We start from the raw sequence: 70298 nt of genomic DNA on the forward strand, positions 1-70298 counted from the left end.
ATATGCCTTGCTGACATGTTTTAAATTAGCAGAATTAGCTAATTAGGCAAGCTCTCTGCTCTGTCCTGCAATTTGCAGCCCCAGGCAGTGGTGGGAGGGAGCATCCTGCAGGATCTGCCCTGCTCTGGGTCCAGAGGGGTCTTGGCAGTGACAGGAGATGCTCAGCAGATTTTAATGTCTGTCAGCTCATTAGGAGCCCTTATTTAAAAAAGGCAAAACAGCCCCAAGCCCCCCTGGTTTACACCTGCGTGGGGCAGAGCAGATATTCATTCAATTAAGGTTCTGATCCCTCTGAGCAATTATCTGCAATTGCCTGGTTATCTGTGAGCGCTGATAACTCGTCCTGCACCTTACAGGCAAATTGTCACAAACTGGGAAATGGTAAAAACCAACGTGTTGGGCTCCTGGCTGTGAGCTCCAGAGAGACCTGAGCTCATGTTGGGGCTGGGACTCTGCCTGGGGACCCCTCTGGGAGGAGTGAAGGGCACTGAGAGCCTGTGGTGTGGAGGAAGGCAGAGCTGTCCAACATGGGCAGAAAAGGGGAGGAGGAGGAGGGTGAAAAGTGGTGGAGGAGGAGAGGGATGAAAAGTGGAGGAAGAAGGCAGGAAAATGGAGGAGGATGGAAAAGTGGAGGAGGAGGTGGAAAAATGGAGAAGGAGGGCAAAAAGTGGAGGAGGAAGGTGGAAAAGTGGAGGACGGTAGAAAAATGGAGGAGGAGGATGAAAAGTGGAGAAGAGTGAAAAAGTGGAGGAGGAGGAAGGTGGGAAAGTGGAGAAGGAGGGCAGAAAAGTGGAGGAGGAAGGGGGGAAAGTGGAGGAGAAGGAAGGTAGAAAAGTGGAGGAGGAGGAAGGTGGAAAAGTGGAGGAGGAGGAAGGTGGAAAAGTGGAGGAGGATGGAGAAGTGGAGGAGGAAGGTGGAAAAATGGAGAAGGAGGGCAAAAAGTGGAGGAGGAAGGTGGAAAAGTGGAGGAGGAAGGCAGAAAAGTGGAGGAGGAAGGTGGAAAAGTGGAGGAGGAGGGTGGAAAAGTGGAGGAGGAGGAGAAGGATGAAAAGTGGAGGAGGAAGGCAGAAAAGTGGAGGAGGAAGGTGGCCCACAGCAGCCCCGTGCTTCTGGGCTCCCCCAGCCCTGCAGAGGGAGGAGGCTGGCAGGCAATCCGGTGTCTCCCTTTCCCTGCAGGGTTTGCTCTGCACCATGCACTGCCTCTGGGGTGTAACTCATCCTTTTTGGCTCTGTGCTGGCGGCTCCCTGCCTCTAATGAGAGCCCCAGGCTGCAGAGGTTCCAATTAGGGGCTGTTTGTGGAAAGCCATTCCCCTGCTCAGATCCACGGGGAGCTGGGGTAGGCTGGTGTCTGAGCTTAAGGACAGAGCCAAATCACTTTGTTTTCTTGTCAACCACCAGGGTACCCACAAGCCTGAGGAAATAACTATAATAAAAACTCGAGGGGAGCACAGAAAGGTGGGACTCACCAAAGTTCTTATCTTTCATGGAGGCAGTTTCTCTGTGAGACCATCAAGGGATGAAGGAAAGTCCCTCTGAGGTGACTTTCTGCAAGGACAAGGAAGCCTCAAATCTCAGAGATTTAAGGAGCAGCTCCTCCTGTTTCCTGCTTATCCACCAACATTGCATAATTTTTCTCCTTTGCCCCCGAATGAGCAAGGCTGTGCTGCAGCCTGGATGGGGCTGGTGGAGCTCCCTGCAAACCTCATCAAGCCCAGGCAATTAATCATCAGTGTAATTTCTGTAATAGCTGGAAAACAAGCTGGTAAAACTCCCCAGAAAGGAGATTTGCTTCCTCAGCAACAGGCAGGGAAGGGATTATCCTCGTGTTTGTTCTGCTCTCCTCTGGTGATGGAGACAGTGTTGGGAGCACTGTTTGCTGTGTGGGGTGGCTCTGTGGAGAAAGATGGAGAAAAATTTCCCATGGACAAAATGAGGTGCTGGTCTGGGCTGTCAGGACTCAGTCCTAGCTCAGAAATGAGTGTGGGATGGATTCTGCAGGACTGCATCCCTTGGTGTGGTGCTGGACCACAGGGCAGCCCTGGGGTTGTCCTGGGATTTTGCAGGTAAAAATGGATCTGTGCCCTTCTGTGCTGTCTTCCTTCCTAAATCCAGCTGGTGATGGGGAATTGCTCCTGATCCTGGCTGTATAGAACAAAATTTTCTGGTTGTAATATAGATTCCTTCTTTTCTAATATCTTTTCACTGAAAGAAGTGGTTTCCTCCCTCTCCGGGGTGACTGTAACACACACCGTAAAAACAAGTTATGTTCTGTGGAAAATCAGTTTTCCTGTGTCCTTTTCCCATCCACAGTGGCTCTGGGGAGGAAAGCAAGACATCATCTTGATGGTCTCATGTGGGGAGAGGTGCAAAGACAGCAAATAGGAACCATTTTTCATGAGATGTCCCCATCTGCACACAGTGCTGAGGAGCTGACAAAGTGAGCAGAGTGGGAAACAGGGGCAGAGGAGGCTCCTCTGCTGAGCATCACCAGCAGCCTGGCCTGGGGGAGATATTCCTGACATGTTTCTGAGCTTTCATTCAATTTGCAAATTAATTTTACCGTTCTCAGTTGCGTGAAGGGATTCTGACATGTACCTGTGACTGAGACTGGGGTAATGTCCAGGTTCTGAGGGAATTGCAATGAAATTGTGAAATCCCTTAAGCTTATTAGTGAATAATGGTGTTGGAGTAGCAATAGCATTTTAATTTTCCTAAAAGGTCCATGTAACACTGTGCCTGGTTCTCTCAATAAGAACCACAGATAACTCCTTGCCAAGGAAAGCTTAAAGTTGTTCTCCAAAAAATTGACTTTTTTCTTCATTATTCCTTAGACTCTTATCTCTGATTCCAGGCTAAGGGATGCTAAACTTGAAATATTTGAAACATTAGAAGTTGTAAGATGTGGGCAGAAGTGGTCCCAGGACATGGGGTGTGGACAGTTGAGTGTGTCTGCAGGAGTTTCACGGCAATCAGGGGAGAAATCAACTGAAATAAACTTTATTGGTGCATTGCTGCATGGCCTTCCCATGGAAGCTGTGCTATGAATCAAAGGAGCAATGAAAATTTCAATGTTCTCTCCAGGCTCTGTAAAATGACAGCAAAATCTTTGGGTCTCTCTGTCCTGGGCTGCAAAGAGCCTGGCTCTTGCTGAGCTGCTGTGGTGTGGCAAGGCTCCTGCCACAAAGCTGGGGTCATTCTGGAGTTGGATTGGAGCCCCTGTTCTTGGTTCTTTTCCAATGTTGGGCAATTCCATTTTTTGGGGGGTTTGTTTGGGGAAACACCTCAGCCTACCATAACCCTGTCCTCACTTGATGTGTTTGTGGGCTGAGGCAGCACAGGTCAAGCTCCAAATGTCACCAATGTGGGGAGGATTAGGATTTTTCTTTGGCAACACCTCAGGAGCTTGAGCTCAGCCTTTTATTTGTGTGAACACTCCTGTCAGGAGCAGAAAGGCCATATGGGAATTGTGGGATAGGAGGGATTAACTTTCCCAGGTGCTTTCATCTCAGCTTTGTGAGGCAGGGGCTTGCACTCAAACCACAATAATAACCAAACACAGTAAACACAGGTAGTTAAGGAGCATTAGGATTTGGCAACTGCCAGCAATCACCACATTTTTCTGGTTTATTAGGCTGTGGAGGGTGTAATTGTGAGTGCTGCTCCTGCCTCTCCCCTGCAGTGCTTTTTACTCACTGGATTATTAAACAATTCCAGGAGAACCACGCACAGGCCACTTGTTTTGCTCTGTTTTTTCCACCCTTTTTATTTAGTTTAATTTTCCCCCGTTACACGAGCCTTTGGGAACACGCTGCTAAAAACGTTATTAAGAAGCCATTGACCACAGGTGCCCCGCAGATTTCTCTGATAAGAGCCACTGCCTGTTGCTTTAGAGAAAGGAAGATTAAACACAGGGCCATGGCAAACACGTTCCTGGGAAGAGGGGCTGAAGCTGCAAAAGCAAAGACCTTCAGACGTCAGTGCTGTCCTTTGTGGCTGACACCACGGCTCGGGGTCTGTGAGGACAGCAGGCTCCTGAGGAGAGCTGGGGGTTTATGGATGGCTCTTGTCTGCAGAGAGTGGAATTAGATGAGAACATCGTGACCTTAAAGCTTCCTGAGCAGCTGAATGCATGCGCCGAGCTGGGAGATGGAGTGTGGAGGGGTGGTGTGGGGTTTGGAGCTGGGAAAGGCTGGTAAGTGGGAGAGATGCTGTAAAGGAGGGGCTGTGGCTGGGGTCAGCAGGGTGAGGAAAGTGGCTGTGGTTAGATTAGGGGTGGCAGAGTGCCTGACTCTCACCTGAATATTTCCTTTTGTCATCCTAAGAGGGGAGAAGGTGTGGTGCTGTGGCCTGGGAGGAAGGAATCTGCAGAGCTGTCCCATTCCCACCTCTCTGGCAGCTTCTCTTTCCTCCTTGAACATGCCCAGCCCGAGGTTTGTGATGGTTATGGTCATGGTTATGAGTAAGTTACTACTCGATGCTGTCCTGCCCTGGAAGGAGGTGCTGGAGCACTGAGGGGCTGGAGACAAGCTTGGAGCTCAGCTCCCAGGCTGGAATCAAGCTTGGAGCTCAGCTCCCAGGCTGGAGACAAGCTTGGAGCTCAGCTCCCAGGCTGGAATCAAGCTTGGAGCTCAGCTCCCAGGCTGGAGACAAGCTTGGAGCTCAGCTCCCAGGCTGGAATCAAGCTTGGAGCTCAGCTCCCAGGCTGGAATCAAGCTTGGAGCTCAGCTCCCAGGCTGGAATCAAGCTTGGAGCTCAGCTCCCAGGCTGGAATCAAGCTTGGAGCTCAGCTCCCAGGCTGTGTGACTGGGGCTGCTCAGAGCCTGTGCACAGGTGCCCTCCCTGCATCTCTGGGCTCTGTGGATGTGAGCACTGACAGCAGTTTTCTAACCAGATGCAGAGCCCTTGTCAGCCAGAGCTGGCTGTTTAGCCCATGCACTTGAAACAAGCAGCTGCCAGCTTTAGTTCCTGTGTGTTACCATCTGCATTTTTAACAGGGAGAGATCCTGCCTCATCTGGGAGCTGGGCTCTATGGATGGAGTGATGGCTGAGATGCATTTCCCAGCTATGGCAAAAATGTTACAAGGGCTGGATGAAAAGCTCTGCAGCTCTTCCAGAGGGCTGTTGGATGCAATTCACCCAAGCCTGAAGTTGTTATTTTCCTCTCTGGCTGTAAATTGTTCTGATCAACAACGTATGAAAGACACTACATCAAAAGAAGTGGAATCAGAGAGATAACAGGCCTTCCCAGGGAGCTGGAATTGCTTGGCATTTGACTCTGTGGCTCTTGAAATGAGCCACCAAGAGACTCATGTGTGTCCTGGGTACCACCTCACTCACTGCTTATCCAGTGCTGTACCTTGGTCTGGATGCACCCTGGGTCAGCACAACTGGAATTTTGTTATTTTGGGGTGCTGCTTCTCCTTCAGTGCTGCAGCTGCCCCTTGTCACCCTCCTGTCACCGTGACATTTTCTGAAAAATCCCTTTGCCAGGATTTCTTCTCCTGGGAAGTTGAGAAGCCTCAGAGAAAAATGTAAATAATAATTATCTGATTGCTTCTCTTGTGTTTGGCTGTTTCGGAATGTGGCCTGGACATTGTTTACCAACAGGTGTCTGTTTGATTTTCATGTGAATTGTTTTTACTCAATGACCAATCACCATCAGCTGTGCTGGGCTCTGAAGCATCAGTCACGAGTTTTTATTATTCATTCTTGTTAAGCCTCCTGTATATATCCTTCTCTTTCTTTAGTATAGTTTTAGTATAGCAGAATAGAATAGAATAGAATAGAATAGAATAGAATAGAATAGAATAGAATAGAATAGAATAGAATAGAATAGAATAGAATAATGAATCAGCCTTCTGAGAACATGGAGTCAGATTCTCCTCTCTCACCTCACCCTGGGGTCCCTCACGAACACCAAACCCTCCTGTGCATGGGCTGGTGCTGCTGGATGGAGAATACAATATTTTGGGGGAGAAAAAGCCCAGATGCTGCTCTGACAAACCCTCCTGTGCAAAGTGATGCCAGCCCCAGCTCTGGAGTCCTCCACTGCGGTGGGAGGAGGTTGTTAACTCTGATTAGAACACTTGCAATTCCAACGAGGCCTTTCATTTCCACCCTGGCTCCTGTTCTGCATATTTGATGCCGTTCTCTGGTGACAGAGTGCAAATGTTAAGATGTTAGAGTAAGATTGCCCCGAGGTTCAGACACTAATGACAAGAATTATCACAGTCTGAGTAGCTCAGGACTTGACAAAAGGTACAAAACAATTAAGCCGTGATTAACAGTTGAGTGTTCCCGTAATTATAGAGTGAGGTTTTGTGGTACTGTTTACTGCCTTTTGTAAAAGAGACTGGTTTACTAAAAAAACCCCACCGGTGATATTGGGTAAGCAGAGAGGTCCAAGTGATGCCCAGCCCTGTGTTATGATGTAGAAACTGGAGGTCCACATCCTCATTAATGCACATTGATGAAACAATTGCCTACCGTTAGGTGACAGATTGTGTTGCAGTGACAAGGATACTAAATACAAGCATTAAAAATGACTTCCTGGCGATGACACCCTTGTCACCTCCCAGCCTTTCTTGAGGCAGTGCCCCTCAGTCCCTCTAAATATAAAAGGATGAATTATTTTTGCATTGGGGAACATGTCACTGAACAGAAGAGAATTTAACTTCACTTTTTACATACAAAAACTTCCAAAAGCAGTTTTTTTTAGAATTAAATGAGGGATTTAAATCAAGGAACAGGATAGAGAAATTAAAAGGTTTTGACAAGAAGGCTAATTATCTGTGAAGAGGGAGGAAGTTGTGTGGGAGGCCAGTCCTCAATGGTGCTCTTTGCCCTTTGCTGCCCAGCCAGAAGGTGCCCAGAAGATGTAAATGCAGCAGAGCGCTGGATCTGTTACATGCATTTAACTTGTCAGCCTGTGAAGAGCTGTCAACTGCATGGAAGAGGAAGCTGGGATAAATCATAAAGAGTTTAATTATTAGGTAGTGCCATAAATACTCCCACCAGCCTCCTGGGCATTAAAAAGGTCCTGGTTTTGGGAGCTGTTTTGCTCTTGCAAAAACACCAAGGGAGTTGAGAATCCAGCCTGGCTGGGTGGTGTCCAGGGAGCAGCGAGTCCCAAGGGCTGAGGGGGAATTCAGCAGCACACCGGGGCTCCTGAGCCTTGTCTGAAAGCTCCTGGGGTCACTGGGAGGTTATTTACCAGCAATCAGAAATCAGGAGTGATTTGCTGTTACCGAAAGATGCTAATTCAGGCTCTGGAGGGGATTCATTATCTGGAATGGCTTTGCTGTGTGTGAGCTGGTGACAGCCCTGTGGGTGCAGTGCCTCTGCTCCGGGGGGGCTCTGGTGCTGGGGGGGCAGGAGGAGCCCCAAATAGAACAAATCTGGCACCAGAGCTTATCTGAGTCCACCTGGGCAATATCTCACTGTGGGGTGAATGTGACCGTGTTCACAGGGGTCTGAGGATGAGGGAAGAGATGAGGATCTGACTCCATGTTTCAGCAGCTTGATTTATTATTTTATTATATATATTATATTAAAACTATACTAAAAAATTAGAAGAAAGGATTTAATCAGAAGGCTAGCTAAGAATAGAAAAAGACAAGAATGATATCAAAACCTTGTGTCTTGGACAGAGTCCCATCCAGCTGGGCTGTGATTGGCCATTAATTAGAAACAACCACATAAGACCAATCACAGATCCACCTGTTGCATTCCACAGCAGCAGATAATCAATGTTTACATTTTGTTCCTGAGGCCTCTCAGCTTCTCAGGAGGAAAAATCCTAAGGAAAGGATTTTCCATAAAAGATGTCTGTGACAGGTGAACAATCCCAGCTCATCCTGGGCTCTCCCAGATGGCCCTTGAGGAGTGGATCCTGTTCATCTTAGAGGACATTTTCAGCCTCAACATCACCATGTTTCTCTCTCCTGAGAGGATATTTCCTTTCCATGCTTTTCCCCAGTGTCATGGCAGGGCTGTGGGGCACTTCTTGCAGGAGGCAGCACCTCTGGTGGGGAACAGCTCTTATTTAGCATTATTTGTTTGGGGCAGCCTAAGACAAGGACAGAAAATCACATGAAGCAAGGAAATACATGGGCAGAGTGGCTGCAAATCATTCTGTTCCTCTTGGCAGAGGAGTTATGTGCTGCAGAAAATTGGGCAATTGGTGGTGCTGCCAGCTGTACAGTGCTTTTGGATGGCCAGGGTGGCAGAGCTAATTTTCAACCCCGCTGGGATGGAGAAAGCTGTGAATTACAGAGGGTGGAAAAGGCCACAATAAAGAGATGAATAGAGGGAAAAGCTGTTTTCTTCCCTTGAAATATTTCTTGGTACGAAAGAGACTTAGTTTTGAGCTAGAAGAGGACCAAGCATCCTGTATTTTGTGAGGGTTTTATGGCTGTTGACACGAAGTTGCCATCACTCATCATTAATAAACATGTGAGAAAGGAGGAAAAAGGAAAGCCTTTATTTTCATATTTCCAGTTCCTTCCTGGTGTAGGTGTTTTTCCTGACTGTGGGATCAGCTCATTAATCAGGCGCTGCTGCCCTTCCTGTAGGTTATTCACAGGAAGCCTCAAGGAGAACCAGGATGGACCTGGTGAAATAGGGCTGTCAGAGCACAGGGGACATCACCTGCCATGGAGCTGGGACTTGCCAGGCACTCCCAGCTTTTCCTGCCATGTCTGGGGTGTTTGCAGCATTTCCCTTGTCTGATCGAGGGTAGAGCTCCCTTTTGAGGGTGGATTTTAGCAGGGGGTTGTGAAAAATGCGTATTTTACGATTGGCTTTTCGCAAATATTAAAATGAAAATTGTATGTGTCATGTTAGAAAGTAATGCTGTATTAATTTTGTTAAGTAGTGTGTTAAATATAGTTTAGGTTATAACATAATGTAAGATGCTATGTAAAATACCTTTTTTAAAGGAAGGACTCACTGCAAGATAGCAGCCACAGGACACCTCAATCTTTCAGAGAAAGAGAATTTATTGCTCTTTTATCAGAAGAAATGAATTTCCTGCCTCACTCAGGCTTGAAGACAAAGTCAGGATTAAGAGGAAGAAGATGGCACTGACCAGACAGAATCCTGTGTTTGAATGGAATTTGTGCATCATGTATGAGGTGTATGAATATGCAACAGGCCATTGTTTTTAAGGGTTAATCCTCTGTTAACGTGGGTCATTTTTCAGGCTTATTTTGCCCAGAAAAGGTACCCAGACTGCCTGTAACTCTTTGTTTTTATTGTCTCATATTGTCCTAATCTCAATTGTTCAAATTTTTACTACTCTAATGATATGACTATTTTCATAACCATTTTATTACCATTAAACTTTTACAATTTTAAAACCAAGTGATTGCCATTTTTCACAGGCTCTGGTTTGGGGGGTGCTCTGGTTCTTGGGGCCAGACTGGGGAGATGCCTCTGTGCCCATGGCTGGGCCAGGGAATGCCTTTGTACCTGGGGCTGGCAATGAGCCCCCGCTCCCTCTGTGCCTCCCCAGCTCCAGCCTGGCTCCCTCTGCCTGGCAGGGACTCAGAATTGCTCCTGCCTGCAATAAAACCCCGCTCCACTTGGCACCGTGAGACAGAGAGGAAGCAGAAAACACCTGTGAAGCAGGGAGTGAGGCTGTCAGCCCTGGTTTGTGTCAGTGGGAACCCTCTCAGTGCACCGAGGGGACAGAGCTGGGTTGCTTTGCTTAATGCCTGCCAGGCCCTTTAGGAGAGGAATTAGCACAGATATAATTATTCCAGCAGGATGGTGGCTTCTGCAAGGCTGAAATTCCCCTGATGCAGAGACTGTGGGGAGAGGGGGAGGCCCAAGAAGAGTGTGAAGGTGAGGGACAGCCCATTGTATTAATGACTGAAGGAATGAGCTTTGAAGCGATGTCTGAATTATTCCAGTGCCTTTTGGCCCAAGAGCAGCCTCTGATGGAAGAAGGATGCATGAGGACTTTCTGCAGCAGAAATACCCCAGGTTTGGGATGCTGTGGAGTGGAGGCAGCGTTTGGTCCTCTGAAGCCTTTCCTGCCCCAGTTCCAGGTGAGATTATCCCCAGGCCAGTGACAACCCTGAGTTTTGGTTTGGGGAAGGAAAAAGCATTAGAAGGGAGTGGATGAAGCTTGGACATCACTAACAGAAAAGTTCCCTTGCTTTTGTAGACACAGGGTATTTGTTTTGTAAGACATCTAATCTGGTCTTAGGAACATCAAATATTCACGAATGAGCCCTGTCTCTCAATGCTCTGTTTTTCTGCTCAGTTACCTGGAATGTGAGTTAAACTTTGCTTCAAATCCAGCCTTACTGTGCCACTGTTCATGATGCAGGTCTGAAAAGGCTTTGCTGCTCTTTTCCATGCATGGAAAGAAAAAGCAGGGCAAAAAGGCTCCCTACTATTCATTCCTGCAGGAATTGCACAGCTGTGGCTCATGCTTTGCCATTTCCAGCCTCTCCATCACAAGCTGTCCCTGGGGGGGGCTGGTGACTCCTCTTGGGGCAGCAAAACCTCAGTGGAGATGGGAAGCACAGGGGTGATCTGTCCCACAGGGACCCTTTCCTCCAGAGGCATCAGGAATGAAGAGCCAGGCAGGAAATAAAAGTCCTTAAAACACCGAAAAATTAAAAGCTAACCCCAGCAGTCAGTCCATCAGTCACTACCCACCAGCTCGGGAGGATTCTGCTTCACCCCAGTGCCTCCAGCATTTTTATTTAACCCCCCCAACACTTTGCTTTTTCATTTTGCAGTGAGATGAGCTGTTCACAAAGAAAATAGATGTGATGTTTAAAAATACAGCAGGATGGATGTGCTTTAAAGCGGATGGGGGCAAACGTGAGCTCTGAAGGGCCCTTCCCTGAGTGCCTGCAGCACATTTCCCTCTGGTGCAGAGCCCTGATGGCTCCCAGCTCCTCAGGACAGGCTGTGGTTACTGCTGGAGCAGGGTAAAAGGTTTCTGTTTATCTTGGGTTTGTTATTTCAAAAGGAAGACAGAATAAATACCAGGCAACAAAGCTTTTACCTCTTTGCCCATTGTGTGATTAATAGAGGGTGACCTCAGCTCTCCAGAGAAGTTGGAATTAAAGCCAGGTGGATAATAGATTGTTTTTCTGCCTTTGTGGGTGGCTCCAGGAGTATCAAGTACTAATTTAATTTGGGCTTAATTTACAAAGATAATTTTTGTTAAGTTTAGGTTGTTTTTTTTTCCTGGTGTGATATGAAAAAGTAATGTCAGCAAGGTGATGGCTTCAGAAAGCCACAGCCTTGTGTCCATTATAAACCTGTGGATGCAGAAATGCACATCTGATTTTGGCAGGGTGTTTGGGACACTTGCTGGGAGAATGTTGTTTTATTGTAATACTTATTTTCTTGAGGTGGAGTTTAATGGACAGATCAAAGAATCCTGGAATGGTTTGGGTTGGAAAGGAAAGCTCCTCTCATTCCATCCCTGCCATGGGCAGGCACAACTTCCACTGTCCCAGGTTGCTCCAAGCCCCATCCAATGTGATCCTGAGCACTTCCAGGGCTGGAGCAACTTCAGCTTCTCTGGGCACCCTGTGCCAGGGCCTCACCACCCTCGCAGGGAAGAATTTCTCCCTAATACCCAATGTAAACCTGCTCTTTCTCAGTTCCTGCACTGGCTGGGGCTTTGTAGGACTCTGCTCTCCACCCCTTTGGGATAACCACCAGCATTCCTGAGCTGGTTCAACACCTTTTGCTCCAAAATGCTGGAAAGCCAAGCCCTGCACTCACAGAATCCTTTGGCAGCCACACAACCTACAGGTTTTGTGTCGTCATTTCCTCACAGAATGTAAAAGCCAGAAGGCAGAATGGGATTTGGGATTTTTGCTCCATATTTATGTTGTGTCTCCAAGTTATGGAGAAATACTCAGAAATGTGATCTGGGAATCACCTGAGTGGGAAGGGAGATTTCCATCTCCAGGAGCATGATAAACCTTCCTGCTGGATTTCTGGGTCCAGACCTTCTACCATCAGTGTCAGCTTTTAGCACCTGGCACCAAAAGTCTTTCTGCAGAATTTAAAAGTATATTGGAAACAATTTTGTTGCAGGCAAGTTATTAAAGATTGAATGATGTCAGACAATGTGTTGAAAGCAGTGTGAGTTGTTTAATATAGGTGTAAATATTAAACTGTCAGGGGCAAGTATATGAGAAAAACAATCCCTGAATGGTGTAAGGAGGAAGAGGTAAACATCACATTTCAATAAATCCACTTACAAGGATCCTGCCAAATTTAATTCAGACCTTCCATTTAGGTATATGAGGAAATAATTGCTACCAGTCAGCATAAAGAAAATGGTTTTTTTTCCCCTTTTTGCTCCTGAGTTTTCAGAAGTGACTTGGGAGTTGCTTTTATCCAGTTTGCTTTGCTGGCTGCTGAACACAAGGGAGAGGCAGGTGGGTTTGGGGCTGCGCTGCTGCACCAAACACACAAATTTTCCCCTCCCTGTACATTCAGACTCAGCCTGGCTGCTTTGGAGCACGTAGAAAAGTTAAATTGTGCAGTGCCCTGTACCTCTGAGCAGCTAATGGGGGTCAGAGATCCTGAAGTGGAAGAAGAGGGTCTCAGGAGAGGGGTGGGATCAGGGGAGTTTGCTGCATTGCATGCCAGCCCCAGATTTGGGAAGAGCTTCACTGCAGGAACGTCACTTCCCAGAGAAGCACCTGAGGCTCAGATCCCTGCATCTAAAGCCAGGCACTTAAAAGCCAGTGAACCATGGAGTTCCTGAGTTCTCCTGAAAGGGAAATTTCTACCATCAGTTTCAAAAGTAAATCTAAGGGATGTCAGACAAATAAAACACCCAGAGATGGGCAATGGCTCTGTGGGTTGAACAGTTTTACCCTGAACAGCTCCAGTGCAGCTCAGGCTGCCCGGGTGTGACACAAGCTCGGGTGAAACTCCTTTTCACTGATGGAGCCTTTGTCTGGCCATTTGGGTCATTTGCTTCATGTTTAGCAATCTGAAATTTTCCCCATCTCCAGCAAAGAGCTGCAAACATTTATTCATTCCCAGGCTTTGACCTAATTCCTGGCCATAAATATTAAATTTCTGCAAGGGACCAGAGAAGAGATGATAAAGCAGAAGCCCCAGTCAAATGGCACAGATGTGAAACTGCCTTTAATTGACTTGCTTTTGTCAAACATAATTAAGTCCTACATTTCATTGCAGTCCTTGGCTCACAGTCAGATCTCGAGAAGTCTTTGGTGATAAAGGATTATTCTGGCTTCAAATGAGACTGATGAATTCTTGCAGCCACTTGCACAGGAGGCACAACATTTTCTGTTGTATTGGCTGAAAGTAAAGCCGAGAGGCACTGCCAAAACCTGGGTTTCTGATTACAATGGAGTGCCAAGATGTCACTCCTCCTTCTGTGCATCTTGCTTGTGTATTCCTTCCACTCGTGTGAGCATCACTTGCTTCACAGTTTGTCAGCTCTGGGTGGGCTCAGCTGCCCACCCTTCCTGTCAGAGTTTGCCTGTACTTGCTTAAGCACATGCTTAAATCTCCAATATATATATATATATATATATATATATATATATATATATATATATATATATATATATATATATATAAAATTCCTAATTTTTAATTTTATATTTATATATATATATATTTATATATATAATATATATATATTTAAAATTATATATATTCCTAATTTTTTTATATATATAATTCCTAATTTTTTTTTATTTTAAATCTTTTTTTCCTGGGTGAGGATGGGCTTCAACACTTATCCAAGTGGCCCCAGGGCTCAATGCTGTGTCTGCAAAGCTCCTGCCAGCGTGCCTGACATGTTTTGCTGGGAACAAAATATCAGGAATTTAGGTTCCTTTGTACTGCTCATTGTCCTCCAGAACCAATCAGCACCTTTTCCCTATGAGAGAAAAAAAATTGTGATAAAATTAAGGAGCTGGATCAATGGTTTGAGTAGCAAAGCCCAAGCCAGTCCATATAAAACTCTGTTAGCTGTGAAGTTGGGTCCTTCTGCAGCCACCCAGGAAAGCTTGTGGTGAGGAGTGTGGGGAGTATTTTATCTTTGTTAAGATAACCAGGCAGATGTGAAGCCTCCTGTAAGGTTTTCATTCCTCCTTGCAGAGGAAAAGCACTTGAAACCCTTCCCTTGCCTTGCTCTCTTTGTGCCTGCTGCATTATTGAATCTCACCTTGGCTCGCTGGGTTTCTGATGTGCTGAAAGGAAATGAAATCTCTGCTGGGCTATTGTTGCTCCCTGCTCAGATAAATAATGTTCTGCTGAATTCAGGGAATTGCATCCTGGCTTTTGCCTGCCAGAGGCACAGCTCTGGGGAAGCATGGCTCTGACAGGCGGGAAGAGCTCAGGAGTGTTGCAGAGAAATCTTTAAATCCACACTTTTGAAGCTGGATCCTTTAATATCTAGGCAAAGCTACTGCGTGTTTTGGATGAGAGTAACTCCAGGAATTGTCACCTACCTGGAGCACAACAGAAAAAGCTGAGTTTTGATTCAGTTTTAACAGAGATACTTTGTCTTGTTTTTTTGCGTGCTGGGAAAAAAGGAAAAAAGGGGGGAAAACCACTTTTCTGAAGGAAATATGTGTTCAATCTCAGATTCACTGGACAGAGAGAGTCTTGGGGTTTCACACAGCTCAAAGCACAGCCCAGCTGCTCTGAAAGCAGAGGTATCACTGTGGTATGAAAGTTCCTGTAGGACAGTTCTCCTTGTCCCCAGAATGAAGACAACAGAGAGAGGCAAATGTGAGCTGAGCTTTCCAACGTGCTGCTCACCAGGAATGAGGCTCAAAGTCCAGCAGCTCTGGGAGATGCCTGATACATGAGGGGAGGGATGGGAGGAAGGGCAGGGAGATCTGGGGTGACCTTTAGAGGCACTGAAGGTCAGGAGGGAGCTCAGGGGATGGCTGAGCCTGGGAGAGCTCGAGGATGGAGGGGAGGGAGGTTGGTCTGGTCTGGTCTGGTTTGGTCTGGTCTGGTTTGGGTTGGGTTGGGTTGGGTTGGGTTGGTTTGGTTTGGTTTGGTTTGGTTTGGTTTGGTTTGGGCTGGTTTGGTTTGGTGTGGTTTGATTTGGTTTGGGTTGGTTTGGTCTGATCTGGTTTGGTCTGGTCTGGTCTGGTTTGGTTTGGGTTGGGTTGGTTTGGGTTGGTGTGGTTTGGGTTGGTGTGGTTTGGTTTCGTTTGGTTTGGTTTGGTCTGGTCTGGTCTGGTCTGGTCTGGTCTGGTCTGGTCTGGTTTGGTTTGGTCTGGTCTGGTTTGGTTTGGTTTGGTTTGGTTTGGTCTGGTTTGGTTTGATTTGGTTTGGTTTGGTTTGGTTTGGTTTGGTTTGGTTTGGTTTGGTTTGGTTTGGTTTGGTTTGGTTTGGTTTGGTTTGGTTTGGTTTGGGTTGGTCTGGTTTGGTCTGGTTTGGTTTGGTTTGGTCTGGTTTGGTTCGGTTTGGTTTGGTTTGGTTTGGTTTGGTTTGGTTTGGTTTGGTTTGGTTTGGTCTGGTTTGGTTTGGTTTGGTTTGGTCTGGTCTGGTTTGGTTTGGTTCGGTTCGGTTTGGTCTGGTTTGGTTTGGTTTGGTCTGGTCTGGTTTGGTCTGGTTTGGTTTGGTTTGGTTTGGTTTGGTTTGGTTTGGTTTGGTTTGGTTTGGTTTGGTTTGGTTTGGTCTGGTTTGGTCTGGTTTGGTTTGGTTTGGTTTGGTTTGGTTCGGTTTGGTTTGGTTTGGTTTGGTTTGGTTTGGTTTGGTTTGGTTTGGTTTGGTTTGGTTCAGTTTGGTTTGGTTCGGTTTGGTTTGGTTTGGTTTGGTTTGGTTTGGTCTGGTTTGGTCTGGTTTGGTTTGGTCTGGCTGCTGCAGACCCTGCCTGGTGGTGCCTGCGCTGCAGTGGCCACGTGCCCTCTGGAGAGGACATGCAGGACACCTGGCGCTGTGGCTCTCTGCAGTTTTTTCCTTTGCCCAGTGTCTGTGGCTTTTCTAATTTTGGACGTTTTGGGACATCCTTCTCCCAGGCCCTTGCTGAGATGTGAGAGCAGGTCCAGGTGACCAAACCTCGCTGTGATCTCTGTTTCCACCCTGCCCTCCTGCTGCTTGGCTGCTGACACTCAGGTCCTTTGAAGGGTGCCAAGAATTTGGGTTTTTCTTGTGCTGACTCTTTCATCTCCTGCTGCAAAGGGCTGTTTCATTCTTTTTTGAGTTGTCTTTGCTGCTTCTTGGTTACCCACAACCTCCTGACACTCAAGAAACTTTGGAAAAGGATGAGTCTAATTCACTTTTTAATTAACTGAAGAAAAAAATAATATATCCTTTGGAGAGAGAATGTTATTTTCCATCAAGATTTTCCTGATTCAGATTTAATTTCTGCCCAGAGGGAAATTTGAAGTGGCTTAATACAAGCAGATAGGAGCGGAAACCTGGAGAGATTCAGCTCCAACAAATAACTCCTTACTCAGAAATGTGATCAGAAATGCTGGGAAGCTGAAAATCTGGAAATCACCTGACTGGGAAGGGGGATATCCATCTTCAGGAGCAGGGAGAGCTTTCATCTGTAGCTCTGTAAGACCTCTTGCTTCACACTGGGGGAGTGAAAATGTGTGTGGATGTGTTTGCTATTGAACCCTGGGGATGAGGGAGGGGGATCCTCCTCACAGTGACAACCTGCAAGAAGAAAACTGCAATCATTCCCAAAGGTGACTTGTGCTGGAAGTCTCGTGCAGCCAGTAATTAAAACACTGCAAGGCTTTCTCATAATGAGCTAATAATTTCCTAACATGGAAGATATTTTGACCAAAGGACACCTGGAGCCTGTTCTGGACTTGGTTTGATGGACAGGAGTTTTGTGGTTGCTTAGGAACTGGTGACCAACCCTTGGTTATGTCCAATATGGGCTGACAAAGGGCATTTTCATCAATATCATCATTATTTACTGCCATACAGTCCTACAGCAGCTTCCATAAGGCTGCCTCTCCAGCTTGGAATTGCTGGAAAGCTAAAATATAAACAGAAAGGGTTTGGAAATTTTTAGGTAGAGATCACCATGTGGACAAGCCCCTGGAATTTGTTATAAAGAGATATTGGCTTTGCCTTGAAGGGATTTCCAGATCCAGGAGCCAGGTCAGAGAAGATATTCAAAAAAACTCCAGAAAGGAGTAATTTGTAAAAGAAGCTGATTAGCCAATGATCTGTATCAGGAATGATGAAGCTCAGCCTGCTGATGAGGGCCAAGAGCTTAAATCTGTGGCTATCAAGAGTAAGGACAAAAATTTTAAATATCATTAAACAGAAAAAAAAAATAGTGCCAGCTGGTGTGTTCATCACTGGGTGACACAGCTCAGTCAGCACAGTGAGATCTGGTCAGTATTTCTTTGTGGCATTTGGAAAGACAGAATGATGTGCTTTATCTCTGTAATGGGAGATCAAATAGTTCCTGTTCCATCTCTAATCAACAGTGTAGTAAATGATATCTGCCTTGTCAGGGAGTACACTTAGAAATCAGTGTCCATATCACTCATGTCTGAGTGGCTCAGAAGATTGAGGTCTGCAGATGTTTGTTTTTAATCAACACCAGAAAAGTTGGACACTAGCTGGTTTATATTTTCAAAAGGCTGTCCTCGTGTCCCAGATAACTACAAGCCAGTAATCCTGGGCTAAATAATGATATAGGTGAAAGGGAATTCAAATGAGGGAGAATTAAAGGCTGGGGATAAAACTAATGGATTTATGAAACACAGATCCACAGACATCTGAATTTATTAGCTTAGTCATGGTTATTAGGTAGCTTTAATATTCCTGGGTTTTTGCAAAGGGTTTGACATTGTTTCACATGGAATTTGGATTAATCCACCCGAGGGGGCACAGAGAGACCCTGGTGGGAGCAGGGAGCTGCAGGGATGGGGGATCCTCCCCACAGTGGGAACTTGCTCGGGAGTGGCACTGATGGGGGCTCAGCCTCCCTCAGCTCCAGCACTGAGCTCTTCAGGACAGAAAACCTCTTGCTGTGCTATTTGTTAGAGAACCAAGCTTTTTGTTTTTCATCGCAATGTAATAATTATGGGTGAGGATGCAATCCAATAGAAAAGAGCATTATTTAAATGAAAAAAAGATCATTTAAAGGTAATTATAGAATCTACCCAAGTAGCTGTACCCCATCCTAGAAGTCACTTGGATAAATTCTCAGCATTTGACTTAGCCCAGATGTCACAGGGGCTGTGTCCAGAGGTACTTCCTTTACAGTGCTTACAGCAACAGTGTGTTCCAAAGCCAAGGAACAGGATCTTTTTGTCCTCCCCGGGATGCTGAGGGCTCCACAGGAACAAGAGGATCCCAGTTTGGAGCTGTGCCTCCCTGTGCCATTCCCCTCCTTAGGGACTGCTCCCAGCTGTGGGTGACTGGAAGCAGGGACTGATGCTGCCCAAACCTGGCACTTCCTACATGTTAACCATGATCCCAAAGCAAGCCATGAAATCCCACAAGTTCAACCCCAAACAGGCCCCAAGCTGTACATTCTTCTCATGTTTCTGGTTTTGTTATGTTATGTTATATGTTATATTATATTATATTATATTATATTATATTATATTATATTATATTATATTATATTATATTATATTATATTATATTATATTATATTATATTATATTATATTATATTATATTATATTATATTATATTATATTATATTATATTATATTATTATGCTATACTAAAGAATAGAGAAAGGTTACTTACAGAAGGCTTAACAAGATACTAATTGAAACTTGTGACTCTCCAGACTCCTGTCACAGCTGATGGTGATGGGTCATTAAGTAAAAACAATTCACATGAAACCAATCAAACTACCACCTGTTGGATAAACAATCTCCAACCATATACCAAAGCAGCCAAACATAGGAGAAGCAATCAGATAATTATTGTTTTCATTTTTCTCTGAGGCTTCTTAGCTTCCCAGGAGGAGAAATCTTGGGGAAGGGATTTTTCAAAAAATAAGACAGTGACACTCAGCCCCCAGTGCAAACCTCTCCCACTGGGCTGTGCTTGTCCACAGGGAGCATCCATCCCTCATCACTCCAGCATCCCATGGTACAGGGGCAATAAAGGTGTGCCTGCTGTCCAACGTGCTCTGGTGACAGTCACAGACCTTGTCTGGGTTTTTTTTTTGCTGTCCCTAGAGGGATCCCAAGTGTAGAGATGGGGAGAACAAGATAAAGTGAGGAAGGTCACACCAGGACTGGGATGAAGTCTTTGACATGTCCGGGTGTGCAAACAAATGCTTGTGACATTTCTGTGGATTTCCAGTATTTTTGTTTAATTTTTTAAGTTAAAGACAGTTCTAGGCTAACACAAAATTGTTGTTTGCCTTATCTTCCCCCTGGTTTCACATGTGAGATGTGATTTCAGGTTAAAAGCTGTTTTTGCAGTGGCCTGGTGATATTAGGGGTGAATTGATGCACAAGTGCTTTAAAGTCACCTCTTCCAGGAGGACAAACAAGGGATATTTTAATCCACAGAAGCCAATGTTTTTAATGCCTCAGTGCTCTCTCTCAAGAATATATTGCAAAGTAAAAGGAAACTTGGTTTAGTGAATTTCTCTGGCCAAGCAGAAAATATTATAAATCGTTGTGTTTTGAAGCTGTTCCCCCTAATTTTTGGCATTGGAGGAACAAAATGGTTGCAACCAAAATGTGAGGACACAGCTCCCAGCACTTTCACAGCAGCAGCATCCAGAAGCCCATTCCCAGACCATGGAAATCCTCCACAGGCACAAACTGGACATCAGGACATGCCTTAAAGCTTGCATTAAAGGGAGAGGAGTGGGAGAGTATGAGGATTGAGGGGTCAGCCATTATTTTCACCAGTGCTATTGAACATCATCTTATCCCATTGGGTTTGGGAAGCTTTTATGTTGAATTTGGAGTAAACACAGATTAGGAGGTGGAAGATTTTTTTCCACTAGGGTTTTGGTGTTGAAAAATGCTGCAGAAGAGCTGGGGGTTGTGGTCTGGGAGCATGACATAGGAAGCAAAGTCCTGTTTGGGGATCAGGGTTTCTTCCACAAAACATCAGGAAGTTTTGGAAGCCCTGGGTGAGCTGCTGGTGTGATCTGCACAGAGAGCATAGCCTCACACAGCTAATGAGCTCCGGGGCAGCTCTCCTGCCTTTGATTTGAGGTTTTTCTCCAAGCAGGGATGGTAAATTGTAGGCAGAAAGAATTTCTGCCAAGGATCTAACGATGCTTCAAGTTCCTGCAACCTTTCAGATAAACAGGGTGGAACAGTACAGAGGATTTTATAAGGAATCTCCAAAAATGTGCCGTGAACATAATGAAGCAAAATTGATCTGTTGTTTTCTCTCAGGAAACAAATGCTGCACAAGGAAGCAAAAAGAAGATGGGCCAGAAAAATACAGCTGTGCTCTCAAAATGGGTCAGTCCTTGGACAGCAGCTGTCCTCAGACATTAATGTTTTCACATTGAAAATGAAGAAAATTTTGGAGCTGTCTTTTAAAAGAAGAAAATTTAGGAGCTGTATTTTAAAAGAAGAAAATTTAGGAGCTCAGCATCCAAGGATGAAATCACCAAACAACTCCTTTAAGTATTCAGCCCAAAGCCACATAAATCCAAGATCTGAATGCAACCTTAAGAAAGGAGTGCTGAGAGACAGAGATTTGGGAAGGGGAGCTTGAGTCTGTGATCCAGGCCTGGGTGAGATTCATTTACATGGCAAGGACAAAAGCAGAGGTTAGTCAGGAGAAAAACCATGAGCAAATTTCCAGTGCATGGTGCCCTTGAGGAGATGGATGGCAAATGGAGCAGGAGCAGCCACTGCTCAGCTGGGCTGGGAAAAGCTCAGACATGTCTTCAGCAGGGCTCAGAGTGACAAGTGGTCCCAGGAGGAATGATCCTGGAAACCTTCACGCTGTTGGAGTCCCAGGTAAATCAGTGCCACAGCTCTGCGCCTCTCCAGGGCTCCAGGACAGTCCTCAGGGGTGGGCCAGACCCACCAGTGGGGTCATTCTGGGCTCCCAAACTGCATCTGAGACAACTCCAGAATGGTTTGGGTTGGGAGGGAGTCCCTGAGGCTTTTCCTGCTCCTGCAGGTTTGTTTATCTGGTCCTGTCTCACCCCAACAACAGGGAACAGGCTCCTTTTGGCATCTGCACCTTCTGAAGATGCTGCTCAGAGCTGGGGAGGAACAGCTCCTGCTCCTGGCACTGAGCCACAGCCTGAGGGATGACCTGAGAACTGATAAATAGAATTTCCTAAATGACTTCCTAAAAGCTTTCCCATGCTTTTAAGACATACCCCATCATCTGAGGCTGTGATGAGGCCGGTGCTTTAATGTAGCCGCTGTGTAAGCTCAGCAGGGGAAAAGTGCTTTCTGGGGGTGGAGAAGGTCCCTGTGTCATTCCTGGGCTGGGAGGAAGAGGATGGTGCTGGCAGACCTGCACAGAGGAGTGGGGAATGCTCCTGTCCAAAGCAGGCTTGGAGAAGTCTGGCAAGGGTAAGAAATTGCAATTCTCTGCTGTGGATGTTCATGGCAGAGCCAGCAGGGCTCACATTTATGGCAGCACGAATTCACTGCTGGATTCTGATGCTGCCATAAACATTTCCCAAATCTGGGCTGGCTCTCAGAGCCCTGTGCAGGGCATGGGCAGAGATGTGCTCCAAGTGCAGGCATCCATGGGACTGAAGGAACAGCACTTCCCTCCAGCTTCAGGGGCTGCACGTGCTTCATCCTCCTTCATTAGGTCTGCCCACTTCTCCTTGTTAAAGAACAAAAAACCCAACAGCCCCTGGCTAACCAGGAAATGATTTTTCAATCTTCTCCTTGAGGATGGGAGCCGCACATGATGTTTCTTAGAATAAAAGCAAATCTTTTTCCTTTCTTTCTTTCTTCCCTTTTCCTAGAAATTTTCCTCCACGTCATCTGGTTGCCAGAGGTGACATTTTCTGCAGCTGAGGTGCCTGATGTCATGGCAGGAGGCTGTGCAGGACTCTGAGTGTTCCTGTTTCACGTTTCTTCTGTTTATTTCCCATCAAGGTCACCGTGTCTCTTAGCCAGGGTTTGGCTCTGACTTTAGCTGGAGCTTTCAAGAAAATGTTAGTTGCATCTTTACTTTCTGGGAAAAATGCTGTACAAAGTCAACTGAAACTGCCTGAAAATTTGGATGAAATTCATCTAGGATTGAGCTAGGAATTAAAAAGGGATATGAAAGTTTGCTCTGAACTTGTGATCTTTGTTTGTTCTCTCTGGATCCTTGTGCTGTGTGTGCCTTCAGGGAAATCAGTGCACATAACTGAACTGAATCCTCTGGGGAAGGAAAGGAAAAGAAACTAAAAGCTTTTTGCAAAAAAAATTCATCAAGCAAAACTTCTAAGCCTAGTACATTTCCATCTTGGAAATAAATGCCTCCTACAGACCCCCAAACCACCAAGGTTTACTGCAGCTTTATGTGGAAAGCACCTGGGTAAGTGGTGAAGCTCCTTAGAAAATATGTAAAGGATTTGTCCAGTCAAAAGCTGTGCCAGAGCCTCCCCACCCTCACAGGGAAGAATTCCTTCCCAATATCCATCCAACCCTGCCCCTGGCAGTGTGAAGCCATTTCCTGTGTCTGTCACTCCATGTCCCTGTCCCAAATCCCTCTCCAGCTCTCCTGGAGCCCCTTCAGACTCTGGAAGGGGCTTTGAGCTCTCCCCAGAGCCTTCTCTTCCCCAGGCTGGACACCCCCAGCTCTCATTCTGCCTCAGAGCAGGAGGCTGCAGCACTCTGAGCATCCTTGGGCTTCCTCTGGACTCTTTTCAGCAGCTCCAAGAGTCCAAAGAGAATATTTGGGTCCTGGTCCCCGTGGTGAGTGGGGAAGGGCTGAAGTTATCAAACTCTTCCCTTGACACATTGAAGATTGTTTTCCCCTGAAAATTTGGCATGACTTGCACTTGTCAGTGCCTGTCAGGAAGATCTTTCTCGCATTTCCCATCCCCTGGAGTGGAGGCTGCCTATCAAGTGTCTCTTCACCACAGTTTAATGTTTCTGGTAAAGCTACTAATTTGATTTTCAGATTTTGTCTGAGCAGAATTAGCACTTATCACACATTGGAGCTGCCAGTGAAGGGAAAAGCCAAGGAATGGTCAGGGGATTGAAAGAAGTTATTCCCTCCTGGGGCTACAGCAGCAGACAAAGCCCAGATGGTGAAAGCCCATGTGATCCTTCTCTGCACATCCAGAGATGACAGTGACAGGAGTGATGATGAGCAGGACGTTGGGATGGGTTCTGCCCCAGTTAGGAGTGAATGTTTGCAGGGTGAGGGTGTCACTGCCTGGGCTGGTGTCTTGGTTTGGAAAGACATGAGGAAGGCAGGAGCCTCCCCTGAAATGGAGAATGTAAACCCTCCTCACCCCTCCCAATTGCTATAGATTTTAAATTAAGGGGCTCTCAGGCAAAAATATGGGAGGAGGAAATAACAGTTCTTTAATAGGGAAAGGAAAAAAAAAGGATAAAATAAACAATGCAGTACAGTAGAACAACACACTGACAGAGTCAGAAACCCAACCTGACACCCTGTGGGTCAGGGTGTTGCTGGCAGTCCAATTGGAATTGTGGCTGCAGTCCTTCTGAAGTATCTGGGGTGGTTCTGTTGGAGCAGGGGGAATCTGTAGAGAAGGATGTATTCTTCCTCTGAAGATCCAGTGGAAGAGGCAGCTGCTGTTCCTCTGGAGAATCCCATGGAGAAGCCGTGCTGGTGTCTCAAAACCTCTGGATTATATCTGGGTAGGAATGCTTGGCTCCTCCCTCTGGGCGGAGCCTCTCACAATGGGATTTTATAGTTCTTATCAGCTATGCAGTGACATTCAATAGCTGTTATCAGCAATGTCCCCTCCTGAGGGAGGAGTGATTGTGGCCACTCAAAGAGAGAGATAAGGCAAACTGCCCACTTGACAAAGGTAATCTGCCATACAGATGGGAATGGAAAACATCTTGCACTGCAATCTTCAACAGCTGGGCTGGCCCTGCCCTTGGTGGCAGCTGGGGAGCATCAGCTGCTGTGGAAAGGGAATGATGGGGTGGTGGCTGCTGGATGGGGCTTGGACTGACCCCCTGTGACATGGCTGGGGGAGAGGGGAGGTGACAGGGACAGGCACCTGAGGGTCTCCTGCCATTCTGCTGCTGGAGGAGGCTGGTGGGAGTTTAAATCTCTCAGGGAACACTGGCACCAAAAAGGGATCCTTTTTCTGCTGGTATTTACTGATGACATCCCCATTTCTCCTTCTTCCTTTTATCTAATAAATGCCATCTCTCCCACAGGCAGATGTCTCAGCCAAAACATTAAGATGCAGAATTAAGTCAAGGTCTAAAAGCAAAAAAAACCAGCCCAGAGAGGCACATCTGTGGCACTGCTAACCCTTGCAATGTTCCAGCTTCAAGGGAAGCCCATCAGGATGACTTGCCAGGGAGATTCACAGCTCAGTGTGACTCTCAGAACCTGCTGATGATGAAGGTGTCCCCCTGCCATGTCCTTGCTCTGGGCAGGGTCACTGACCATGTCTGCAGAGGAGCACAGCAGGATTCAGCAGGATGGTGAGCACAGATCTCCTCTCCCACCACAGCTGCTCCCTCAATGCTCACTCCAACACCTGCAGACCTGCAAGGGAGCACGTGGTGTCTGTCCCAGACTGGGAATGTCACAGGGAGGGCACTGCAGAGCTGCTCTGGGGCTTGCAGGTGCTGTGGGAAGACCCACTCAAGGAGCGCTCAGACCCCACCAACTTTCCACTTTCCACCAGAGAAATTCAGGTGTCCTCTCTCTGTCCCAGGTGTGGAAAAGCCCAGAGTGTTTTCCCTGGGATGCAAGAGCTGAGCAGACAGTGAGAACAAAGCCACATGCTGCATGCCAGCATTTCTATCTTATGTTTCTAAATACCCCACCAGGAGCACAGGATTTTTTTCCTCACTTGTGAATTTTATATGGGAGGAAAAGAAAAGCCTAATAGAAGGCAGAATGAACTCCATGTTTTCTGCTTCAGCATCACCTGCTGGTTCCAATGGGAATTTACAAACTCGTGGAAGAGCTGGGGAGGTGTTGGGCAGGAGGTGCCAACCAGCCCATTTTGCTTTGGGATTTGAAGATTTGGGATGCATGGGTGTTTCACTGAATGGTTCACAACCTGAAAGCTTCAGTGAAGAGAACAAGGGCAGAGAGGGCAGTAAGAAAACAGCTTGTTAAATCATTAAATTTTACTGTCATGTTCTGAGTTTCACAATGAGGAGACAATAAAAGGCATCCTTGGGCAAAATTTACTAACCACCCTTGGTGACTGTGGCCCTGAACTGCTTTAATTTCTACTTCAAAGTTAGTAGAAAGCAACTCCAAGCATATTGCAAAATCTAATTCACCTTGTCTGAAAGATCAAAGCCTGCGGGAAAGCACAAATTAAACCTCCAAAAATATAATTTCCCCTCAGAATTATTAAAAATGCCATTTCCCTTCTTCTTCCTTTTCTTCAGTCCTCATGCAGGTGTTACCTTGAGACCAATGGATAGCATGAGATGGTGCCCCAGCTTGGAGGGTGACCTCAAACACAGCTAAAATCTCAAGAGACGTTTATAATTTTTGGAATTTTAAAGTTCTTGTTTCAAGAACAGAGTTTTTGAGAACTTTTTGCTCTGGGTTCTGTTTTCTCACCTGGATCGACCCTCCGTGCAGATTGGGGATGTAATTCACCAGCACCAAACTTCAACCACAGGGAAACCTTGGGAAGAACTTTTGGGAACATCTGATCCAGAGGTCATGAGACAGAGGGGCTCAGGGCAGGGAGGAAGAATCATTTCCAGGATCTTCCTTGGCCACTGCAGATTTTTATTGTTGAGAACTAGAAAGCTCCAGTCACACATAAAGACGGAGAAACTGGGACAGAGCTGGAGTCAGGCTTGGAGGAGCAAGTCCCCATGTCTGAAGGAGAGGATGCCAAAGTGCAGCTGCGCCCTGCTTTGTGCTCCTGCCTGGAAAACACTGAAATAACAGCCCCAAATGTGTTCCCTTGGTATTCCTGGGCTGGAAAACACTTAAATAACAGCCCCAAATGTGTTCCCTTGGTATTCCTGAAAGTTGTGGCGGGCTATCTATTTCCTAAAAACCTCTCACGCAATTCTTCACATCCAGATGAGGAAATTGTGAGAGGATATATGTTGCTCAGGTTCTTTTCACACAGTTTTTCACATTCTAAAGCCTGGCTCAATCACAAATACAGTCTCAGCATCAGTGGCTTTCCTGAACTGGGTTTGAAAAGCTCCGTCAGTTCCCAAGGTGCCACTGCAGCATTTGTGCCACAGGCTTTGCTCAGGCAGGAGAGGAGCAGCCTCAGGTGACACAGTTTCAGTCCATGGTGAATGCAGGTGATGTGGGCTGGCTGGGACAGGGACAAAAGGGCTGTGTAGGGATGGGGAAGGGGTTTGATTGTGTGGAGGGTGAGGGATATGTGGAAATGGATCAGCCTGTGGGATGAGGCAAGTTCTTAGGTAAGGCTGTGGCTTTAGGCAAGGACAGAATGGCTTCTGATGAAGGTTAAATGTCACTTTTGTAGGGGAATAATACACTTTCCTCATCTGGGAGTGAGCTCTGAGCAGCCCAGGGTGCTGGATAGTCTCTCATGGCCACCAGTGCTTGTGTCAGGCAGGGCTGGGTGCAGCCACTGACATCTGTGACATACATTAAAAGTGTTCTTTTATCCTGTCAAACACTCAGACCCAGTTTTTTGGCTTCAGTGAGTCAGCACAGCTTTGCTGGAACCAGCTTGTCCCAGCAAGGCTGTTGACTCCCAATCCCACCCAAAATGATGGGGATTTGGAGTGTGTGCATGGCGCTGCTGCCACGGCTCTCTGTGTGCCATCTCCAGAGCATGACAGCCACATAAATAGCATATGTGAGGAGACAGCACATATCTGCTGCTTGCTGCATCTTATTTACATACATCTCCTTTACCTCACTGGTGCTTCTCCCCAGTTACAGATTTGTGAAAGGCTGCAGCCTTTTCAAGCCTTTGGTGGGAATACATTTCCCTCTACAGTTGCTTGAAATTTTCAGTAAACATCCATTGTTTCCTCTTGCTGGAGAATTGAATGAGGGAAAGCTTCAGGGGCTGAGTTCAGGTGGGTCAAAGCTGTGAAAACATCTTGCTTTGGGGTGGTTTATCAGGCATCAGCTGCTATTGATCCACACAACAGTGAGAACTTGAATGACATCTCTTTGGGGAGAGCAAGTTCAGGAGGAAGCAAACAGCAAATGGTTTCTGGGTATCTTGGTGTCAGACTTTTATTTTTTGCAGTGATTTTGTTGCTCTCCAAGCTGTTGGCTGTATAAAAGGACTGCAGCACAAAGGTGATAAGCAGATCTTTACTTTGAAAGGCTCCTGTGAAATTCACCATCTGAGCACAGAGATGTTTTCCTCCCTAAGGGATAAGAGGTTAAAATGCTGGGATGGTGTTTAGAGAATCTAAATTAATAATCTGCTGCTGTTTCTTACTCAGTACCTGTGTAAATCCTGCAACCATCACTGCCTTTCTTGAAATCAGAGACCCTTACTCTCTCAGCCTCTGAGACACCCAAACAGTGAGCCTTGGCTTGTGGGTTCCCATTCCCAGAATGGTGAAAAAAAATCAGTGTACTGGGCAAGGAATAATGGGAGTGAGGAGAGCTTATGTCTTGTAAGAGTAGAGGGACTTGCTTGTTTCCAGGTTCATGAGTTTGAGATGCAAAGAGGAGGAAGACAGTAAAACACAATTTAATGCTGCAGTGAAGATTTATGGCCTCATCTGCAGTCACCTGAAATGATCAGTCCCTTGAAAATTGCAAATATTGATGGCAGACAATAAAATATCAGTGAAGTTGGTACCACTGTGTGTTCTTTCTCCTGCTGGAGCTTGGGGGATTTTGCTCTAAATTAATTTTTGGTGAAAGCAAGGTCTGCTCTAATTAGTTGTAAGTAATGAGGATCAGGCCTAGCAGCACACAGTTTTCTTAAAATGCAGGGGGCTGTTGGCACTAATCCTGGTTATTCTCCTTATCTTGGACCCTGTGGATGTGTAGAAGAGAAATGGAGAGATTTCCACAGTATTTGTGCATGAAATGGGCATGAATTACACTTGTTCTGCTGTCCTGCTGATTTAGAAAAAGGAGCCCATTGACTCCAGCTTTGTGAGGCTGGTGGCCCTGGGAACCAGCTGATCCTTCAGGAAATTGTTTCATTGCATAATGTGTTTCTATAAATCAGCTCCTCGCAGGCTCAGGGATTGGCAGGGAGGTGCCCAGCCAGCATTCAGGTGGGCTGTCGGGGTACAGAGGTGTCACCCCTGGGCAGGAGAAGCTGCCCCTCGGGCATGTGGGGATGGATGAGCTCAGCTGCCTTTCTCTGCTGGGCTGGACCTAAACTCTGTGTGGGAATGTCCCAGCCTGTGTTTGGGACTGGGCCTGGGAGTTTATGGGATGCACTGGGATCAGCCACCTCTGATGGGGCTGCACCATCACCCTGCCATTGCACCCTGAGATCTTCTCCCAGATCTGCTCCTCCTGAGGAGTTCAATGATCATGGAAGGGAGATGGGGACTGTGACCAAGGCAGGACAAGGCCTGGGACATCCCACTGACCCATTCCCCTTGCTGGGACTGGGATTCAGGCAGCACCCCAACACACACTGCGGTCAGTGGGTTCCTTTACCACAGTGTTTGTCCCCTGGCCCATCCCTGCTCCTTGGGAACAGATTTTCTGCTTTTCCTTTCACTCTGATGCTCAGCAGCACAGAGAATAGTCTGCAGAGGTTTCTGTCATCTCTGAAATGAGTCTGACTTGAGGAAGTACAAAAGCTACAATGAATATGTATCACTGGAAATATTGAAGAAGCCAATGTCCTCTTCTTTTTAATAGATGTTATTTCTCATTCTTTGAATGAGTCTGCTGGCCATGGAGGGCAGATAATCCAGTTGTGGAATCTTTCTTGTCTTGTGTTGTTTCATGATTTATAGCACCATGCAAGGAAGAGAATTTATCACCACTGTCTCAGTGAAGTACCACTGAATCCCCTTGTAAAGGCTGCTCTGGAAAAGTGGGTTTTAGAATTCAAGAAAAGATATTTTCATATTTTTATCTCTTTTGATTTATTTTTTTTTCTTGTTTCCCTGATGCTCTGCTGACCATAAATCCATAAAGATCATCCAGTTCTAACTCCCCTGCCTTAGGAAGGGATACATCATTGCTAAATTTTTGTCATCATTAATGTTCTAATATCACCCATTACGAGTGGCTGTGGTCCAAATTTAGCTAATTAGCCTTTGGCAAGCCATTAATCAGGTGCCCATCATCCCAGGAGTGACAGTTGCATTTTTGAACCTTTGCTTTCCAGCACACTCCACACTCCCCCAGCCTTTCCCCTGCTCCTCTCCAGCCCAGGTGCTCGTTCCCTGCATGAAAAAATGATTTTACCTCTTGAAAAATTAATTCTCTGCTCATGATGGCCTTGATTAAACAGATTGACAAACCGTGCTAAAGGTGACAAAACAGCTCTGACATGCAGACATCTTCACCCCCTGAAAGGAAAGGCAAAGAAAAAAATAAATCCCTGTGGGCTGTTGCTATTATGAGATGCAGGTGGCTGAGAGGTGTTTTCTGCAGAATCAGCAAAGGTTCTCCACATTTGGGAACAATGTCTGTAAAGTTAAACTGGTTGAAATGGCAGAGGATGCAATTACTGACACTTGAACTGGATTATCTTGAAATAATTAAGGATTTTTCATCCACAACTGATGCAGACTGTGCTGATGCTCCAGGAATTTGGAGGTAGGAATGATAAAGGTGTTTGTGGCTGCCCCATCCCCGGGAGTGTTCAGTGCCAGGTTGGAGGGGGCTTGGAGCAATCTGCTCTGCTGGAAGGTGTTTTCATTCCATGTTGATGCCCTGGACTCTCTGTTGTAGATTCAGCATCTCCTGATGGTGTGTGGGAGCTGCTGCCTCCCCAAAAGCTCCCTGGGCATCCCCTGGAAGAAGGATGGCTTTTTGTCTTGTTCTTCTCTTGGCTTTTCTTACCTTCCTGCCTGCTGAGAAACCTTCAAACTGAGGAGCTGATCTGTTTTTCAAAGAAATAGCTGGGATAAAATCCTTTTTGGGATAATGTTGCCAAAATTTAGGTTGTCTAAGCCTCCTGTCCATTGGGGTCTATGCACCAAGCCTGGGTCTTCCTTCCCAGGCTTGGTGCATAGACCCCAATGCACAGGAGGCTTCTGATGAGGAAGAAATCTTGCAATCATGCTCTTGAGATGATTGTCCTATTGTCCTCCTCTCACCCCAGAGACCCTGAGCAGAGCATGTGTTAGGATCCCATGAGATATTCTGGAAGGACAGATCTCACCATTACTGAATTATAATTGGATTGAAATCATGTGAAGCAGCAGGATTGGGACTGGAGGTGCAGCATGACCATCCTGGGATTTTTTCCCCACACAAAGAGGGCAGGGATGAACACTAAAGAACAACTAGAGGACTGGATGACGGGAATTTTTAAGGATATTTGTCACAGATGCATATCTTGGCTGTCAGTAGTTCAAAGTGCATTCCTGATCCCTTTTCCAGCAGCCTTTTTGAAACACATCTCTCAGGCCAGAAAGAAAACCACAAGATAAATAGGTGAACCTGCTGTATTTGCTGCTCTGCATGAACATAAAGGAGAGTGGGAAGGGCTGAGAGCACTTGTTGGGGTGAGAGCCAGCAGAGAGGAGCAGAGCTGAATTCTGAATTTGCAAACACTCTTCCCGTCAGCTCCTGGGCTGTCCAGCTGGGAGCTCTTGCACTGATTTACTGCTGTCCTTGCTTCAGCCTTTGGAAATCAATCCACTGACAATTAAGGTAATGTCTGGTCTAATATTTATTTCACACTTTCGTTAATGGGCTGACAAAACCCCACTTTGTGAAGCAGTGAGACTGTTCTGTTCTGCAGGAGGGCTGGAACTCTGGGTCATGCTTTTTTCCCTTGTCCCTGTTAAAGCTGAGATCTCTTGTTGAAGCTTTCAATAAAATCGCCATGCAGCACCACACCTTAGCACTGTGTTCCTGGTGAAGAAGGTGCAGCTTTTGTGCTGAATATCCCCAAATATGCATTAAAGGAGAGCTGGAGCACAAAGAGGAAGCCCTGGCTGCCTGCTGGGGCCCAGGAGCTCTGTGTTGGGCTGGCTGTGGGTTGGGAAGAGAAAAAACATTTTGTGCCCAAGAGTTCATGTTCTTTTTCTCCACCTCTTGGGTAAGTGTGCCCTGAATTTGCTCTGATCAGTGTCTCTGCTTGTGTCCCCAACACTGAGAAATTTCCCCAAAATGCCGGGAAATAGCTTCTTTGGGGAAACCCTGCAGATGGCCAGAGGCACCAGAGCGGGGGTCTCTGGTACTCAGCAGTCAAAGCACTTTAGGAGTGGGTCCCAGAGCCCTCTGTGCACCCCGGCCCACCTGGGGGGCTCTGCAGCTCCTGGGAAATCAGTTTATCACGGTCAGTGTCCCACAGGCAGGCTGTACCTGCAGGTACCTGTGGGCTCTGTGTGCATCACCCCACCTGGAGGTGAGGAATTTACCACTGCAGCTCCTGAAATACCCACCTCAGATGAGAAGTGCAGGATGGGTCGGGTTACCAAAATCACCTTTAGTTAATGCTGCTGGAAGAACACTCAATAATAACAATTTTCTCCTCGTAGTTCTCATTCCTCCTAGTATTTTTTTTTTGCCAGTTTCTAGGTCAGATTCCCCATTCCGCCGCTCCTGCGCTAGAACAGCGCTCAGGTTGCACAATTGCAGAGGAGGGAGGAATCTGCTTCCCCAATCCCGAGCTCCCCAGCAGCCTTGCCCGATCCTTCCCTTCTCCCCAGCATCTCCTGCCGGGAGCCCACCCCAGGTAGGCTGGGGCTCGGGGGCTGTGCCAGGGGGGCTCTGTGGGGTTTGGGGGACGCTGGGGGTGGGATGGGGAGGCCACCGCATCTCCCCGGGGCGGGGGGAGGACGCTGCCCGTGTCTCTCGCAGGTGTGGGCTCTCCTTGGCTTTGCCGCGTTCGGTTATTTATCATTCCCCCCTCCCTCTTTCCCTCCTTCCCCCTCCCGCTTTTCTCTTACGCAGTGGGAGCAGCCCGGCAGCCTGGCTCTGCCCAGCCGCCCTCCGTCCCCGCTCCCTCCCTCTCCCTTATCCCTCCCTTTTCCTTAAAAACGTGGGCTCCGGGGTGCAGCCCCCTGCGCTGGCGGCAGCCCTGCCTGGAGAGCAGCCCCTTCCCCTCCTCCCCCTGCGGAGCCGCCGGCTCTGTCCGTCTGTCCGTCTGTCCATCCCCCGGCCCGGGGCGCTGGATGCGGCCGCGGGCAGCGGAGCCAGCTCGGGAGCTGCGCTAGAGGGGACCCGCCGCAGGTGAGCACCCAGCAGGGCTTTATTGCCAACTTCGGGCTTTTCCTCGCTGTTTCGGGGTGTATGAACCGCCGGGGTGGTGCCGGAGCCCCGCTGGCTCTGGGGCGGCAGTGGAAGGTCTGGGGGCACAAAGCAGAGATTGGGGACTCACCGACCCGCAGGATGGCAGAGGCAGGTGGGGACACGCCGCCCTGGGAGCAGGAGGGATGGATGGATGATGCGAGCAGCCCGCACTGCCCTGCGCCGGCGGTGTGCAGAAATGCGTGATCCCTGCCAGCTCGGGATGCGCCAGGCTCGGGGGTTGCATCCCATTAAAGCGCTCCGGGGAGGGGGGGCTGAGTTCCGTGGCAGTAAATCATCCTTCTCCTGGTAATAAATCACCCTTGCCCCAGCGTTTCTCGTGCACTTGTCGCTCTACAATCCCCTGCCCCCCGTTTGACCAGCAGATTTAGAGCTGCCTCTCGCTGCCCCAGGTCCTTGGCGCTGCTTCAGGATGGACCCGCTCTTCCCTGCCCGCATTTTTGAAGACCCCGACCTGAGGAAGCTGCTGAACGACTCCTCCATGCTCAACCTGAGCTTTCTGCCCAGCAACTGGTTCAACAACAGCACCGGGGACGGTTTCCTGCCGCTCAGCATCAAGATCACCATCGTGGTCGTCTACTCCATCGTGTGCATCGTGGGGCTGGTGGGCAACTGCTCCGTCATGTATGTGATCGTCAGGTAGGACACGGGGAGGCTCCCGGGGAATGGGAGCGGGGCAGACCTTCCCTCCCTCCACCCCTGCTGCGGGAGAAGCAGCCGGGAGCTTCCCTGGGGTTACAGGCGAGCTTTGGAGGCAATGATGTGGCGTTTGTTTTATTGTTTTGGTTTTATTTGTTTGTTTTTTTTTCCCCCCTTCCTAGGCTGTGATGAAGGTTTCTGCCAGTTTTCAGCTGCCCTCTGGTGCCTCCTAAAGTTTAACCCAGAGAATGGAATGGAGTGAGCAGAGCTGCTCAAAAAATGGGTCTTTTTTTTTTCCTTTTTTTTTTTTCCTTTTTTTTTTTTTTCTTTTTAGGGATCTGTATGTCCCTGGGGAGGGCAATGTGCTGGGAGCATTCCACTGCCAGGGTGTGCTGGCTCCTTAATGGGACCTCTCCTTGCTGTGCAGTGTCCGGCACCCCAGCTGTGTGTGCAGGTGCTGCTCCATCTGGGAGCTGGCTCTTTCCAAAGCTGAACCTTGTTGCAAAGGAAAGAGCCTGCTGGGAAGCTTCCTTTTACTTTTACAGGAGAAAAAAAAAAAATCACAAATGTAAGTGTTCCAATCCTTTGGAGCCTTAAATAAGATGTGAGAGGATGCTGCAGAGTTGAGGGCAACTTATTTGCTCCTTGTGCTGAAGTGAGGAGGACGGGGTGGGGGGACCTTTGCAGAGGGACAGCACAGAGCATGCACCACTCCATCCTCCCTGCCCATTGTTGGCATTTTGAGTGTCCCTGTCTGCTTCTGCCATGGTTCAAACTCTTCTGGTTCTGGCAATCAGGAAGCTTGTTCACCCTGTAGGTACAGGATAAGTTTGTGCAGCTTTCAGGGCTGTGATAATGTTAATGCCAGCATTCCCCCTCTGATCTCTGCATCCTGCACGTTAAGGAGGGAGCTTCCATTTTGTCCACATCTTGGTGCTGATTCCTGGTGCAGGTGGATGCTGCCAGCACAGAAAAGACAGGCTGAATCCTCCAGCAGAAGAGGAAAGTGTTCAGCAGGTATTCAGACACTGATGGGATTGCCTTGTTCCTGCCAGGAGCCCAACTGCTTCCAGAGCATCTTTCCCCTGAATAACTACAACTTGGCTGGGGGAGATGCTGTAAAATCAGGTCTTTGGTACCAGAGGTTGCTGAAGAGTGGTTGAATCTCTGCTCCAAGGGCAGAGTGATGCGACTGGTGTTCATCAGGCTGCCTGTCTGTGCTTTCTTATCTCAGGAGTTTATGGCACAGAGAGGGGATCCCATTAGCCCCAGGGAGTCTGCAGATGCACAGAGGAGGGTTGCAGCACACTGGTGCCATGTCTGGACAGCTCGTGCTCCTGCTCAGTGTAGTAGCAATAGTTGGAGTAGTTTGTGGGTGTGTTTGAGTGTGTCAGTAGTGAGGCTCAGGAGCTGGAGGCCCTTTCTGATGATGGTGATGTGGCTGCATGGGAATGGCAGCCCCTGTGCAGCAGAGGAAGGGAGTCCCTACCCTGGGCATGAGCCTTGGTGTGTGTAAGGAGAAGCCTTGGCACAAATCTCCTCCCTGTCTGCAAAGCCCTGGTGGGATGTGCACAGCAGGATCCTGCTGGCCCTGCCCAGGGCTGGCGCTGGAGCATCACCAGTAACAGGAGTGTCCCAAACTGGGATCCTGTGCCATGGCTAACAATGAAAATTACTGGCTTCTGCTCCACTCCTTTTTGATTTTGCTATCTTCCAGCTGGATAAATGGCACTCAGGGATTTAGCACGATAATTTCCCATGGAAATCTAACTCTTTTTTGTGTGTGTCCTCTCATTTTACAGTTTTTAAGCAACTGCAAACTGAAGACAGGTGCCAACCCAACCTCCCTCAGGCTTTTTCCATTTCTCTATTTCCCTTTATTCAGAAATGGAAGGTGTGTGCTGAGGAGGTTATAACTGAGATAGAGCACGTGTAGGAGCTGCTGTTCCCCACCCATGTTCCCTGGGAGCCCAGCACTGAGCTGAGACCAGCACTGAGTTAGACCCAAGGCAACTTGAGTTGATGAGTACCAATCTCTGGTGATCTCTGCCCAGGATTCCTCTCTCCTTGCCCTGTCTGTCCAGGTCAGCAACAGGTTGAGGATGAATTGGACTCAATATCAAACTCTTGACCCTGGCCACGTGCACAGATTGGTGAAGAGCTGCCAAATTGTGGCTGTACAAGGAGGATGCTGATGAGCTTCTTTCTCAAACACATGCTTTTCTCCTTAGATTAGAGCTTTGATGTTTCATGCAGGTTTTCAGTACGTTGGAAGCTGGTTGCTGGTAAGCCAACACAGGGTTTAAGGGCTCTTAATGATAAATTAATGGAAAAATTTATCATAATGATAAATTAGTCGACAAAAACCTCTGTGCTGCACCCTTATCACTGTAGGTAATGTACACCTCCAATAAGCTTTTTTTTCTTTCTGTGCTTTGTCAATGATAACCAGACTTCAACATTACAGACTTCAATATTACACAGCCCATAGGAAAATGGTGTGCTACCTTCCAGAAAAAGACTGGTTGTGCTATAGACAGTAATTGTTTCCCATTTTTGAGGGAGCTGGGAAATAAAAAGACTCTAATACCAGCACTCAAGGAAATTGAAGGCATCAGGAAAACTCATTTTTTTTGTTCCTCCTGAATGAGTTTTCTGCAGCACCAAGGGAAAAGTTTTAAATCTCCCGGTATTTCACAGAGAAGCACAAATTCAAGGTTTCCCCCTCTGATGTAGAAGCCAGCCTACATCTCCATTGCATTTGGAGTGATTTAACATTTGGAGCTATTAATTTATAGAGACAGTCACCATGTGGCTGCCAGTCCCTCCCAGTGCTGAGCAGCACTAGCTGGGTGAGGTGGAGAAGGGCTCTTGTGAGGAGCAGGATTTGCTGGGCAGTGAAGGGCCTGCTGTGGGAACCTGCCTTGTCTGTGCCTTTGTTCTGCTGGCTCATCCTGGGATTGCCAGCACAGACAGGCCCTCCCCCCCCTCCTCCTTCTGCTGTTTGCTCTCTTCTGCATATATTTCCTGTTCTGCTTCTTAATGAACGTGAAACAAGGAGCTTGAACAGAGGGTTTGGGGAAAGCCAGGCTGCTGAGATCCCTCCTAGCTATTAACTGAAGTCTGCAAGGCTGCTTGCCAAAGATCTTTGTATTTAGGAAGGAAAGCAAAGGGGAAGGAGGAGGGTGTATTTTTGTATTTTTGGCCCTGGTGGTGGGGCTGACCCAGGTGTGACAGAGGCCCCAAATCTCTGCCAGCCATTGGGGACCCAGAAAAGGGACAAGGTGCAGCTCGTTGTCCCTACTCCACCATGCTGTGGTGATGCTCAGATCCAGTGGGGATCTGGAGAGCTCCATTCCTCCAGTCCAACCCTCCCTGGGAGTGCTGCCTCATTTCTGGGACACTCCTCATTGCTATGGCAGCTCTCTGTTGGGAGCCTGGCAAAATGCTGGGGATGCTCAGCTCTCTCTATGGCAGAACACCTTGCAGAGCACTTTAACCAATGTTTTGGGCAGTTTAGGGCTGTCAGGCCCCTACATTTTCATCTGCTGCCTCCAGGTGAAGCTTTAGGAGGAAAAATGGGATGGGGAGGTGCCTGGACCATGAGCCTGCCTGGGGATGCTGTGCCAGATGTTGTTCTGCTTGAAAACTGCCTCAGTCCCTGAGAACAGGGGAGAGGGCAGCTGGCTGTGATGAGACAGGGAATATTAATTGAATTATGACATTTCAGAGATGCTGATTTCTTAATAGAAAGCTTTCTCAGGGAAAAGCCTGGACCAGCTGTGTGTCTCAGAGCTGAAATGAAGTGAGTGCTTCATGCAGGGGGGACCCAGCAGACACGAGTGGGGCCATCCGAGGCCTTTGCTCTCTCCAGATCTGCCTCTTAGTTTTTCCTCGAAAAACAGAATAAATAGACATCAATTATTGCAATTCATGGAGAAATGAAACCCAAACGAAGGGCTCTTTGCCCTGGAGAGTGAGTGGAGCTGGGTGAGGACGGTGAGGTGAGCAGCAGGGGATTCTGCTGGGATAATGGCTGCAAAGGACAGGTCTGCAGCTCCCTGATTTCTGTCTGGGTCCCCATGAGCCCAGATGAGCTGGGCTCAGCTCCATGACCCACAATAGCCACACCTGGTCCCTGCTAACACAGGTCCTGTAGCTCCAGTGTGTGCTGAAGGGCTCTTTGTTTCACCAGGCTGGGGTGGGATGGGTGCAAGGGAGTTGCCCATGTGCAGCAGTGAATCTGTGATGTTTAACATGGAACTTGGCTCCCAGTGTTTTTCAGAGATTGGGCAATTCCCAGAGGCATTCTGGATATCAACAGAGGCAGATCTGGCCCATGAGCAGGGATAAGAGCATCCTGCTGCAGGGTGGATGCTGATGAATGCCCTCCTGAGACCAGAGCACCACTCCTGGTGGCCAAGCACCTGCTCAGGGGCGTGGGATCATCCCTGAGAGCCCCTGGCAGGCTGCTGAAGCCTTTGCAGCAGCAGCAGCAGCCACAGAGGCTCCTCCCCTGGCATAGCAGCACATCCACAGTGGTCCCCAGAGAGCACCTGCAGGCCAGGCCAGGGCAGGGCTGGTTTTTCAGAGCTGTCCCCCAAACACAGAGGGGAGACTCAAGGACAGGGAGATCATCTGTCCCAGGGTGTGTGCTCGTCCTGGCTGGCTGTAGATTCCCTTAGTAGCCCCTGCTAGTCAGCCCCTGTCTTGCTGGGTAATTTATGGGCTTTTAGGTGCTGTGCTGGTGGCTGCCTTTGCTGTAGTGTCTGGCCCCAGAGTCCAGACTAATTTAAATTTGTCCTTCTCCAGCTCTGTGCGGTTTTTTCAGGGCCTGTTGAAGCATTAAGAATAAATCATCTTGCCCTGGTCAGAAGCTGCAGGCTGAGGGGGCTCTGGGAAGGTGAGCAGAGCAGCAGGGATGCAGAGAGCACGGGGTGGGTGGGCACTGAGGGACACAAATCATGACAGATCAAATATCAGCTCCACACAACCTGAGGGCAGGGAGCAGAGATGGGAGAGAACTGGGGCTGATTTCCACCATCACAGGGTGGGAGCAGCTCAGCACAAATCCTCTGTGAGCCTTTTCTGCTCTGTTTTGTTTCCTGGAGCATGTCCAGGCATGGGGGCAAAGGGTGGCACTGCTGCCAGGGTGTGAGTGGGGATGGAGGGACCTGCTCAAGGTGAACATCACTGTCTGCATCCTAATCAGCTGCAGCTACACACATCGAAATCAGGAGGCTTCAAGAGGCAGAGAGCTCCTGGAAACAATACTCAGGGTTTCTCAGGGTTTGCTCTGGTCCCTCTGCCTCTGGTGTCTGCTGCTCCCTTTTGGGTTGTGGGTTTGCTGGTGCTGAGCCCCAGCCCTTGCCCTGCAGCCTTGCTGTGGCTGGGTGGAAAAGGGAAAGATGCAGAAACAAGAGGTCTGCAGCTCACCCCGAGGCTCACAATCTGTTCTTGTGGGGAGCAGGTCCCTAAAGCCCCTAGGGTGTCTCTGCCCACCCTCAATGACCCACCCTTATCTCCCCTCCCAGTCTGTGCATTCCCCTTGCCAGAGGGTCCAGGTAGCACAAAGGAGAGGGAAGAGAAGTGCTGAGCTGATATCCAGGTGTTTTTAGGCATCCCAGGGAACGGGAGAGCAGAGCAAAGCAATTACTGTAGTGACAAAGGGGAGCTGGATGCTGAGCTGAGCACCGCCCTGTGGGAGATGCTCCATTAGGAAATTACCTCTGTGGCAGAGTGCAAGAAAGTGGCCCAGCAGGGAGCTAATGTCCTCCGTGGAATCCACAGGTTTATCTGCAGCAGATTTGTGCTGTGGGGGAGGAGACTGAGGTGCCTCCTGAAGCCTTAGAGTTTAATTTTTCCCTTTTTTTGGAGCAGATGAAGAGAAAGAACACTCTCAGCTCTGGAGGAAAAGAAAGAGAGATTAATCCACAGAGAAGTGATTGATTGATTTTTGTGTGTACTGAACATTCTGGAAATGTTTGGGAACATTGCTTGGTTGGGACAATGGCTGTTGGCTCTCAGCATGTAGAGAAAGTGGTGTGGAAGTAATTAATTGGGTGCAAATTAATTTCACCCCCTTTCAAGAGTGCAAAATCAGCTTTAAATTCTGTTGGAAGATGGGTTGAAGGGAGTGCTGGGGCAGCCACGTCAGTGTGAGAGGGGAAGGTGGCTCTGCCATCACCTCCAGAGGAGATGGGGAAGGAGGCAGAGGACAGGGATATGTGCACTGAGGGATTTTGCAGGGCCAGGCAGAACAATTGTAGCTGGGCTCTGAATTCATGCTGGGAGGAGTGGGGCCAGTGGGGCTGGAGGGGTGTGGGAAGGAGCTGAGGATTTGCTCTGCACACCCTGAGTTCAGTGCTGGGGACCCAGGAGTGTGCAGGGAGGCAGCTCTGTCCCCCGTGGATGATGGATGGAGCTTGGAGGTGAGTGAATTGTTGCTTGTTTCTCCCACTGGTCAATGACACAAAATAAAACAGGAACTACCTTTAATTTTTACTGTTTTGCAGTAAAGTTGCTCACCATTGCTCAAAATTGATACTCCCTTGAGTTATAGTGCCAGTAAAAAGGGTTAGAGGCATGATGATGAATTGCCTCTGGCTCCAACCCTCCTGGAAGGCTGGACTGCCACAAACCTGACCTTTGGGAAGCTTGAGCCAGCCCAGCCAGGTCTGTGGGGCTCAGGGGAAGCTGCAGCTCCCAGGAGACCTTTGCCACCACAGTCTCGGTTGACTGCATCATTTCCTAAAGCCTGAGCTGACAATGCTTATTTTTGTGAAACCTGATAAAACAGTGATTTCACTTCTTTTTAACCCCTCTTTGCTGACCTGGAGGGCAAAGTGGATCCACTCACAGACCCAGCTCATCTCCCTGTGCTTTGCCGTGTTTAGGCCAAGTGCAAGAATTCAGGAGAGGAAAACTTGACCATCCTGAGATGCTCCTCTGGAGTTCAGGGCACTGGAGGCTGCTGTAATTCTCCTTAGAAAATCCCAAAGCTTAAACTAGCAGCTGCCTGGTTATGTTGGATTTATTATGCAAAAGCAAAATGCTTTTGCTCATTCATCCCATCACAAAAGGAAAGGCACCAGTATTTTCCTTCTGCTGCTTTTGGTTATGTAAGTTTGTCTGAGCTGGCTTTCTAAGAACTTGTGATTGATTTCTGGGCCAGGAAAAGCCTCACTCAGGCTTGTGTGGGGACCTCAAGGTATTTCCAACAATGTTTCCAGCAGTGCTCGCCTCCAAAAGATTCCCTTGGCTTTCAGGGTCAAAAATAGGATAATTTGGTTTTGCTTTCTGAAGCTGCTTTCAGGCTTCTGATACAAGCCTAGCTTAGAGCTCCAAGGCAGGTAAAAATATAGACTTTATAGTCTGGATTGTGGCTCCCCTGTCTGCTTCCCTGGCAAACCTGGCCAGGTCACCACGTGTCCCAGCAGAGCCCAGAACACACCAGTGCTAATGTTCTGCCAAGCATTCAAATCATTTATCAAGACCTGAAGAAGCTCAGGGGAGGGCACAGAACAGAGAAGGAAAGTTGGGGGTTTGCTGTTCTGAATCAAATTGGCGAAAGGAGCTTTTTAAGTAAAATCAACCCTGTGATATTTTAACATGTATCAGGCTGAAAATAGTGCAGCAGTTTATGGGTAGAAGCGTTACCCTCAAATGAACTTGCACTCTGTTAATAACATCATTGTCTGCCATTTTTGGCCGTGTTTCTGCTAAGGCCATTAGTAGAGTAAATGATAGATGAGCTGTAGTTTTAAAATTATACCTATTTGAGCTCTTATTCTGCCCATGAGGGGAATATCCTGGAGCTGAAATGTTAGATCCAGTCACAGAGTCACTGTTGAGCTTCCATTTCTGCAGACATTGCACGTCCCCCCGGATAGGTGATCACAGCTGGCTCTGCATCATTTCCCAAGTGTGAAAGGGAGATGATTGCCATTAGAGCAAGGTGACTCTTCCATCAGGGCAGGCAGTTCGTGTGGTAAAAGTAATATTGAAATGACAAAAACATCTTTAGTGTTTGACTCGCGACTTTACTCCTTTCTCTAGAAAGATCCTTTGTGATATTCTGATTTCTGATTCAAACCCAGCTCCTCACCATTTTTTGGCTGGCCAGGGCTGGCCATTTTGCCTGCTCTGATTTGACAGCTCACATTAACCATGCTCTCTGGCTATGAGCCCATGTCAAATAGCTGATCAACTTGCTCCTGCACCTTTCATTTACTAGCTAAAGCTCTCACCAATACTTCTAACAATGAAGCCATAGGTAGAGAAACCCTAAGTTGGCCTTATTGAAGTAATTTTTCAAGAAACACCATCTGATAGCCTCAGGGTTTCATGGTGCTCACTAGCAGTCTGAGGGAATGATTCTCCTGCCCATGGAACTGACTGTGGAGGAACCATTTGAGGTGTTGTAGGAGATGGGCTGAACTGTGTGTTGGTAAACCTGTGGGAGGTTGAAAGGTGAGGATGGCCAATCTCATTACACAAGAAAATACAGCATCTCCTTTCGAAATCAGCAGAATCTGCTTTGGTAAAGTTCAATGTCTGACCCATCATGGTCAGTGGGAACTCTAACCATTGCTCATTCCCGCCTTTCAGATTCACCAAGATGAAGACAGCCACCAACATTTACATCTTTAACCTCGCCCTGGCTGACACCCTGTGCCTGATGACCTTGCCCTTCCAGGGAACAGACACATTCCTGGGCTTCTGGCCCTTTGGCAATGTCCTGTGCAAGATTGCCATCTCCATTGACTACTACAACATGTTCACCAGCACCTTCACGCTGACCATGATGAGCGTGGACCGCTACATCGCCATCTGCCACCCCATCAAAGCCCTGGACATCCGCACGCCCCACAAGGCCAAGGTGGTCAATGTTTGCATCTGGGCACTGGCTTCTGTCTTTGGCATCCCAGCCATGGTGATGGGATCTGCAGAGAATGAGAACAATGGTCAGTAAAACTGCACCCAGTGGGAGGGACATGAGAGCTCAGGGAGAGGGGGCCACTTTCATCTGTGGGGTGAGGCCTCTGCTGTAAATCTTAATTCTTAATTCTTAAATCTTAATTCTGCCCCTGCCACTCTGTATCACTGCTGCTGCTTTTCTCGTGTTAAACATGGAATTATGCAAGGAATTGAGCATTAAACATAGAATTGTTATGTTAAATTGGGAAAGACCTCTGAGATCATCAAGTCGAACCATTAACCTAAGTAACCAAACTAATCTGAATGTGCAGACACTTTTCTGCTTCTTCTGCGTTTGCTGATCTTCCATGCCTTTTTGGTTTTTTAACTCTTGCAGAGATTGATTGTCTAATTAAGCTCCCTTCTCCCGTGGACTACTGGGACCCAGTGTTTGGCATCTGCGTCTTTCTCTTCTCCTTCATGATCCCTGTGTTGATCATCACCATTTGCTACAGCCTCATGATCCGGCGGCTCAAGAACGTCCGCGTCCTCTCGGGCTCCAAGGAGAAGGACCGCAACCTGCGGCGCATCACCCGCATGGTGCTGGTGGTGGTGGCAGTCTTCATCGTTTGCTGGACTCCCATCCAGATCTTCGTGCTGGTGCAGTGCTTGGGAGCCAAGGCAGAGAGCGAGCTGGAGCTGGCCATCTCCTGCTTCTGCACCGCGCTGGGCTACGCCAACAGCAGCCTGAACCCCGTGCTCTACGCCTTCCTGGATGAGAACTTCAAGGCGTGCTTCAAGAAGTTCTGCTTCCCCACCGCCTTCAGGACCGAGCTGCAGATGTCCAACAGGATGTGCAGCATTGCCAAGGATGTGGCCTACGCCTGCAAGAACTCGGAGGGGACTAACAATCCGGCCTGACTAGGCATGGAAATCCCCATGGCGGCTGTCGCCCAGCAGAGTCCGACCACCCCCACGTCAGAACTGACTCAGATAACGGCCCTTTAGCAGGACCTCAAAACTGAGAGGTGAGAAACCAAGGAAACAATTGTGGGGGTTGGGAAAACTGGATGCTGCGAGAGCACGCAGAGAAAGTCAGCCCATCTGATGCATTTTAAATTTCCAGTGCATCCTGCACTGAGGAACGTGTTTGAAATCAGCCCGCTGATTCCTGCGAAACCCTGGGGGTTTGCAACATTATTGAGAGTTTGGGAATTAAGGGTTTAAAATAGGCATCGCTCCTGGGGCTTACACTCCTGCTGCTGCTGCTGGGAGACAGACAGAATGTGAACTCTTGCATTGCTTTTTTCCTCCCTGGCTGGAGGTGTTAACAGCTCGCCTGGCTCACCAGGCGCTCGTGTGCGGGTTTTCCTCCTGTGCCATCGCTCTGAAATCAGACTTTGCTGCAGCCAAAGTGGGCAGGAGCCATCAGACAAAACCCAAGATCATCTCCAGGATGAGTCATCGCGCAGGCAAGGATGCAGGGAGGGAGAGGAGGGAGCTGACGGGAAGAGAAATTCAAACTGCCTTGGAAGGACAGCGCCAGCTCCTGCAGATGGGATCTGCAGTGAACCCCCCCCTCTCAGAGGGGAGCAGGGTGGGGAGAAGGGACTGTCAGAGCTGATGGTGTCGCTCTGAAGAGGAAGAAGAAAAAAGACTGAGGAAATGAACACAATTTCTCATTTACATGCTGCTACTATTTTTTTTTTAACTCTGTATTTCCAGTGTAATAATGGACAGAATGTGTCTGTATATACATGTCTGTAGTGGAATAGGTGCAGATACATGGTAGGATTTCACCTTACCAAGCATGCCTTGGGCATCTTCCTCGTGAGAGGAGGAAGGAATGAAGTGGCCTATAGACACATGTATTTATGTATAGGAAAAGCCATTTTGGAGAAGTCAGAATGGCAGCTCTTCCAGAAGACATGGACATTCCTGGTGGGAGGAGGCAGCCTAAAAGAGTCCCACCCGCTCCACATGGGATAAGAGGGGTACAAACCATACAAAACCTGGGGTTCTGTGGTTTGTTTTATGTTTTTAACTGAAATGAGACCCACAGTGCTGAAAGCACGTGGGAAATGCTGCCTGGGTACCACCCCTCCTGCCAACCATGGATTGATTTTCCTCCCCCAAAGCAGGCCAGAGCTTTGTGGAAAATGAAATGTCCTGTCATTTCACTTGATAACAAAAGCTTCCCCAAAGAGTCTCACCACTTGAGTGCCCTCTGTGCTGGGGAGAGCAGCAGGCTGGGCTTGTCCCTGTAGCACAACAGCCCCAGGAAATCTGGGCAGTGGTGGCCAGTGGTGCTGATGGGGGAGCAAAGCACCAACCTCCACCTGGAGATGGGAGGTCAATTCCAACATGAGAACCAGCAGTGTCACCTGGACTGTACAGATTCCAATGTGAATATATTTCTTGTGCTCTGATCTATGAGATTCTGTATTTTTAATGTATTGATTTGCCAATATTTTAATGCTGTCATGTTCTTTCTATATGCTGTACAAAGGAATTGGATGTTATATTTCTATGTAGAGTGTTTCTCTCATGGTTGGGCTTAAAATATAGATGCAATTCCAGTGTCCCATGTGAAGGACCTAGGTCCCTTGTAAACTGCTCAAGCTGGGAGGATTTTGATGCTGATTAACATTGGATTGGGAATCTGGATGTGTACCAGAGCAAACTTTGCAATTAGCACTTCCCCGTACCAGTCTGGAGGGAGGAGGGAATCTGGGCACTTTAAGCACTTTGTAGTGGATGTTAATACCAGAGCCCTCGCCAGGAAATCCCATATAAACCCCAGGCATGTGAAGAACAGCTCCTTGAGAACTGTGCTGCTGGCAAGCTGCATCCATGCCTTTGGAAAACTGGGTTGGGTGGGATGTGTGTGGTGGTTACAGCACTGGGCAGTGAGAGACCTTGGGTCTGCTCAGCCCTGAGCTGTGGGATGCTCTGATGGGCTCTGGGAATGGTTGGGGCTGAAGCTGGGAACTGTTCTTACCTTTAGGGAGCAGGAGAACATCCATCAGTGGCTGGCCAAGGAACAGCCACACTCCGTTTGCCGTTCTTGGCTGGGTTTTTAAATAGATTTATGTCCTCTGAAAGAAAATATTACCAGTGTTTGGCATTTTTTAAATATGGATTTTGTTATAATGACTATGCTGCAACGATCTTACATAATCAAGTACTCAATAAATGTGTGTTTACCAAGCTTTTGGGTATTTCCACAGCCCTTGCAGTGGATGTGTTTAGGCATTCTGTTCAATGCTCAGTGAAGTTTGTTATGAGAAGAGCAGCAAATGCCTGAAAGCAAAACTTTATTGTACTGTGCCTCTGGAGTTACAGGCTCATGGTCAGCTGGATGCTTTAGTGCTGGCTCTGTAACTCCCTCTGGAAGTGGTTGTGCTGGTGTGATTTTTACAACTGCCGCAGTGTAAATGACATTTAGGTGGCTACTTGTGTGCTTTAATAAAGGAAAATTAAAACCTATGCGGTTTGGATGATAACCTGGAAGAGTTCACTGGGTGGATTTGGAATGTCTCAGCCCTGTGGGAACTTCTGTTACACAGACAGCTTGGTCAGTAGTTAACACAGGCACAGAAGATGTGAAAATTGGGTCTCTGGCTCTTGCAGAGGGCAGCTGTGATGTGTGGCAGGGCAGCAGTGCAGGCGGCTGCCTGCTGTTGGAGCTGAAATCTGCTGAAGGATGAAAAAAGCTCTTCCCACCTCCTCTCCCCACAATTCCCAGGAGTTATGGGGTTAGGTGTGACCTGGGAGAACAATAAATTGCAGAGCTGTTCTGAAAATACAGCCAAGGCCATAGTCTGTAGGAAAGATGGATCAGACAGTGAGATGTGCAATAAGGAAAGTGCTTTCTCTCTGCAGAGATCAATATTCCTGCCCAAGCAGGTAAATATCAGAAGAGGGTTTTTTATTAGCAGTGGTGGTTTTCTTCTTAAAAAAGAAAAAGTAAATTGGTGAGAAAAAAAAATGGAAATTCTTATTTTTTCCTAGTTCAGTTAATTATAAGTATCCAGGGGTGAGTTCTTACAGCAAAACCATAAACCAAAGTGCTTTATTCCGTATTATGGGATTTATTAATGTACCAAATATCCTCTCTGCTGCTGTTGGCTGAAATCAAGTGCTGGGAAAGGCTGAGGAATGGATGAGCTGGGGATGAGCAGCTCCTTGGCTCTTGGTAAATCTGGGCAGAGATCTGGCTTTGCAAGAACCAGATCTCCCTTTCTCTCCCTCAGCCAACAACACTCGCCCCTCCATGAATTACAACTTCTAACATGAAAAATAAGGAGCAGAATTTGCACTTTCACTGAGGTTTGGATGGACAACACCCTCAGGCATAAGGTGGGGTTCCTGGTGTTGTTCTCTGCAAGGCCAGGAGCTCATCTCTGATCCCTGTGGGTGCCTTCAAGCTCTGGATGTTCTGTGGTTTATGGCTTTATGCCTTGGGAAGAGCTGAGCTGGGGACACCCTGGGTTACCCTTTACTGAGCTGCAGATTGGGGAGATTGTTTGTTTTGGGTGAGAATTCAGCAGAAATCCCTCTCTCCAAACCCACAGCTACAGCAGCCACAAAGCCTTTCCCCTGCTCTAAATTGTCCCCAGGGCTGGGGACAGTTCAGCAGGTGGGAGAAACCCCAAGTGCAGAAAGAACAAAGCTGTGTGGGGCCCTTGTGGTGCCTCTGCTCCAAAGCTCCAGACTTGCCCTGGTGAAGACTCTGCCTGAGGCTGAGCAGTTGCCACGTCTGTTTTCACAAGTTTTTCTTGAGAAGTTAGACTGTAAATATGTCTTTCTTTTTTGAAACTATCTTGTCCTTTTTTTTTTTTTTTTTCTCTCCAGGGAGGTTTGTTAACTATTTAAAAAGCTGTCATTGGGCTCCAGTCTCCCTCTGGATACTCTGGAATATCAATGTCTGTCCAGAGAAGGATGCCTGCAATGCTTTATAGGAAGGTGGCCATTCTCCATAGTTAGAGCTCCTTTTTTTAAATGAGAAGGATCTCCAGCAGCAGCTGGTGTGGGTGCAGCCTTTGATATCTGCTCAAAAGAGAGACTCAGACTGGCAGCAAAGCAGCCTCTGCCAGAAAAAACTCCAGCTTGCTTTCCCACTCATTTTGCTGTGCTTCCCCTCAGCTATTTTTGGGGCTATTTATGCAAAAGCAAATTTCTCCTTCCTTCAACAGGAGAAATCTCCTTCGGACACATCCCAGGCTGCAGCCCTGAGTGTGCACTCATGGCCTGTGCATCTCTGGGGCAGCAGAGCTCACTGCTGTGACTTTGCAGAATCAGCTGGTTATTCCCACCCCTGATTTTCACCCCCCAACCCCTGCCCAGGGCAGTCTGAAGGACCAGATCTTGCCCACCAACCTTCTCCTCTGCTGAGGAGAACCATGGAGCTGAGATGGGAGGGATGGAGAGCAGAATCCTCCATCAACAGATGTAGGAGGGAAAGTTGTCCCATCTCTGCAGTGAGGACTGCTTGTGAGGAGGCTGAAGAAGGGAGAGAAGGGGACAAGGGGAACCTGTTGGACCAAGTCCAGAGGAGGCCACAAAAATCACAAAAAGGGCTAAAAAATCACAAAAGGAACATCTCAGCTACAGAGACAGGCTGACAGAGCAGGGGGTGCTCAGCCTGGAGAAGGCTCTGGGAGACCTCAGAGCCCCTTCCAGTGCCTAAAGGGGCTCCAGAGGGCTGGAGAGGGGCTTTGGACAAGGATCTGGAGTGACAGGACAAAGGGCAATGGCTTCAACCTGCCAGAGGTCAGGTTAGATTGGATATTGGGAAGAAATTCTCCCCTGTGAGGGTGGTGAGGCACTGGCACAGGTTGCTCAGAGAAGCTGTGGCTGCCCCATCCCTGGAAATGCTCAAGGCCAGATTGAAAAAAACCTGGTCTAGTGGAAGGTGTTCCTGCCCATGGCAGGGGGTTGGAATGAAACATCCTTTAAGGTTCTGTCCCAGCCAAACCAATCTATGATTCTGTGGTTCTAGGAAATGGAAGGTGGGAAGAGCAGCCCTGAAGCCCAAAGACCTGGCACAGCTGAGGAACAGAGATGGACTAAAGAAAGTAGAGCATGTGCCGTGTGATGCTGATGGATGTTTGGCACAGGGATTTTTTGGATCCCTTCTTGTCTTGTCTGAGCTGCTGCCTGCCTATTTTGAGTGGCCCACAGTGGCTGCATGTACTTGCCCTGTTGCCTCTTTAGACTGGGGATTTGTGACACCCTTGCTCAAAATGTGGCAGCAGAAGTACCAAGGTCGCAGCTCCTTTTGAAAGGGGGAGTTTTAGGATTTTTACAAGCAAAGGGATTGCTATTAGATTGGGTGCTGTTAAATCAAAGAGGCCCATGGCTCACAAACTCCCTTTGTTCCTGCTTTCAGCACTCTGAAGCCTGGATAGATTGCATGACAGAGTGAAATAATCAATAAATAGAGCAACATGGTTTTGTATCTTGGCAACGATGATGCTACTGAACCATGTAAATTGACTTTGCTCTCTCTCCCTCAGTGCAAAGATCCTGTCTGGCTGCAGGGAAGGAGTGATGCCAGCTCTCCACAGTGCTGGGGGACACAGATAGCCCCTTCTCCCATCTTAGGTTTTGTGCTTCAGCACCCCCTGAACTGCTCTTGGGTTAGAAAGTGCACAATAATATCCTTCCCCAGCTGGGATCACCTTCACCCCACAGTACAACACCTCCCGTGTTGAGATTCACAGAATCTCACAGTCCTAGAATGGTTTGGGTTGGAAGGGACTCCAAAGATCATTTAGTTCCAACCCCTTGGCATAATCAGGTTTCTTGGAAATTTGCTTTTCCTGTGGCTGAACTGCTGCAAGGGCCTTTGAGAGGAAATCATATCCTGTTCAACCAGCCCACTCTTGCAGCAAAAGGGGTTTTTCCTGCAGTCTGTGTTATTTCTGAGGGAGGATGTAGCTCCAGTGCTGATGGAGGCTCCTGCTGCCAGCAGTGGTCAGGGAGAGCATGGCTCTTTCCCTCCCCTCTGGGCCTGAAGCCAGGCAGGAAGGGCTGGAGCCTGCAGCACCACCAGCACTGCCAAACAGCACATTTTCAGTGTAGTGGAATGAAGAATGAACCTTCAAGAAACCAAGCAGGAAACTTGATTTTTCCAAGGAAACCATTGAAAGAATCAGCATCTTCCCGTAGGCTGCTTTTGGCTGCATTAGATCACCATTTTCCTGGCCACAGAGAGGAGCCCAGGCAGGGCTCTGTCCATTCAATAAACATCAGTTTCTCTGTGTGTTTCCAGCCTGGCATGTGCAGTGAATGCTCCAAGAACAGCTCATGTCATGCTGATTTCATTCAGTGACGAGGAATAAAAACAGAAGCTCTGTAGTCAACATGAAATTAAGATTAATGGCTTTTCAGGTTGATTTCCTCTGTGTGAAACAAACCCCATATTGCGATTTGGCTATTTAATGTTTGCTCAATGTTAGTCATTAATAGCAACTTCTCCACATGCACAGGTCATTTGCTCACATATTTTGGAATTTCTCTGATCTCAGCCTTGCACTGCTCTTGCTTTGTTTAACCCCAGGGGAAATCATAGAATCACAGGATGGATTGTGCTGGAAGGGACCTTAAATGTCATCTATCCAACCTTCATGACATTAAAGTTTCTGTAGATAATCACCTGCCTCCAGGGACCCAGCACAAAGGGGCAGAAAATGAGCCCAGCCCCTGGTGCTGGTGTTTATCCTTGTCCCTGCATCCCAGAGGTGACTGGGGGGTGGCAATGGAAAGCCACCCAGGGCTCTCCCTGTGGTTTGCTTTGGCATCTGCACCGGGGTTTTATTTGCATGTGCTAGGCTGGAAAACTGCTTCATCATCTGGTGAGTGTCAGCAATGCCACCGAGCCCTTCTGCCTGGGGCCGTCCCCCAGGAATTGTGGAGGATGAGCTCAAGACCAGGCTGGATGGGGCTCTGAGAATCCTGGTTAGTGGAAGGTGTCCCTGCCCATGGCAGGGAGTTGGAACTGGATGATCTTTAAGGTCCCTTGCAACCCAAACCATTCTGTAATTCTCTGAGTCTGTGAGTCTGTGAGTTGTGATTCTGTACTTCTGTGATTCAGTGATTCTGTGATTGATTCTGTGATTCTGTGATTCCATGAGTCTGTGACTCTGTGAGTCTGTGAATCTATGATTCTGTGATTCTGTGAGTCTATGATTCCATGATTCCGTGATTCTGTGATTCTGTGACTCCATGATTTTGTGTTTCTGTGATTCAGTATTTGTGATTCAGTGATTCTGTGAATCTACGATTCCACGATTCTGTGATTCCGTGACTCTGTGATTCTGTGATTCCATGATTCTGTGAGTCTGTGAGTGTGTAGTTCTGTAATTCCACGATTCTGTGAGTCCGTGAGTCTGTAGTTCTGTGATTCCATGATTCTGTGAGTCTGTGATTCTGCAATTCTGTGAGCTGGGGGCTCTGACCTGCCCCATCCATCATGAAATGGTGTCCATCAGCCTCACACCCCAGCTCCTGGTTAGCGTGGAGGAAGGAGCTCAGCTGGGTGTGGCCACAGCATGAAGGATCCTGCTGAACCCATCACATAGATAAAGGAAATTTAATTACATCTGTAGGATTTCCATCAATGCTGAGCAGCAGCAGGCTGGGTCTCAGGGGAGATTTTTCATTGTGTTGAAATCTGACTTTGTTAATTACCAGTCTCCGATCTCATTTGAGGGTTAAGTTTATGAAACAGAATCCTTATTTCTCTGATTTCCTTATCCAGCTGGTTTATTGAGTCTTGTACAGAGGATGGTTTTGGACCTTAGAAACTCCCAAGGTTTCCTCCCAAAGAGGAAACTCCCACACTTCTGGCATGAGCTGTGCAGAAGCATTGGAGCGAGGGGAGGTGATGGAGATATGCAGAAGTCCTGGTGAAAGAGAAAGAAAACATCTCAGGAAAACTGAAAATGAGGACAAAGGTCTTGCTGCCAAATTATAGCTTATTTTACCCCCAAAGGGAACTCCCCTTTCCCACATGGGAAGCACCCACCCCAGGCAGCCAGGGAACATTGTGGTGGGGGCTTTAGCAGTGACACCAGCCTTTGGTGCACCCCAGGCTGTTGACTTCCTCCTGGGGAAAGCTTCCCATCATCTGTTTACCCAGGAAGCACCAAATTTGGCTGTAGGAAGTCAATAGAGCGCCTGGTTTTTATCTACACATCAAATTTACTTTCTTTTTTAAAGAGAAAATAGCCACTGAACAGCCCTTGAAGCTTGGGGCTAGTGTCTAATTCCACTTGAAGAGCTTTGTTAGATAATTGCAGTATTTTTCTGAGAGAAAATAGAACAATCAAGGCTTGTAATTAAAAGCCATTCAGGCAGCTTTGATCCTTCTCTCTGTGTCTTCACTTACCAAACACAAATGCCAACAAGGACTCATGGCAATATTTACAGTCCCTATTTTTGGCCTTTGCCTTTAAATTAACTCCTCTTCCTCGCTTCCAGTCAAAAGGAGGGGGAGGGAGGGAAATGGGGCTTTTCAACAGGTGTTTCTTTGGAAAGTTTATTTTGGAGGATCCCTGATATCATAGAATAATTAAGTTTAGAGAAGCTCAACGAGTCCAGCTATCACACACTAGCCACACCAGCACATTCACCACTAAACTAAATGAAATGTCACACACACAGGTTTTTTGAACACTTCCAGAGATGGTGACCCCACCACTGCCCCGGGAAGCCTTTTCCAGGGCTTGACCACCATTTTGGTGAAAAAAATATTGCTAATAATCTAATCAAACCTCTAAATATCTAAAAAATCTAAAAAAAAATTCTAAAAATTATTTCTAATATCTAATCAAACCTCCCCTGGCACAACTTGAGGCCATTTCCTCTCATCCTGTCACTCCATGATGACAAGCCTGGAGCTCCTCTGGAGGCCTCAGAGCTGCCATAGAACAAGTTTATCACCCCAAAACTGCCTCCAGGCACAGCCTCGGCTGCAGTGGTGGTGTGGATGAGACAAGACCCACACACTCTGCCCTGGGCATGGACAGGGAGCTGCCAAGGCCATGTCCCACAGAAGATCCTCAGGTGAGCTCCTGACTCACTGGGAGAGGAATACAGCCTGGGAAGTCCCAGCAGCAGGTGGGGATGTCAAACCTTGATGTGCTGAGACCCTCTGAAGGCACCAAACTGGGCTTGTTTCTCCCAAAATTGGCAGTACAGCCAGTGGGTCACCATTTCCTTGGGTTTATGGTGGGACCATCAGTGGCTCATCAGCACCCAGGGGCTCCCAGCAGTCCCAAGGAAACGAGGTGAGTGCTACAGGTGTCAGGCTGTACAGGGAAGGGACAAATTCTCTTTCTTGGCTTGATTTGAACACCATCTTCTGGATACCCTTCTGCTTCTCATCTTTCACAGTCCAACTTTTTGCTTATCCATGTTTAATTTTTATTTTCATATTTTTCTCACATCAAGATGCTTCTGAGAAGCCAGGCCTCCAACTCTCAGTGGGGTATTATTTCTTTTCTCACCCAAAAATCGTGACCAGCCTTAGGGAGGCAGTGTGAGACTGTGTAAGACCCAGGGGACTGGAGCTTCCCGGGAGAACAAGCTGCAGCACGGCTTGGATGAGGACAATTGATCCAAAGAGCCAATATTGCTGCAGCACGAAGATTTAAAAAGCAACAACTGCTTCCGATCCCCCACCCTAGCTGAGATGCCTGCATGGAAAGCCTGTGGTGGGTATATGAGCCCTAATTCCTAAAAATGGGAATATAAGCCCTAATTCCTAAAAATGGGAATATAAGCCCTAATTCCTGGTGGCTGCCTCGCACCTTTGCACCCATTAATGCAGCACGCACTGTTCCAGAAGGAAATCCACCCGGCTTTGAGGCTGAGCTGACTTTGTGTATGGCTGGGAAGGGGTTAGGAGGAGGAGGAAACCCTGGGTTCCTAATTCAGCCTCCCTGCAGACCCCAGACAGCATGCTTGCTTTAGGAGGGGATTTGTGCATCTATTTGTGCATCTATTAGTGAATCTCTAATGGGGTTTGTTTTCCTGCTTCCAGTGTTCAGGATGCAGCCGATGTGGGCTGTGTGACAAGCCAGCCCCAGCAGTGGGAGGAAACTCAAAGGAACGAGCTAGCGTGTGGCATTTCCCTGGGGAAATGTTGTGCCGGGAGAGGGCAAGCATCTCCCCGGAGGTGTTTTCTGCTCTCCCAGAAGGAGCCGAAGGACAGCCTGGCTTCTGCTGCTGTGCTCCGAGGGTCTGCCCAGGCACAGGAACCCCGAATGTGCTGTTTCCCGTCAGGAGCAGAGTGCCAGGCTGTGTGTGAGGCTGAAGATGCTGCGATGGGGGGGATGCAGCGATGCCGAGCTGAAAGCAGCGAGTGCCGCTTAGTGCCGCCGGGCTGAACCGCACCGGGGCTCCGCGGGAGCTGCAGCCTCCCCTGCGCTCGGGAGGGGACCTGGACAGCCCAAATCCTTCTCCCCCGGGAGCCTGGCACCCGCAGGAGCGGCCAAGGCTCGTGTCAGGTGTTTGCCATGGAGAAAATCGTGGATGCAGCAGGATGCTGCCATAGGGAGATGCTGAGATGGGGCTGCCCGTGCTCAGAAAGGGAAGGGGTAGGGCATGCAAGAAACGTCTGGAAATGCCCGTGGAGGGTTCAGAGAGAAGGGAACCAGACTCTCCTCAGTGATATCCAGTGATAGGAGACACGAACTGAAACATGGAATATTCAATTAAATCACAGGAAGGAAATTCACTGTGAAAGTGGTGAAGTACAGGAGCAGGTTGTCCACTGTAGCATCTCCATCCTCAGAGACATTCAAACCCGAGTGGACACAGTGCTGGGAAATTTAACCCTGCTTGAGCCATGCTGTGACTGTGACTATCATATAATTTTTTCCATTTAATGGAAAAAACTCCAGCTATATCATTGTCATGTCTGAAGTGGTTAACTCACACCGAAAAGCTCCTTTCCATGCAAAAAATTACAGTAGTTTTCTACTTAATAAAATATATTGCCTTTCCTAGAGCCCCAATGCCGATGAACAGCAATGCTTCAGCTGATTGGGCAGCTTGTGTGAGAGGTGACATAATTTGAGTCAGTTTTCTCACACAGAGAGGTTTTTCCACCCGGGAAACCCATTGCCAGCAGGTGGCAACCATGCTAAAGCAAAATTCCTGGGGAAGGTTTGCCTGGAAGAACGAGCTCTCCTTCATTGTTCTACCACAGCTAGCACCTCTAATATGGAGAAGGCAACAGAGCGATCTTGTATCCACACATCTGTTTTTAGTTTGCCATAAATGGAATTGCCATCCCGAGGTATTGAGGGTTGTCAGTTCGGGTGTTGGGGTGCTCAGGGCACTGAATTGCCCCGCGCAGTCTCACCTGGGGTCTCCACCCACACCCACCCACTGCTCTGAGAACCCCTTTAAGCTGAGAACTGCAGTCTCCTTTCCTTTTGCATTCCCTGTCCTGCATTTTCCTGGGGGAATCTGGACAGGTAAGAGCCAAGCTTGGTGCCTGGGGTCGGGGGAAAGCTTGAAAGAAAAATTTTAGTTACGACAGCCTTCCTAAAAGCAGTAACATACAAACTTCACAGGGCTAAAGGGTGTGAGAATGAGTTTTTCAAGCTTTCAATATGGAGTTTCTGATTCCCAGGCTCTTCCAGTCAAGTCCTTTTGTTCCAATACTTTTGTTCAAGTATTTTGACTGTTTATCTGTGAAAGAAGAAACTTCATATCTGCAGTGCTCACTAGAGTTTTTCTTATGGCTTACAAACCACCTTAATTTTGTTACAAACCTGCTCTGTTTATTTTATAATAGGCAAAATGTAATATATATAGCAAAGATATGGCACAAGTAGCATAAATTTTCTCTTGCGAAAGAAGGACCAGTCTCTTTATTCCCCCATGAGGTTTATTTCATTACTCACTCTTAAATAAATATGTATTTGACACTTAACAGGAACAACTAGTTCAAAATGATTTCTAACACAAGTTCTCACAGTTGTTATAGTATTTGTATGGTGTGCTGTTTGGCACTATTTTTGAGACTCAAGTCTTCCTTTTGGTCTAAATTTAACGAGTCAGAAAAGACGAAATTTGTGGTGGGGTGGAAGATGGACAATCCTTCAAAATCAAAAGAAAGCCGTAACACACAGGAACATACATGAACATTGAAAATAGTTTCTTTTCTCTTCCAAATACTCATCCTCTGTCTTACAGATGTTTCATTGAAAGTGCTCATTAGCTCTGCTCCATTAAACAATCTTCCCTAATAACTCAGTGATAAAGAACTGAGCTTTGCACTCCTCTGGAAATTGGTCTCCAGCCTGTCCGTGCTGTACAGCAGATGGCAATAAAGGACCACTCTGTGGCAGAAGTACACCCCTGAAAAGGAAATGTTCTGTCCTTAATAATTCAGAGGGCGAAATTAAAATCAGGGTCTAAAAATGCAAGTTGGTGGGAGCAAAGAGGGGAAATACAAGAGTCGCAAGTGGGCAGGACAAACCCTGTTGCTGACGAGGGTTACAAACAGACCGCACATTACATGTAAACCAAAGAAAGGACGTTGTGCATTCATTGGCCACTCCTCCAGTCTGCAAAGTTTCTCCTGAAAAACCCTGGAAGGGCAGGGACCTGCCAGCCCCAATCCCCTGTTCAAGAAGTTCTGCATTCCAGCAGCTTCCGGAAACTTTTCCGAAAACTGTCATCCAGGAAAGCGTACAAGAAAGGATTCAAGCATGAATTGGCATAGCTTAGGCTGGTGATGAAGTAGGATATCCCAATGACCATGGAGGTCTGGGGTAAGTCAGTGGTCAAAGCCACGATGGTGGCCAGGTGGAAGGGGGTCCAACAGAAGAGGAACACAGCCAGGACTATGAAGACCATGATGGTGACTTTCTTCTTGGCTTTGTCCAGGGCTCTGGCATTGGAGTTCAGGTGCATGTTCCTCAGCTTGTAGAGCATCATGGTGTACAGGATGCAGATGGTGGATACTGGAATGGCAAAGCCAAGGATGAGGGTGTAGATCCTGCTAGCTTTGAACCAAAACCTCTCAGGCTTGGGGAAATTGAGACCACAGCTCTTGATCTCCAGGTCGTCAGTGTAGACATTGGCAAAGATGATGAAAGGGAGGACTATGATGGTGACCAGGATCCAGATGCACAGGCTGACAATCCTGGCTGCTCGGTACGTGCGGTGGGGCATCCTCTTGGACCTGACAGTAGCCAGTACCACCAGGTACCTGTCTATGCTCATCACTGTCAGGAAATAAATGCTGGAGAAGATATTGTAGTGGTCTATGGACAAGATGACCTTGCAGAGGATTTCTCCGAAGGGCCAGTAGCGGAGGAGGTGCTCTGCAATATTGATGGGCAAGACAAGGGTGAACAAGTCATCAGCGATAGCGAGGTTCAGGATGAACATGTTGGTCACAGTCTTCATCTTGGGGGCCTTGAGGATCACATAGATGACAGCAGTGTTGCCCGTGAGCCCCACAGCACAGATCACAGAGTAGATCACAGGCAGGACAACATAGAAATCAGCTGCCTGCTCTTGGAGGGTGAAGTTGAACCTCATGCTGTTTTCCAGGTAGCAGCTGTTGCCTGCGTTGCTGCAGGAGCTGTTCAGATCATCCCAAAAGGAGATGTTTCCCATGCCTATTGATCACAGACCACCCTCAGATACCACTGAAAGCCTCACTAGCCCAGAAGTGAGAGGCTTTTTGTTTGGTTGGGATATTTTCCCCCTCCTGTGAGAAGCAGCTGTTACCTCATTTAGATGCAGCTTATTTTCAAAGGTGAGTTGTGAGGCTTCTTGGACCGCCTAACTTACCTCTCCCCCCTGTTGGAGAAGTTAGATTTTGAAGCGATGATGGGAGAAAAAAATGTTTGGAAGACATAAGTCTCCATGAACCAAGAAAACAAGAGAATAATGACTTTCTAAATAAATCAAGGAACTCTTCTTTCTGAGAGCGTTCCCGGTGAGCTTTGGCTTTTCTTGGCTGGGGGAGTTGAGCGGCTCCTGTTCAGCTGTCTGCAGTGAGAGTTCTTTTGGGGCTGACAGGAACAAGGAGGCAGAAGGGGGAATTTCGTGCCTGGCTGGCTGTTCACAGCCGTTGGAGGACCGGAGGGATGGCTGCAGTTTCTCTGGCACAGCTCTTGCTCTCTGTGCTGGAGCAGAAGCGTTCCAGTGGTTAATTAGCGCCTGCCTTTGTGTCGGAGTTCAGGCTCTTCATGGGCTGGGATTTCACAAACAATGAAGAAGTTTCTGACACTGCTACTCCCCACTCCCAGGGTACCCTAGCAAAAGAAGGAGGGGAAAAAATAGTTCAGGGAGTATTTCTGAAATTAACGGTTAAAGGGGATTACCCTGCAACCAAAGTACACCTTTAAGCAAGGGTGGGTTATGAACTCACTCTGAAAACCATCCCCAGTACAAACAACTGGCAGCACCCCAAATTTGGCACAGACGGACAGACAAACCTGTACATCTCAGAAGTTCAGGATTAATCGGGGAAGAGAGAGAAAAGTACCCTGAAAGCAAATCCACTTTAGAGACACAGCAGGAATCATCCCACCTGTAGCAGTCACCACATCCATCACTATTGCCTGACCCATACTTCCAAGAATTCCTCCACAGGGAATAAACAAAAACCCGACCCCTACCCCCCCACCGTGAAGATCAAAGGTTTGGCAATCGGTCCCGGGCTCTGCAGAGAGAAGTGCCTCACTTCTTCTGCCTTTTGTTGTCGCACGGCAATAAAGTGAGCGGGACTGCCGGCGCTGGGGATGGGGAGTGAAGCGTCCCTTACCTGGGAAGCGGCTCCTCTGCCTCCTCCAGCACCTGCTGCTCGCACTGGTGAGCCTCTTCCCTCCGATCCGAGCTGGAGGAGGGTCTCTGGGCTGCTGACGTACCGGGATTTGCAATCAGATCAACACGATGCTTCTGTGTGTGCGTGTTGTGTGTCTGGCCAATTAGCACTTGCTCGGATCGGGGAAGGGGGGAAACAAGGGTTTTCTCTCTGCAGGGTTATTGAAATAGTAAATACGGTGGACGTTTCCTTCAGGAATGAGGGAGATGTGGAGGGACACAGGCAGCACCCAGGACTAGCTGAGTGAGGGATGAAAGGATGGGAAGCAGGGGGTTAAACTGCTTCAATAGGGAACAGTGGCTCGTTTTAACAAAGGGAGCAGGAAGAGGGTGAGCTACATTACAACGTGCAAAATAAACAAATAAACAGATGTACCTTGCCAGATCTGTGCTGTTTTCGGCTGCTCTGGGGGAGTTTGGCTGAGTTTCTCCAGCTGGGTCTCTGATCCGGCTTTGGAGATCCAGTGAAATCCTTCAGATGCGCATCAGGAGGTGCAGGAGTCCCGTGAAGCTTGTCGGAAATGCACCCCAGGTTACAGAGCAACAATGTAAGATCACTTTACCAGCATGTTCCTAAAGAAAAAAAAAAGAAAAAGGAAATCAAGAGTCTTTTGATTCTCCTTTAGTCTTTTAAGTATTGCCTGAGCTTTGTTTCGAGACAAAGCAAGGGAAAACACAGGAATCCATCACTGCCATGCCTGGCTGAGTGCATTTAACCAGGAGGGCCAGCTCATAGATCTGAGCCAGTAGCCAAGAAGTGTGTTTGACTTTGCTCCTCTTCTTTGGATGTTTTTATATTCTTCTGGCAAGATTATTGTGCACCAGTAGCTGGGTGGGAGTAAAACATTTCATTGACTTCTTAAAGACATGGCTATAACCAACTTCAGCAGATGGGATTTTTTTTTTTTTTTTTATGTACAACTCTTCAAGATATTTCCTTGACCAAAATCTAACCAGACATTGGGCTTAAGGAAAATTAAACAGGAATTATATTGTCCAATTATATTGCATAGGAATTATATGGATGATACTTCTTCAGATGAAACACCCCTGGAGCTTTCTTCTTGCCTGTTTTGGGAAAGCTGGTGTGGTTTATAAGGAGTTGTAAATGAAGCAAGGCTTTGGTAGGTTTGCAGAGGGAATGCAGTTTCCAGGAATTGCCATTGTCTTTTTTCGGAGAAAAGCATACAGAAGGCAGAAAAATTCAGGAGAATGTGATGTTACATTTGCTGATCTGTAACTATTCCCTGGGACAAAAGGGTTTTAAAGTATTTTTCATCCACAATCCTTTGAGGCTTTCTGTTTTTTAGCATAAATTATATCTCTGGTCTCTGGGATAGTTTAAAAGCTGTTCTTTCTCTTCCCAAACTATATTATCTTGGAATTGGCATCATGCTGCCATGGCCACAGGTTTTGTGTGCCTGAGTGCTGTGTGGTTGAGGGGCTGGGAGCTGAGGGGGCTGCAGGAGCTGTGGTGCTGATGATGCTCCCTTGTGCTTTACCCTCTGTCTTGTGCCTTACTCCTCATTATCCGTAGTGAACATGCTCTCCGTGCCTTGGTTAGAATGTGCTTGATTAAAATAACCTGTCAGAGATGAGATGGAGACTAATTAAAGCTCATTGCCTGGTGTGGGTAGAGGGGCTTTTGCTTATATGCCCCAAACAAATGACTGGCACCTGCTTTTGGAGCTCCTTGCCTGGTTCTCCAATAAAACTTGTTTGCTTTGGGGAGGACAATTGCCAACAGATCTAAATTCATGTAGGAATTTGCTTTGCAGTAGGAACTGTTCTATCAACAGAGAAAATACTTCTTCTGTGCATCTCTGGGCTCGACCAGGGCCAGAGGCTGTGCACAGGGGAAACAGATCTATTTATATTGGAGTGATGAGGAGTGCTTGGAGAGAATGTTTTACTCTTCTTGTCTTTTCTGGCTGAGCATCCCTTGATTATAAATATTACAGCAGCATAAAGCCCTGGAAATCAAGCACTGGTTTGAAGATGCTGCTACAAAAGGCACGAGCTGCTTGGACCTACTTTTGCGCCGACAGCTCCATCATCAGCACAGGGCAGCATGGACAAAGATTTTATTCCTGGCAAATCCGTGCCATGGAGATGGACTTTGCCTCTTGAAGCCCATGTTCACAGTGCGCAGCTTGGGTCAGCTGTGCAAACAAAGAAAAGGCAGCGTTTTAGGGAGGGGAAATCCCTGCCAATGCTAAATCAGTGCTGCTTTATTGCCTCCCTAAAGCTGATGTACTGCTGGCTCCAGACAAAGGCCATCCACCATTTTGCAGTTATGGAGAACCTGTTTTGTTGGGCTCCTGCTGCTGTCAAGGAGTCAAGTTCATCCCAAGGACACAGATATACAATCAATAACCTGTTTACCAAAACAAAATGTTCTCGGCTGGCTGTCTTGCAGTCACTGGTTATTAAGGTGATTTATTTGTATGAAGTGTTCAGGCTTTTAAAAGCATTGCAGGTTAATAATAGAATCAGGGAGTAGTTTGGGTTGGAAGGGACCTTTAAAGGTCATCTAGTCCAACCCCCCTGCAATGAGCAAGGACATCATCAACCAGATCACATTGCTCAGAACTCAACCATCCCACCTGACCTTGAATGCTCCCAGGGATGGGGCATCTACCACCTCTCTGGGTAACCTGTGGTAGTGCCTCACCATCCTCATTGTAAAGAAACTTCTTTCTTATATCTAATTTAAATCCACCCTACTTCTGTTTAAAGCCATTCCCCCTTGTCCTGCCACAACAGGACCTCCTGTCCTGAGAAATGTCCAGAACTGATTACATCAAATAGGCTGAAATTGCTTCTGGCAAGGTAAGTGTGCCTGGTCAGGCTATTTGTAGGATAACACTCACACACAAAGCTGGGATGTCCTTCTGCTTCCCCGCAAAACCTTATTGAGCCAGGCTGGCTTAGGCAGGTGATGGTGCTCACCTTGTCGGACACCTAAGGGAACCAGGCAAGATCTACAGGGCAAATGTCCCCATTGGTAAAGTGGTGAATTGTGGCAAAGAAAGTGCTTTTGAACAGTGATAAGTTTCCTGGATCCAGGGGCTGGTGACACATCCTGCCCGCCTGAAAGCTGCAGTGAAGGCAAAGGGGTTCCGGAAGTGATTTAAGGAAAATGGGAGTCCATAAATGGCCTGTTTTTGTCAGGGAAAGCACATATCAATAACTGCCCCGTCTGGCTCTGCAGGGGAGCAATCCACACAAACCGTGCAGCAATTTCCTCAGACCAGCTGTGATGGGGAATAAAAGCTGCAGCCCTGGGAGCTGGTGGGTGGCTGGCTGGAGCTGTTTGCTCCCTGCCAGCCAGGAAAGAGGTTGGGAGGCTCCTGCAATGGGTTACCCCCATTCCCAGCACTTCTTAGAGACCCTGGCTCTTTTACCACACCTTCCCCAGCCCCACCAATTGTGGAGGGCAAGTGGCATTGCAAGAGGCTGCCTGGCTGCCAGCAGGAGCTGTGCTGGCAGAGGTGTTAATGAAGGGAGCTCGGGTAGAGTACTGGTGACAGTGGGAGCAAGGACACGGTGCCAGTCTTGCTGCAATTAATACATAACTGTGAGAATCTGAGTGCAGAGGGAATGTTGCTTTGAACACCCTCATTTCCTCTCCCACTCCCCCCTGGTCTGGATTCGAGCAGCCTTGCTCCAGAGTGAAATTAAAATCTGCTTCCATTCCAGGATGCTTTTACTCTCCAGCATTTATTCCTGCTTTTCTCCAGGGCTGGAAGTGAAGGTGTACTTTGGTTGGTTTGCTGCCCTGAACCAGCTCAGTCTGCTGAAAGCAGAGCCCTTTGGAAGATGGAGGTTTCTGGAAATGGACTCTCCCCTTTTCCAGCGCTGCTCATCACCTTTGTGGGGTGTGAGGGGCTCAGGGCAGTGGCTGGGGCTTCCCTTGTGTCAGTGCTGCCACGAGGAGTGGGCAAAAACTGTCCCATGGCTCTGACTGTGCCGGAGGTGCTGCTGCCTCATCCTCCTGAACTCTGGAAGCAAGAGAAGCTAATCTACTGCATCAATCTATGGGCTGATTAGTCCTCTGGACTTGGAGCTTTTGTGCTTCCCTATCTCAGAGTTCTTCCATCCGCCCACGTGAGTGACAGCTTTTGTGTAATTTGCCTATGGGACCTGTGAGGAAAAAGCCTTGGATGCTGCAGTACTCTGGGGTACAGCTGATTGCTTCCTTTTGGAGTTCTCTTGGCCATGGATTTATTAACAGGGCTCTGTTTCCTGCTGGTTGCCTTTATCAGATGTGCACAGAGTGTGTGCAAGGGGGTTCCTCAGCACAGCTGAAGATTAAGACATAAGGAGGAATCCTAGTTTGAAAGGATGAGAACAAAACCAAAATAAAAGGATATTTTTTGCCCAAAGTTAGCGTGAGTCAGCAGGTAGGAATCAGCTCTTCCCTGGATCCCTGTTCTTCCTGTGCTGCTGGCAGATGAGGGTGTCCTGCAGGGCTGTGATCCATCAGCATTCCTGGCAGGAATATGCATTATTTAGTTGCCATTAAGCTGGTTGTAACACAGCTGCTAAGAGCCCTTGGTATCTGCCACGTCCAAGTGAGAGGAGTTGTCACTTTGACTTTTTTAATGCCATCTGAACTTTCACTTGTGAAAAGTCACCCTTTCTGTCATTGCTTGACCTGCTTGGAAAAGCTGTGGGTCTTTACAAACATCAGCACTGCAACAGGGCTATAATGCATCCTTGGAAAAACAGCCAGGAGCCCTTCAGGGATCTCACCGGGGAGCAGGCTCTGTGCAATATATTCCAATATCTCTAAGCAACAGCTTAATGTGTTGCCTTGTCTGCTTAAGTAGCAGAGCTCCTCTGGCCTAAAAGCCTCATCACCAGAGGGTTATGGAGTGCAAATTGCTGCTGAATGAATTTGCTGCTCTGTTCACTCTGGTTTCCCCTCCCTTTTGTGTGTGTTATGACAGTGAAATGACTCATCTTCACCTTAATATCATGTTTTGGAGAAATGGTCTAATATTTTGTACAATGCTCAATGTAAAAAACCCCAAACCAACAAAACAGATGAAATCTGTTTCCTGGAACAATGTTTTCCAGTGCAATTACACAGAGCCAGCTCCTTTCTCCACACTCTTTTGGGCAACAGACATTGTGGAGTACAAAGTTAATATCATCAACTATTGTAAGGAAAAGAGGGAAAAGCAGAAGGAAAAGAAGCAAAAGCAGGTTTGAGCTTAGTGAAACTTGATTCTGGCTTTGGGCTGCAATAATTTATTACAGCTCTGTTTTACAATTAATGCCAGCCTGACCTACTTAAATAGAACATCATAATTCTTGTGGCCATGTATGTGGTCATGAAAATTCAGTGCTAAGAGCGTGAGCCATGTTGGTTATGTCAGTGGAGAAAAATGTAAGTTGGGTAACTCAGGTGAATTGAGCAGGAAATGGTGTGCTATAAAACTCATAAAAATAATTTAAAATGCAAAAGATAAAAGGAAAAGGGAAGGGATTACTGCAAGATGGGGTTTATGGCTGGTGCTCTCTGCTTATCTGCACCCCATGGTCATGGCCATAGTGGGCATGTTAGGGACTGCATTTAGTGTGGGTCCCAGAAATAGCCAAAGAGCAGTGACAGTCAGGAACACCTAGCTCTCCTCTCTTTAAAAGCTAATTTCAGCCCCAAATTTAATTCCCTGGGGATTTAAGCTGTGAGGTCTTTGTGTGCTGGGTAAATAAAGCCCCCATCAGAAATCATATTAATGCAAATTATAGATGACCACACCAAAAAGAAGTTTTGGATGCTTGTGGAGGAGAAGCAGAAAAAGCAAAGAAATAAAGATACTTCTGGGTTTTCCACAGGGAATAATTTCTGAAGTGCAGAACTCCCCAGGCCATGCAGGGCCTCCTGCCAAGGGGAATGATTTCAGACAAGTGCTGACTGTGTGGGAGAGGGTGTTTTGTGTTGGAGGGCTGAGTTATCACTGAAGTTTTTCACTTCTAATACTTGGTAATATCAGTGTCATTTTGTCAGTAAGGAGCACACTCAGTGTCTGAGACATCTCCATCTCCACCTGCTTCACAACTCCACTTGAAGGCAGATGAAAATTATTTCCTTGTAAATGACGTGTTTTCAACAAATTCTGCAAACCCTTACTGAGGCTCCTTGCCATGAAGTTGATTTTCTATTTATTTTTTCCTATTTTTTTTTTTTTTTAATAAGAAGAATTGCTTTCTTGCAGATGTTAGGTAAATTTTTCCCTTCCTGGGATGTCAGGAGGTGCACATCCTGTACAGAAACACTCCCCAACTGCATCAATAACCTTTTTGTACTGCTCAGTGAGTCCTAGAAAACTGCAGAGCAGTTTTGTGTCTCTGCAGGTTACTTGGCAATCAATTCTCCATCTCTGATAAATCCTAATTTACAGGGAGGATGTGACGAACTCCCTCCTCTGCAATCAGGAGTTGGCAGTGCCCATTCTTCTGCAAATTTATGGGTTCAGCAGAATAATATCATAGGAACAGAGGTGTTATGCAGCATTCCTGCTTGGTTTGCTCCTCATTTCATGGGGCAGACAGCAGCATTCTACAGCCCTAAAAAAGGCAGGGAATTTTCTGGACTGGGAAGAAAAGCATCCTTGAGAGAGGCAGAATATGATGCTGTTACCCATGGCTGGTGTTCCCCCTCTGTTATCAAATTTCCCTCCCTTGCTGCCCTGGGGCACCTGAGAATGGGTGGTGTAGTGATGTTGTCCATATTGAAATCAGTCAAAGAGTTTGTGGACTTCTTTCCAGCATGAAAACAAACCCTGTTCTGCTGGTTGTATGAGGGAAAAATTACTTCAGGCAGAGAGAGGCAAGAAAAAGGTGAGAGACCAGTGAATTTTTTTCCATGTGGCTGCAGGGAGGGAGAACAATTGTGGTGTGGAGATGTATTGTTAATGTAAAAGCCACAAAAGCAACCCAAACAGGGAGTGAGCATCGCTGGAACTGCACCTCTGTCAGTAAGGGATGGATCCCTCCTGCTCTTTCTCCTGCCTGGGGCACCTGTGTGGGGCTGGTTGTCCCTGTCATTTACCTTTCGATTGCACAACCATTTCTTAGAAAACGGTTGGCTCCTCAGACTCTCCTGGGCATTCAAGTGAGTCCAGGAGATGTGGGGGTGAGCTGATAAGTGGGTTTGGATGATCTTGGCTGTTAGGTGTTGCTATGTTTCCTGATGCTGGTCTCCAAAGCAATCCCTGGCACGCTGCTTTTGTGGAAGGCAGAACAGCTCAAGAGAAAAATGCACTTGAAATTACCTGTTCTGGGGAAATGCAATGAATTTTCTGCTAGGAACTGCATGTAAGCAAAGATGGAGCCTGAATTAGGGATCTGCCCTTGTGGGGGTCCCTTACACTGACACAAAGCTCTCTGTGCCTCTCAAGAGGGTTGCCACCATACAGAAACATGTCACTTCGGGGCAGGGAGGGGGATTTGACATCACAAAACATCGAGGGAAAAACATTGAGGCAAATTCTCCTTTTCTGGTCAGGAAAACCAGAGTGTGTGCCTGCTGTGTTCCATGAGTAGGAAATCAATTGCTGAGGGATTTCTGCTGGGAGATTTGTGCTTTATGAAATTCCTGCCAGGGGCAGAGGGCTGGGGAGATGGAAACGATAGCGCTGTCTTCCTCCCCTCTGCTGCTTTAATTGTTTGTAGCGATTTAATAAGCAGCACTATTCTTCCCTGCAGCAAACACAGACAGGTGGCATTTTATTACCTTTATTAGGGCCCCTGTTTGGAATTTCTTTGCTGTATTTCCTTCTTTGCAGGCTTGGCCCAAAACTTGGAAAGATCAGTGTGAGAACTGGACTTTGCGCTGTCAACATTCTGAGTGTTGAGCCAGCACCAAATCCATGCAATTATATGGGAAGGAAATAATAAGGACAAATGACATGATTTAAACAAGGAAATGCTCTTGGCTTTGGCATTTTATGTGCACAAATGCACACCAGAAGAGGAAGAGCAAAGCAGGTACAAGCTCCCAGTACTTGCAGAAGAATGAATGGAAATAACTTCCTGTTTAGGCTGGAGACTAGGAGAAAATTTGTACCCATCAGAGAGATGTTGAAGTGGAGCAGCTGCCTAGTGACAACAGATAGGTGGAGAAGTGAACCCCCAAATTAAAGGCTTTTAATGTGGAGTTTTTTGGATGTTGGGGTCTTTACAAGCAGATCATGTGAGTCCCATGGGCAATGCAGGTGGATTCCCAGGGGAGCATCCCTGTCCCGTACCAGGGATCGGCTGTCCTGGTCCCACAGAGTGATTTGGGTTGTACCCGATGGCCCAGCAGACCTTGGGGAAATGCCTCAATGTTGGTTGGATTTGAACGGCATTTGGGTCAAATCGAGTTTCTCCTCTGAGGGATGGAGTCTTGACCTCTCACAGGTTTTGCTTGAACATTTCTTTAATCTGTCCCCCACCCCAAAACCCCCAGCAGATCCCCTGCTCCTGCCACTCTGTGTCTCCCACAGCTGAGATCCTCAGAGCTTTTCCCTTACACTAAAAGAACTGGAAATTGGCTGGGTTTTGTTACCTCTTGGCAACAAAATTGTCTCCTATTGTGCAGCTCAGGGGGAAAGAAACCTCTTCCTCCCTTCAGTCTGCTGCCACAAAGTGTTTTGTTCCTCTTTGTGAAGACCCAGGAAGAAACACTTCTTTTTAAGATGAGGGAGCCCAATTCAATTCCCTTATCATTTTGAGAAAAATAACCCAGTTATTTATGTTGGTAGTCACTCCAAAATTTTGAAGAGATCTTTTCAGAAAATATTTCTCTTGATGACTGATTATGAGTGGGTATGGGAAGAAACTCTTTGCATTGAACCACTCAAAGCAGTAATTTCTTCCCAAAGAGTAGATGTAATTACATTTTTTGGGGGAAAAAAAAAAGTAGTAGTGGACCAAAGGAGCTTCAAGCTGATCTCTATTTGCTGCCAATGACTGAATTAAATGCACAGGGTTCCTATCAGCTCTGCCAGACAAAACGTTGTATTTGGGTTATTGGGGGTTTTGTCAGAAATCTTTGTAGCATGAATAGTTCATGGACTTATCTCTGCTGGCTTCAGCCATTCCTGCTGTCCATCATATCTTGCTATTATAAGGCAGCTCTTTTCATTATGTTGTCTTTTAATTCAGATATCTGAGCCTTTTTCTACTTCTAGTCCCACTTTTCAGTAGGACAAACATTTTCTTATCTGTGAGTGTATTCAGTGGTGGCCACACAAGTGAAGGCAAGGAGCTGGCAGGTGATAATTTATGAAACTTTCTATAATGGGAAAAAACTCAGCATTCAATTTCCATCTCCTAAGAAATCTCTATTTCTTTTCTTGTCTCTTGTGCTCTTTGTGGCTGGTCTGAGTTTAGTGCTTGGAAATGCAATTATATGGATTCAAATTCTTTTGAGAGAGAATAATCTTGTATACAAAGCCAAATAAATTTAACTTTTCAATATTGGAGCAGTTTGACATCCAGGTTGGGGACCTGGCAGTGGTTAGTGCCTGGCCAGCCTCAGAACACAGAGTTTGATTTAGGTGAAATTTCATTCATTGGAGACAAAGTAAAATTGCCTCTTATTTGCTCAGCACTAAGAATCCATCTGAAGCTGATTGCCAAGACTTGCTGCTGAATGATGGGATTAACTCCTGCAATGGCACTATGAAATGAGAGACGGGGAGAGGAATATTAAAAAAAGGCATTTCCAACCATGTGCAGGCCCTCATGTCCTGCTGTTGGCTTGGTGCTGTCAAAGGGGCTGATTTTGATGGTTTTAGAGGCACTAACCTGGGCAGTGAAATGCACCTCAGGCAGCAATTGCTTCTCTGGTGTCTGCAAGTGCCTTTATCTCCCTTCATGCTCCTCTGAACTGAAGTCCTGCACAGACCGAGTGAATCTGAGGCTTTGGGAAGGCCCAGTGGTGACAGATTTTGGTGAGACTTGAGTCAGGAGATGGAAGCAGCAGCTGAAGATGCTGTAATCTTCATCCTTGGGCTCTCCTGCAGGCTGATGCGGTGTGAAGGAGGCAGGGATTCCACAAAGCAGCTTCTGTAGCTCCTGGGGGAAAAAAAACCGAGTGGAAAGTTCTTTAATTTGTTAGAGTTTCAGGCTGTGCTGTACCTCAGGGCCAGGCTCTGCCCCTCTCTGCTCCAGCTGGTGCTTCCCTCTGTGGTTTTTATTTGCAAACCACCTCTCTGACCAGCTTCCACTTTGCTTTAAAAATTCAGCACCATGTTTGTGGCTGAACGGGTTTCAGAGCTGGGGAGAAGGGTTTGAGATGCAATTTGCATCACAGAGTTGTTACAGCAGGGAAATTGTGCCATCCCTCCTGTGCCTGGAGCTGCTAATCTTGTTCTGAACATTGAAAAACTCTTCAGCTTCTCTCATTATACCTAAATTTGATTACTGCTTTGATTTCACACCTCTTTCACGCAGGCTTTTCCTCTCTCCTTGGCTGGAATTCTCTGAAAAGATAAATTTTATCAAGCCTTGGGACAGTTCCCGTCATCTATCTCTGCTCCTAATGCTGCTTTTAATTATCTTGGGAACCTGAGCAAGAGGGAAACTGGGAGGAGTTTAGTGAGAAGAAAAGGAAGGCACAGAGGCCAAAGTGTAAATGCAGATTCTGGGTCACCAGAGTCTGCAGTGTTGAGGGGGTCTGGGCCGTGCAAACTGATGTTTTTCTCTGTGAATGGCTGATTCCTTCTGTATCTCCTCCTGAAATTCCTGTGCACCAGGGCTGGTGCTGGAACTGCAGCCACACAAACTCCCCATGGAGCTGTGTGGGACACAGTGGGAATCATTTATTTGCTGCTTTTGATGAAAAGTTGTGACATGAACCTCAGTGTCAGGGAGGTGACACGTTAATGCTGCTGCTGTCAGACAGTGCCCACACATTGTGTCTGGAGACAGCTCAGGAGAAGATGAAGAAAAACCAGGATTAAATCCCATGTGCCACTGAACTCTATCAGAGATAAACTGCTTGGAGCGAAGTCTGAGAAGTGACTGGGGGGAGCTGGATGAAAGGGACAGCTCAGAGAAGTGTGTGGTACGTCAGTGATGTCCTAACACTCATCTTTGCACAGAGATGAAAAAGTATCAGTTTGCATGGCCTGAATGTCTGGGTGTGGAAACTGTGTGTTGCACAAGCTGTGTTGAGCTCATCTGGCTCTGAAATATCATCTCTGCACCTTAGCCAGGAACAGCAGCAGAGTTCTGAACAGATTAATAAAAATCAGTCATAACCCAGAAGCAAACCTTGGCAATACACATCTGTGGCAGGTGAGGAGACCAAAAGCTTTCATTATTGTTCAATAAAAAAATCCTCTCTCTTGGCATTGAAATGCTTTAGTTTCAGCTCTGCCCCAGACTTGCAATGTCAAGTGTTTCTCTGGCTGTTGGGGGTAGGTTCTCCCCCATAGTTCTCTGCAGGTTGGTGCTAATTAAAGATGTTCTGTCAGGTTCAGATGTTTTGGTGCCTGACCAGGGAGTGCAGAACAGGGATTACAAGTGCTGACATTTACTGTACTAGAAAGTCCAAGGGATAAATTTGTGCCAATTAACACCTTTAACTAGGAGGATCAATTCCTGTTGTGCTTGTACCAGAGTCTGGGCACAGATGGGGTTTCCAAGGGAAATCTTGGTCCATGTAGGGCTGGGGCTCCCTCCAGGCTGGTCCAGCCCCTCAGGGTGCTCAGGAACAGGGGTTCCCCACAGCCCAGGGCACCCTCCTTAGCCCTGGGCTCCCAAGGGCAGAGCCATGGCTGAGGCTCTGCAGGAGCAGGCGGGCTCAGCCCTGCTCCAACGTGGGATCCCATGGGACAGGGCACGCTGGGATTTGCCCCTGCAGCTACCAGGTGTGTCCAGAGAAACTGCAGGGAGGGGGTGACCTCTGTCAGTGGGACCCCTCTGTGGGGGCCTAAATATATGTATTGTTATGGAGAGAGTCCCTGTTAAGATCTATGTATTGTAAGATCTGTGTGGGTCCGAGTTGCTCCAAACGAGCTACAGCTGCAAAGTCCTTAGTTGGGCAGCAGCTGTAGCTCGTGAAGGTAACTGGAATAAATAGGGGCACCAGTTGTTGTAATCTTCACTGCAGTGTTGTTCTTGCCTCTCTGCTGGGGCTCCTCTCCATTCTCTGCAGCACAGTCCTTCCTGTCTTCTCAGGGGCTCCTCCTGGGCTCTTGACCCACCCCTTTTATCCCAGCTATCTTTACGAGCCACAGCTGCTGCCCAACTAAGGACTTTGCAGCTGTGACTCATTTAGAAGAGCTAGGACCCTCCAAATATAATATAGATATTCACAAGGACTCCAACTATACTTCAGTTGTTGTATACTTGTTGTTGTTATAACAATACATATATTCAGGGCC

At 47.5% G+C, this 70298-nt stretch overlaps 2 protein-coding genes across 2 annotated transcripts; one reads left to right on the forward strand and one right to left on the reverse strand.

The window, feature by feature from the left end:
* The first annotated feature begins 31645 nt into the window (after window positions 1–31645).
* Window positions 31646–45528, forward strand: OPRL1 (opioid related nociceptin receptor 1). Its single transcript, XM_063172464.1, has 5 exons — window positions 31646–31906; window positions 32125–32403; window positions 32874–33120; window positions 41731–42086; window positions 42437–45528. Exons 3-5 carry the CDS (start codon window positions 32894–32896, stop codon window positions 42958–42960), a joined length of 1107 nt encoding a protein of 368 aa, XP_063028534.1. The 5' UTR covers window positions 31646–31906; window positions 32125–32403; window positions 32874–32893; the 3' UTR covers window positions 42961–45528.
* A 9406-nt stretch (window positions 45529–54934) lies between these two features.
* Window positions 54935–57924, reverse strand: NPBWR2 (neuropeptides B and W receptor 2). The gene is made up of 2 exons (XM_063172007.1): window positions 57848–57924; window positions 54935–57335 (listed from the first exon to the last, which is right to left on the reverse strand). The coding sequence occupies exon 2, from the start codon at window positions 56689–56691 to the stop codon at window positions 55693–55695; it is 999 nt and encodes a 332-aa protein (XP_063028077.1). The 5' UTR covers window positions 56692–57335; window positions 57848–57924; the 3' UTR covers window positions 54935–55692.
* Between the last annotated feature and the right edge of the window lie 12374 nt (window positions 57925–70298).

The sequence above is a fragment of the Melospiza melodia genome, chromosome 19, assembly GCF_035770615.1.
Source record: "Melospiza melodia melodia isolate bMelMel2 chromosome 19, bMelMel2.pri, whole genome shotgun sequence".
Taxonomy (NCBI): Eukaryota; Metazoa; Chordata; class Aves; order Passeriformes; family Passerellidae; genus Melospiza; species Melospiza melodia.

Bases quoted from the DNA above. Each gene is read 5' to 3' on its own strand.
- OPRL1 (XM_063172464.1), top strand. From the start codon at position 32,894: ATGGACCCGCTCTTCCCTGCCCGCATTTTTGAAGACCCCGACCTGAGG. The intron at 33,121-41,730 runs GTAGGACACGGG...CCCGCCTTTCAG, and splicing joins GTCATGTATGTGATCGTCAG to ATTCACCAAGATGAAGACAG. The intron at 42,087-42,436 runs GTCAGTAAAACT...TAACTCTTGCAG, and splicing joins TGCAGAGAATGAGAACAATG to AGATTGATTGTCTAATTAAG.
- NPBWR2 (XM_063172007.1), bottom strand. From the start codon at position 56,691: ATGGGAAACATCTCCTTTTGGGATGATCTGAACAGCTCCTGCAGCAAC.